General features: G+C 38.6%; 1 protein-coding gene and 1 long non-coding RNA gene across 2 annotated transcripts; both read right to left on the bottom strand.

The window, feature by feature from the left end:
• Positions 1-25,209: 25,209 nt before the first annotated feature.
• LOC132629455 (uncharacterized) lies at positions 25,210-28,328 on the bottom strand. The gene is made up of 5 exons (XR_009578240.1): positions 27,529-28,328; positions 27,274-27,441; positions 26,127-27,187; positions 25,957-26,042; positions 25,210-25,829 (listed from the first exon to the last, which is right to left on the bottom strand). It is a non-coding gene; the product is annotated as an uncharacterized LOC132629455 (long non-coding RNA).
• Positions 28,329-29,929: 1,601 nt separating this feature from the next.
• Positions 29,930-47,565, bottom strand: LOC132626419 (uncharacterized). Its single transcript, XM_060341285.1, has 2 exons — positions 46,965-47,565; positions 29,930-30,209 (listed from the first exon to the last, which is right to left on the bottom strand). The coding sequence occupies exons 1-2, from the start codon at positions 47,424-47,426 to the stop codon at positions 30,165-30,167; spliced, it is 507 nt and encodes a 168-aa protein (XP_060197268.1). The 5' UTR covers positions 47,427-47,565; the 3' UTR covers positions 29,930-30,164.
• Positions 47,566-72,089: the final 24,524 nt, after the last annotated feature.

Raw genomic sequence — 72,089 nt, 5'->3', positions numbered from 1 at the left:
ACGATTGTTTAATTGGTATCTGATGTAACGACCCGTTCAGTCGTTGTCATCGGGCAAGTTCTAGTGTGACTTTTGGAAACTTGAGCCTTTAAGTGAAAACCGTTTGACTCAAAGTTGACGTTTGGGTAAACGGACTTTTTTCGAAATTTTGTTTTTTCCAAGAGACCCGGATGGTCATTTATGACTTGGTGGTATGTTCTGTTCGTTTCCCAATGCACTTGGAAGCATTTTGGGACTTGAGTTGGAAACTTGGGTTTAGGCCATTGGGGGTTGACTTGATCAAATAGACCTCTGTTGGAAATTCCGAGGCCGAGGATGAATTTGTAGCGCGTTTTTATGTGTGTTGGCATGTTCGTTATGTATCTGTGGGGCCTGGGGTGATAATCGAATTTCGACTTGAGATTGGTCAAAAACCAAAAAAATTTGGTATCTGGTGTATCCGCCGTAGCGGCATCAAAACCGCCATGGCAGTCCCGCCATAGCAAAGGGACCGACGGCTATAGCGGATTGGGTGTTTTGGTGACTAACCGCCATAGCGGTCAGCCAACCGCCATGGATGGCTCGCGATAGTGGTCATGCATGCCATTGTAGCAGCCTTATGATTTTAGGTGATGGTTTCCATAGCGTGTGCACTGTAGCGGGTCCTATGACCGCCGCGGTGGTTAACGGGGCAGATTTGTTATTTAAAGCTTAGTTAAAATCCCAAAACTCTTATCACTTCATTTCTTTATCATCTTGGGGTGAATTTGAGAGCTTTTGACTATATTCTTTATAAAGGTAAGATCCTTAGCCTTAGAATTCTTTACTTTCCCTTTCTAATCATTAATCCATGCTAGAATCAAAGAGGAAAAAGTGGGTTTCCATGAGAAATTCTTAAAATGGGCTTAGACTTCCTAAGTGAAAATTGTTGATGAAATTGGCTAGTATAACTAGGGGTGCCCGTTCGGTTGTTCGGTTCGGTTTTTTAAAAGTTCGGTTCGGTATTTCGGTTTCGGTTTTTTTTTAAGTGGAAATCGAACACCGCACCGAATTAGTTCGGTTCGGTACGGTGTTTTGAAGTTCGGTTCGGTTCGATTTCGGTTTTCTAATTCGGTTTTTTGGCATTGGTTAAGCAATAGTCACCCGTTACCAAATGATTCATGATCAACATATCACGAATGTCTTTAGTACCAGCACTAGCTAGCAACAGCAGCAGCAGCCAGCACCAGCCAGCACCAGCACCAGCCAGCAGCAGGAGCAACCGCAGCAGCAGCAGCCAACAACTGCAGCAGCTGAAACTTGGAGGAAGAAATTGATAGACAAGGAAGTTCTTTCTCTCAGACAAATTAGAATCTTAAATTTAAGACAGTATTATTCATCTCAGTGCCTTGGGATACTTTTAAATTGATATTGATATATATTATATATTGATATAAAAAAATATTATATTAAATATTCGGTTAAACCGAAAAATCGAAATTTCAAAACCGAACACCGAATTTGCTATTTCAAAAAAAAAATCGAAACCGAATTCATTCGATTCAGTTTTTTGGTTTTCGGTATTTATGCCCACCCCTAGCAGCCAGCAGCAGCAGCAACTGTAGCAGCTGAAACTTGGAGGAAGAAATAGGTAGACAAGGAAGTTCTTTCTCTCAGACAAATCAGAATCTTAAATTTCAAACAGTATTATTCATCTCAGTGACTTCTCATACTTTTAAATTGATATTGATATATATTATATATTGATATAAAAAATATTATATTAAATATTCAGTTAAACCGAAAAACTGAAAAATCGAAATTTCGAAACCGAACACCGAAAACCAAAAAACCGAATTCATTCGGTTCGGTTCAGTTTTTCGATTTTCGGTTTTTATGCCCACCCCTAAGTATAACCATATATTCTTACTTATTCATTATTGTTAAGCTTATATCTTCCATTATTAAGGGTTAATTTGTGGATTGAAAAGTCAGGGTTTATACCCAAATTGGGTGTTTCACTTTGATTTTAAATTTGGCTTAATCTTGAGTTAATCTACCAGTTGACTAATGGGTTTTGATCATCTAGACATGAATTGCCTTTTCCACCTTAGAATTTCCCATTTTACCCATGTGGGTCCGTTTCCCCATCTTCCTTGGTTATAATTGGCCTAAATTAGAAGTATAGCAATATGGGTATTGTTCTTCTTGATTTCTAATGTAGAATTCGAATATGATTAGACTTTGAGTATTTGGAGGCACAAAGAAAGGGAAAGTCTAAGGTTTGATGGTTCGTGGCTCCTGCTCGGCATTCCAAGTAGATTACGGCTTACCTTATGGTTAGACTTCAGTTAGTCAAACATATGAAGAGTTATTGATTGTCGGAGACAGCATGTTACACCTTCGGGTATGAAGTTGGGATGGATTCTTAGGTTGGTATTGTTATTGACTATGGCTTGTCGCCTTATTGTGTTCTATTGAATTGTTGCTTGTTCTGATTGTTGACTTGTCCCCACGCGATTGATTCTAGAGTTGATGTTTGTGACTTGTCGCCACGTGATTGATTCTAAAGTTGTTGCTTACTGATTGCCTTATGATTTGAAGGGTATATTTATCATCGTTGAGGTTATTGGAAAGGAAAGTAAAGTTATGATATGGATATTGTGATTGAATTATGTGTCCATGTGTGGCACAATTGATTCTTATATTCTCGTTGGCGATGTATCGTGCATACACTAATTTGTACATATATTAGGATTAGATTCTTAGTCGTCTTATCATGATTGAGATATAGCTATCCCTCACTTATGGGTATTATCTTGGATAGTGGAAAGAACTTGACTTGTTAGTGATACTGAGAGTTGTGTCCTTGTGTGGTACGATTGATTTGATGTGTTGTCATCATTCATTGACATTATGCACTACACTCATTTTCATCTTTCATGATACTCTAATATGAATACTTAGTGACTTATTCATGGTTGTGAACTTGTATCTCTCAGTTATTGGTTATTGACTTGTGAAGAGGAAGGAATTGATATTGATCTTGAAATTGGGATATGTGTCCATGTATTGCCGGATTGTCATTGATATGCTCTTGTTGGCATTAATATCATGCATGCATTCATACTCATATATTTGGATCGGGTTGTGCGCCGCAACACACACACACAAGCATACATACATACATACATACATATGTATGTGTGTGTGCGTGTGTATTCAATTAATTTTAGTTTTAATTGTCACGACCCGCCTAGGGGGGCGCGACGAGCACCCGGTGCTAGCCCACCCGGGTACCCCCCTTAACTTACACATATGCTTACATTTAGGTGAGCCACACAATTTAACATACGTTCCTTTTATTCATCAAACTAGTCCCATTTGGACAACAACACCTTTATATCATCATAGGCATTTATGCCACATCAATGTACATGGGCCGACAAGGCCGACAAAATGATATACAAAACATGGGCCAACAAGGCCGGACATGTCTAACCACATACACGTGACTACGAGCCTCTAAGAAGAGTATAACATATCACATGAGCGGGACAGGACCCCGTTATGCCCATAATTATATAAACAGAATAAGTACCCAAAAGCTATGGCTCCGAAAGAAATGGAGCTCTGCTATGAAATCTCTGATAAGCAGCTATGGATCAAGTATGTCTCCCTGTGCACCTGCGGGCATGACGCAGCGTCCACAAACAAAAGGACGTCAGTACGAAGAATGTACTGAGTATGTAAAGCATGATCAACATCGATATAGAAGCATAATAAACAACATATGAATAGCATAGGAGGGGAGACAATAATATCATCATCATGGCACTTACTTACTTTCCATAGGGACATTCCGTTTCTAGCGCGTATCCGCGTACATACATCCATATCCGTACTTAATTACCCTAATAATCGTTTACATAACATATTCGTACTCTTAATGATGTCATATACATAGCATATACACATATATACAGATATATATAGTGTACCCGACCATGAAGGTTCGGTGTTTCATACATACTTGGCCAACCAAGGCTCAAGGTTATAACTACCTGGCCCTACCAAGGCTTCAGGGTTATCCGTACTATCTGCAGATGTGTGCGCGCGTTACATAACCATATACATACATATACACATAATCTACCCGGCATTATAAGCTCGGGGTTTCATTATAGCCCTTCATAGGCACACATACATATAAACATATTCTACCCGGCACTAGAAGCTCGGGGTTTCAGTATATCCCTTCATAGGCACACATACATATAACAGCCCGTAGGCACCTTTAGCATCATTATCGTTACGTCTATATTATAGGTTTACTCGTCATATGAGGAGCGCAGTACAATCGTAGTACGTATCAAGGATCGTAAGCTTACGAGCTCGGAAGATCAACCATTTGAAGACAACATACTCGTATAGAGGATTTAGAAATTTGGCCAAAGAATCATGCCTTATGAAAGAAGGGTTAGCCTTACATACCTTTTCGTTGAACTATTCTACACTTGCACGTACTCCTCCGATGCTCACGTTTCTACCTTCATTAAGGTCATACTATCATTAGAATCGATGGCTAACATATAGGACTAAAGCTAGAGAAAATCGGACAACATCTCCTCTATTTATACCACATTCCTCCATATCATAACTCAACTCCCAAACGTCAACAGTACATTCACAATATCATAAAAATGGCCATTAATCATTCACATTATCCACATTCCTCAATTTACTTTCATTTGTCCATATCTATGGCTATAACATACGACTATATCCATTCACGTGCATTGCTCATTTCATGTTCTCAACACCATTTATAACATATTTGCATCACAATACATCAAGATTCATAACTCAATTCAAACTATTTCTCAAGATGGCACTATTCACCATTCATGACCCATTTAACCATATTCTTCTACAATCCAAGTATTTCAACTCTCCAATATCTTAGACAACATATAAATATCATAAATCTTACCTTAGATGTCGTAGGAACAAGCTTTAGTTGATAATACTCCACTTTGAGCAAAACCCTAATTTTCCTCCATTTGGATTTCTTGACTTTAGATGATCTTTGATGGGTTCTTACTCTTGATTCACTTGTTTAATGTTGTTGATGACTTATGATCCTTGAAAACTTGTATAATAAATGTGGAGAGATGTTTTTTTAGAGAGAAGGGGGTGAAATGGAAGTGAAATGAAATAACCTTGGTCCCTTACATTTATTGAACCAAATCAGTCCCGACCAAATATACGGACCAACATACGGTCCGTATAAAATCTACGGACCGTATGTTCTGGCCGTATGTTTGGTCCAGAGAGTTTAGCCAATCTGGGTTGATAATACGGTCCAGATATACGGACCGTATAAATTATACGGCCAGTATGTTTGGCCGTATAAATTATACGGCCAGTCCCAGTGAATCCGAAGTTCGTTTCGTCGATTCGTTTGATCTCCAATCCTTATGGAACCTTCTTAACACCTGTTCAACACTTCAATACCAATCCAAGGGATGTTATCACTCTTTTCCAAGACATCATTTAGTCCTTGCTAACTCGTTACTCGTAATTCCTTTCCGATACTTATCAAATACTTTGCCTTCTCTTGGCAACCCTCTTCCCCCATCTCTAACATCTTGGAAATCTTTTCTAGAGTTCGCCGAGCGTCATCGCTTGCTCATGAACATATCGTATACTCATACTCCCTACTAGTTTATTCACTTGCGTACCAACGGAAGATTTTTCCGAGGTGTAACATTCTTCCCCCCTTAAGAACATTCATCCTTGAATGTCAAAGTGTTCGGGAATTCTATAAAAATTTCGCCAAAGTTTCCCCTATAATATGGCACTATCGCCCTGTCCCAACAACCCATAATATCGATTCCTCACAGGGCCACAACATAATAGTATAAAAATTTGGCCATACACGACCCAAAAAGCATAAAAGGAAAGCATATATACCTTGGGATCTTGACGTCTCGTCTTGGACTTCTTCCAAGGGCTGAAATAAATGTGGGTATTTGGATCGCATACTTTCTTCCACTTCCCACGTCATTTCCTCTCGATTACTGCTTCTCCATAGAACCTTAAATGAGGCCACTTCTTTGTTTCTAAGCCTCCGTACTTGCCTGTCTAATATGGCAATTGGTATCTCTCCATAAGTCAATTTCTCTGTCACTTGCACATCATTTACCGGGACTATCCTAGTAGGATCTCCAATACATTTCCGAAGCATCGAGACATGAAATACATGATGGAATAACTCCAATTCCGGAGGTAGGCCTAACTCATAGACCACTTTGCCTATCTTTCGTACAATTTCATATGGCCAAATATACCGGAGACTACGTTTCCCCTTTTTTCCAAACCTCATAACGCCCTTCATCGACTTGTCACACCCCGACCTTACTAGGGTGTGATGGGCACCCGACCCCATATACGGAGCCGAGCGAACCCGCTGACTCATATTACATACTTAACCTCTTTAGACTCGTACATCAACAAGAAATAAAATATAGCTAAACCTTCAGATTTTTTTTTTCTCTTTTCTTTGTACTCAATTCAAACAAAAACTGTAATCATATGAAACTTATATCATAACACAAATGACACATCGGCTGGTAGATCCACTTCAGAACTGACAACCAACACCCACGACTCTGTCTGCAAAGTCTCTAACATCAGTCCAGAAATCCTAGCATACAAGCTCGGGCTCGGCAACACTCCAGGAGCAAGTGGAGCTTGCCAACTTCGCTGGAATATCCTCTAGAATAACTTCAGCTCATCTGGGTGTACCTGCGCGGCATGAAACGCAGCCCCCGAAGAAAAGGGGTCAGTACGAGTAATGTACTGAGTATGCAAGACATGAATACTAACATAATAAAGGGATGTACAGTATGAATAATGACGGAATAGACATATAGAGCTTATCCTGGGATAGAAGTAACCTGTATATATGAATGTCTTTTAGGCGGATGTTATGCATGCTTGGTCTCTTTTTCAGAAAACGGTACTTCTTATTCACATATATAGAAAACAGAACATTTCAGAAAACGGTATCCTTTATTCAGATTTTACAGACGCCGAGTACATCGGCTCTCCCGCCCCCTCCCCAACGGTGTCCCAACATATCATATCATATCATACATATCATACAACACATATACAGACGCCGTGTCCGGCTCTCCCATGTACCGCGTCCGGGCATCCCGCGTCCGGGACGAAATCCAGCTGAATCAGGTGGTAATATAACAGTTGCCCTTTCCCTTTTCCCCATATACATATACATATACATATACATATTCATATACATATCATATACATAGACATATATCATATAAACAGCATGCATGAGAGCCCAAAGAAAGTCATATACCCATCGGAGTGACGTAAGGTCGGTAACCTCCGATTACATTATGGAATAACCATGGTCACTTTGTCTCACCTTGAAGGAACAATTCTCATAAGGTGAGACTATCAAGGAAGAATAGCATTGAGAGGACATAAAGTAAAATAATCATCCCATAGGGCATCAATTCATACGCTTTGAAACCTTTAAGAAATAATTGTCGTTCATGAATAAAACTGAGAAGTCAAGAAAATAGCCCCACATTCTTGTATCGTAATTGAAACGTAAACTTGGAACCTTTCAAACATAGAATCATCATCATATCCATCATAGGAAAACGCTCTCATTCTTAGCATTCATTGCCATCATGATCAAACAGGTCCATCATCGTTATCATAAAGCAGTACCTGATCCGGGCTAAAATTTGATGTTGTAGGGTTGTGGAAGGTTTTTTTCATAATTTTGGGGGTCTTTGGGCGTTTTTGGATGAAGAATGGAGGTTAAGCCCTTCTAAAATAGAGTTCCAGAAGCTGCCCAGACCGACATAAAATTTGGTCAGCGCGTTCGTGCTGAGTTGGCCAGTGGCCTCTTGCGCGTTCGCGCTGGCTTAATTTTCTGCCTGCGCGTTCGTTCAGTAAAAGGGGCATAACTCTCAATTCCGATATCGTATGAGGCCCCACGACCTATGGTTGGAAAGATAATTTAATTATCTACAACTGGTATTTCTTGACATTTTCCCAAATTCCAAACTTATAATGCCGTTATTGCCCCTCCAAGTCGGATCACCCAAAAACGTTTTCTTAAATTGTCCTTTTGGAGGGCCTACACTTATTTTTCGCTTATGGGTCCTTCTTAGGACTTGCTCAACTTTCCGTATACTACTCATATGTCTCTTCATACGTCCTTTATGAAACCCCGACGTGTGGGCCCCACTTGGCGACGAGAATTTCCCGTTAAGTACTATGTGAACCGATTCACTCCATATGGTCTCCAAATATCATATATAGGTTATTATTACACTCTTATAGTATAACCTTCATCCCGAACCTGGTCCGCAGATTTTTGTTCAGTGCGTTCGCGTTGTTCTGGCCCTTGGTCTTTCTCAATATTTTTCCATACTAATAAACAACTTGTACATTAAAATAATTTTGGAGATAGTCTTGCCCTTAACTTCTCGCATTTATCTTGAATTATCCGAACGTACAAAGTACGGGCTATAACATTCTCCCCCCCTTTAGAACATTCGTCCTCGAATGTTCAACTGACCTCACGGGGTGTCATAATGCTTCGGGAGGGTCCCCTTTTTAGTTGTCCTTTTTTTTCATGACCATTCTTTATCCTTTACCCTATTCCCCTTATAATCGAACTTCTGGGTCTTTACTTGAGTCCTCGTTCTGTGTCATGGGTTATCCACTACGCCAACTTATTATCCTTGTCCTTCCCAAGTCACCCCTTCTGTGTTATTATCTCGCCACCACATCTTAATAGAAGCCATGTCTTTGGCACGCAATCTTCACTTGACAATCCAATATGGCCACAGGCTGTTTCTTGCTCTTATTTTCCTACAGTATTGCAGTCTCGCTTACTATTCTATAAGTATCCATCGGCCTTTGGTGTGTTTTTTTTTTCCTGTTTGTTTATGTCTTTGTCACTATCCCTTTTAATCTTTCATTCCATATATTTATCCAAAAATGTAACCATTTATCATCCTTCGCAGTCCAGTTACCCTTATCGTCAATTCGTTTATACTTCTTTCATGTATTCTCCTAATATGCCGATATGTTTTGAACTCTGACCTCGAGCTATTAAATTTCCTCCTTTGGACTTGAAGCCTGAAAGTGTTGCGATTCTCCCCCGTTTATAAAGGGCTCCTTATACGCCAACAGTCCTTTTGTGAAGTCTTCGTTTATATCTTACTCCTCGTCCTTCTTTCCAACTCTGTGCATATCATATCGAAAACTTCTTATCATAAGCTTTCCTTTCATTTTCTGTCTATATCATCATTTTGTTCACATTTCCATACTCTTCCATCCACTATTAATCCTTCACCCATTTAACTCACATACTCGTAGTTCTCCTCTAATTACACGTTTGTGTTGCAGTCGTGCGTCCATATTTTTCGGACGTCCCACTACTTTTGCTCGTAGCACAGAATCCTTACAGTTTGCACTCTCTCTATCCTCGCTCATCGAACCTCACACATTCCTCTTTTGTTTCATATTACCACACTTTATCCTCTTCACATGCCTACTTTGAGTTCTTGCCTGAATAGTCTCGTGCTTTGCTGGTAGTTTCTCTCGGGAGCTTCACTTACTGAGGCATCTTACGTTTCACCTTTTTCCGACATTTTGATTTTTCTTGCCTTCCACTTTGTCACTGGAACTTCGGTACCCTTACTTGGTTAATGCTTTCCTTACCGTAGCGCCAGTTTCTGGAACTCACATATCCACCGATACAATCATATGTGGGATATCCCACACATTCCTATATATATACATATTTACTATCAACTAGTCCACAAAATACGTCCAACCACTGTTCAAGCCTATCCTAATTTCAAAGTTGTGATGCACTTTCTGTCTCTTCACCGATCTAGTTTGCCTCGTCCTACGCGTCTTCCTATGGTCTCCGACCATCCCGTATATCCTAGTTTTCCTTAGACTACCCTAGCTTTTCATTTGTCTCTTATGTCTCAATCTATAAAATTTCTTGCCAACTTCCCAGGGGGTCACCCACCATAGGATTGCTTCCACCTGAGCACGCTTAACCCAAAAACTTCACTGGAATTCGATGTCTTAATGCTGATATTTTTGCGTCCGCTTCCTCACATGACCTTTATTACATGTTCTGGAGCAAGTCGAAGTCTTACAGCTTCCGTGGCATTTTCGTAACACGTCATTTTCCTTACAATTACTATGTTGCCCTTTTCAATTCCAACGTTCACCTTTCACTTTCATATTTAGTTACCTCCCGTCCTGGATCCCCAGAGTCCCGATGGCAGCGATCGCACTTTCATCGTCATGCCAAATCCATAACCTTTCTGGGACAACGCATCTTACTTATTACCTATTTACAGTATTTCCTCTCCACGTTTCCTTCTGTTAAGCGTGTCTCACTAAATGGCCTGACTTCTAAACTACTTTGGCAGAATTCCCTTTACAACCCTTACTATTCAAAGCCTGTACACCACAAATATCAACAATGTTTTACAGAACATACGGTTACACGACATATTCCAGTCATCCAAGACTTTTATATATATATCGTATCATATCTTACCATATCTATCATGTCGTATCATGTCACAGCCACCCAGGGCTCCCAATTTCAAGTAACAGAACAAACGTATCCAGACTTACCTCTCTGTCTTCCTATATCATCCCGCGCCTCCTTACGTCGTATGTAGGGCATATATAAGGAACTCCACTTTCTTATGACTTGAATTTATCGCACGATCTAAGACAAAAAGAAGGTCAACAGTCCCTAGATGCCCCGCAGCCTCCTGTTTATAAATGTGGCCGGCTTCACACCCATAAACAGGACTCTACTGGACACGACTTTGCAGACAACCCTTAGACCGACCCGCTCTGATACCACTTTGTCACACCCCGACCTTACTAGGGTGTGATGGGCACCCGACCCCATATACGGAGCCGAGCGAACCCGCTGACTCATATTACATACTTAACCTCTTTAGACTCGTACATCAACAAGAAATAAAATATAGCTAAACCTTCAGTTTTTTTTTTCTCTTTTCTTTGTACTCAATTCAAACAAAAACTGTAATCATATGAAACTTATATCATAACACAAATGACACATCGGCTGGTAGAGCCACTTCAGAACTGACAACCAACACCCACGACTCTGTCTGCAAAGTCTCTAACATCAGTCCAGAAATCCTAGCATACAAGCTCAGGCTCGGCAACACTCCAGGAGCAAGTGGAGCTTGCCAACTTCGCTGGAATATCCTCTAGAATAACTTCAGCTCATCTAGGTGTACCTGCGCGGCATGAAACGCAGCCCCCGAAGAAAAGGGGTCAGTACGAGTAATGTACTGAGTATGCAAGACATGAATACTAACATAATAAAGGGATGTACAGCATGAATAATGACGGAATAGACATATAGAGCTTATCCTGGGATAGAAGTAACCTGTATATATGAATGCCTTTTAGGCGGATGCTATGCATGCTTGGTCTCTTTTTCAGAAAACGGTACTTCTTATTCACATATATAGAAAACAGAACATTTCAGAAAACGGTATCCTTTATTCAGATTTTACAGACGCCGAGTACATCGGCTCTCCCGCCCCCTCCCCAACGGTGTCCCAACATATCATATCATATCATACATATCATACAACACATATACAGACGCCGTGTCCGGCTCTCCCATGTACCGCGTCCGGGCATCCCGCGTCCGGGACGAAATCCAGCTGAATCAGGTGGTAATATAACAGTTGCCCTTTCCCGTTTCCCCATATACATATACATATACATATACATATACATATTCATATACATATCATATACATAGACATATATCATATAAACAGCATGCATGAGAGCCCAAAGAAAGTCATATACCCATCGGAGTGACGTAAGGTCGGTAACCTCCGATTACATTATGGAATAACCATGGTCACTTTGTCTCACCTTGAAGGAACAATTCTCATAAGGTGAGACTATCAAGGAAGAATAGCATTGAGAGGACATAAAGTAAAATAATCATCCCATATGGCATCAATTCATACGCTTTGAAACCTTTAAGAAATAATTGTCGTTCATGAATAAAACTGAGAAGTCAAGAAAATAGCCCCACATTCTTGTATCGTCATTGAAACGTAAACTTGGAACCTTTCAAACATAGAATCATCATCATATCCATCATAGGAAAACGCTCTCATTCTTAGCATTCATTGTCATCATGATCAAACAGGTCCATCATCGTTATCATAAAGCAGTACAAAATCGTAAACCTCCGTTTTGGAAAAATATAGACATTTTGGAAAACATTAACGATTTTTGGAAAGGTAATCATGCCTTGTAATTATAAATGTCCAACGTTTGAACACAAAGAGGATTGTGGAAACGTTCATGGAATTAAAGTCGTAGGAATCATGCCTTTGAAAGAAAGGGACGAGCCTTAACATACCTGTTCCGCCTCTTATTAGCTACGCTTATTTGTCCGAGCTCGTAAGTCTACATTTAAGATAATTCACACTAATGTTAGCCCCTTCAATGCACATTTATAACATATTCCAAATTATACTATTTTATATTCTACCAAAAATCGGGCAGCATCTCCCCTGTTTATATGCCTAGCCCGAATTTTCAATTCAGCAACCAACAACACAACAACAACACCAACATCAATAATATCAATTTCCATATCAAAATATCTCATAAAACAGCCCACACGCTGTTTTCCAATTTTCCACAGCTAATTAACTCGGTATACAATCATTTAATCACGCTTTCTTCGTAAATAAACCGGTATTTGCACAAATAGAAAGAGATTCATACCTTTCTCCCTTTAATACTGCTTAATCTCCACCTTTTCACGCTAACTTTTGGCCACCACACGCCCGTCATATGATTCTGCAGCGAAAACTATACGGTATCTAGACCGGAATTGGGAGATTATACCTGATCCGGGCTAAAATTTGATGTTGTAGGGTTGTGGAAGGTTTTTTTCAGAATTTTGGGGGTCTTTGGGCGTTTTTGGATGAAGAATGGAGGTTAAGCCCTCCTAAAATAGAGTTCCAGAAGCTGCCCAGACCGACATAAAATTTGGTCAGCGCGTTCGCGCCACCTACAGGCGCGTTCGCGCTGAGTTGGCCAGTGGCCTCTTGCGCGTTCGCGCTGGCTTAATTTTCCGCCTGCGCGTTCGTTCAGTAAAAGAGGCATAACTCTCAATCCCGATATCGTATGAGGCCCCACGACCTATGGTTGGAAAGATAATTCAATTATCTACAACTTATATTTTTGGACATTTTCCCAAATTCCAAACTTATAATGCCGTTATTGCCCCTCCAAGTCGGATCACCCAAAAACGTTTTCTTAAATTGTCCTTTTGGAGGGCCTACACTTATTTTTCGCTTATGGGTCCTTCTTAGGACTTGCTCAACTTTCCATATACTACTCATATGTCTCTTCATACGTCCTTTATGAAACCCTGACGTGTGGGCCCCACTTGGCGACGAGAATTTCCCGTTAAGTACTATGTGAACCGATTCACTCCATATGGTCTCCAAATATCATATATAGGTTATTATTACACTCTTATAGTATAACCTTCATCCCGAACCTGGTCCGCAGATTTTTGTTCAGCGCGTTCGCGCTGTTCTGGCCCTTGGTCTTTCTCAATATTTTTCCATACTAATAAACAACTTGTACATTAAAATAATTTTGGAGATAGTCTTGCCCTTAACTTCTCGCATTTATCTTGAATTATCCGAACGTACAAAGTACGGGCTATAACAGACGACACTTTCAAGATTACCCAATCTTTCACTTCGAACCTCAAGTCTCTTCGGCCATTATCCGTATAGGACTTTTGACGACTCTGAGCCGCTAACAACCGATCTTGTATGAGCTTGACTTTCTCTATGGCCTGCTGAACCATGTCTGGCCCTATCAACTGAGCCTCTCCTGTTTCGAACCACCCAATCGGGGATCTACACTTCCGCCCATATAAAGCCTTATACGGGGCCATTTGAATGTTGGAATGATAACTATTATTGTAAGCAAATTCAATGAGTGGCAAATGATTATCCCAATTTCCTCCAAAGTCTATCATACATGCCTATAACATATCCTCAAGAGTCTGAATAGTACGTTCAGTTTGCCCATCGGTCTGTGGATGAAATGTCGTGCTAAGGCTAACTCGGGTCCCTAAAACCTCTTGGAAAGACTCCCTAAATTTAGCTGTAAACTGAGGCCCTCTATCGGAGATAATAGATACCGGAACGCCATGGAGTCTCACTATCTCTTTAAGGTAAAGCCTTGCATAATCTTCTGCCACATAGGTCGTTCTGACCGGTAAGAAATGAGCTGACTTCGTGAGTCTATCCACAATCACCCATATGAAATCATACTTACGTCGAGAATGAGGCAACCCTAAAATGAAGTCCATGTTAATCACTTCCCACTTCCAAGTTTGGATTTCTATAGCTTGTAGCAATCCACCCGGCTTTTGGTGCTCGATTTTCACTTGTTGGCAATTTGGACATTGAGCTACAAACTCTGCTATATCTTTCTTCATCCCCTTCCACCAATATATAGACTTAAGGTCATGATACATCTTCGTCGCTCCGGGGTGAACAGAATAACGAGAGTAATGAGCTTCTCTCAAAATCTGGTGGCGTAGACTTGCCACATCAGGGACACATAATCTGCCTCGGCATCGGAGAACTCCGTCTCCTGAAATATCAAATGCTGACTCCTCTTTCTGAGGGAGTGTATCTCTGTACTGCATTAACATGGGATCCTCATATTATCGCTCCTTCACCTCTGCTACTAGCGACGAGACTGCAGAATCTGAATAGTAGCTCTGCTGCTACCTGAGTCCACTACTCGGACTCCTAGGCTGGCTAGCTGTCGGATCTCACGAGCCATTTCTCTCTTCTCTGGTCGTACATCACTTATACTTCCCATCGATCTACTGCTAAGACCATCAGCCACAACATTTGCCTTTCCGGGGTGATACAAAATATCAACATCATAGTCTTTCAGCAATTCCAACCATCGTCATTGCCGCAAATTCAGCTCTTTCTGCTTGAAGATGTATTTAAGACTCTTATGATCTGTATAAATATCCACGTGGACACCGTATAAATAATGTCTCCATATCTTTAATGCATGAACCACCGCGGCCAATTCTATATCATGGGTAGGATAATTCTGCTCATGTTTTTGTAATTTCCTTGAAGCATACGCAATCACTTTGCCATGTTGCATTAATACACAGCCTAGCCCAACACCTGAAGCATCACAATAAATGACATATCCTTCCAATCCCTCTGGAAGTGTCAAGACTGAGGCAGAAGTCAATCTACCCTTTAACTCTTGGAAACTACGCTCGCAAGCATCTGTCCATTGAAACCTTGCCGATTTCTGGGTCAACTTTGTGAGTGGTGCAGAAATAGAAGAAAAACTCTCAACGAACCTCCTGTAGTAACCTGCTAAGCCCAGAAAGATACGAACCTCCGTAGGAGTTGTGGGCCTTGGCCAAGTCTTCACGGCCTCAATCTTTTGACTATCCACTCGAATACCATCGGCTGCAACAATATGCCCTAAAAATGCTACCGAGTTCAACCAAAACTCGCATTTGGAAAACTTTGCAAATAATTCTCGAGTTCGAAGAACTCCAAGGACAGTACGCAAATGATCCGCATGTTCTGCCTCGGATCTAGAATACACCAAGATGTCATCGATAAATACTATCACAAATAAATCCAGGAAGGGCCTGAACACATTATTCATCAAATCCATACATACAGCTAGCGCATTAGTTATCCCAAATGACATTACTCGGAATTCAAAATGACCATATCTTGTTCTAAAAGCTATCTTAGGAATATCTTTCTCCCTAACTCTCACTTGATGATACCCGGACCTCAAATCGATCTTTGAAAACCATTTGGCACCTTGTAATTGATCAAATAAATCATCAATCCTCGGGAGAGGATATTTATTCTTAATCGTCACTTTATTCAACTGCCGATAGTCAATGCACATCCTTAAAGAGTCATCTTTCTTTCAGACAAACAATACGGGTGCTCCCCACGGGGATGAATTAGGCCTAATGAAGCCTTTATCAAGCAAGTCTTTCAATTGCTCCTTCAACTCTTTCAATTCTGCGGGAGCCATCCGGTAAGGAGGAATAGATATAGGTTTAGTGCCTGGCAACATATCAATAGCAAAATCAATCTCCCGCTCGGGAGGAAGGCCTAGGAGCTCTTCCGGAAACACATCCGGAAATTCATTCACTACGGGAACTGACTGAAGAGTTGGCGACTCAGCTTCTACATCTTGAACTCGCACTAAATGATAAATACAACCTTTCGTGATCATCTTCCTTGCCTATCTCCATTCTAAGATTGGTTCTCCCGGAAATTAGAAACGAACCATTTTCATTCGGCAATCAACATTGGCGTAACAAGAAGCCAACCAATCCATGCCCATAATGACATCAAAATCTACCATTTCTAGCTCATGCAAATCAATCATGGTACGACGATCACAAATCATAACTACACAATCTCTATATACTCGGCTAGCTATTACCAATTCGCCCACGGGCGTAGACACCTCAAAAGGTTTGATCGACTCCGGCTCGACTATAAATTGACCCGCGATATATGGAGTAACATATGATAATGTGGAGCTCGGATCAATCAAAGCGTACACATCATGAGAGAATACCGATAATATACCTGCAACCACGTCAGGAGAAGACTCAAGATCTTGGCGTCCATCCAAAGCATAAATATGGTGCGGAGGACCGCTAGGACTGGGAGCTCTCTCTCTGCCTCTACCATGGCCGACTGGCGCATGTGAACCTGGCCCCGTAGGGCGTACAGATGCCGAGGATCCGGCTACCGACCCTGATGGCTGGGTCCTACCTCTACCATGCACTGAGAGGCAATCACGCATAATATGGCCTAACTAAGCGACCAAGGTATGTGAGGCTAGTCCCTTCTTTCTGATGGCATGAATCTTGTAGCACGAAATTCCTATTCTCTTCATGAGTTCCTATAGTCCGAAAGGCTAAGGGTCTAACTCCTTAGTGTCTATATAAGATGAGGAATACGATATGATGATGCTAGTATAATGATGATGTTAATTATCGCTTACACTCACCTTATGTACTAGTTCCTTCAAGGTGAGGCAGAGTATCAATAGTTGTTCCATAATGGAATCGGGGGATCACGACCTTACGTCACCCCGATAGAGTAAAGTTGATCTTGAGCCTTATGCATGTATTACAGTGAGATAAGTATTTTATGATGAGTATATTATTATTATGAGCATTTTATGATAAGCATGACATGAGCATTTCACACCGTTCCTAGTTGGTCGGGCAGTCACCGCTAAGGCGGGCAGCTATACGGATACACCATGACCCTTTGGCATGGGCAGACACCACTAGTGGGCGGCATGAGATGGTACCCCGGATGCGGGAGGCCTGGACGCGGGCTAATATTATTGATTATCACACCGTTCCGACATGGGCGGGCAGCTTGCATATGATGCATATATGTTATGAGGATGAGTATGAGTATGAGTAAGATGGCACGCATGATTTCCTTTATGATTATCAGACAGATCCAGATATTTCATGTTGATGTTATCACTATATTGTTGATGTTTTCTTTCATTGTTTATGCTTCTCATATTCAGTACAACATCCGTACTGACGTCCTTTCTTCGGACGCTGTGTTCATGCCCACAGGTAGACAGAGAGGAGAGCTTGGCCCAGATCCTCAGTAGCAGTCAGCTGGTTGAAAGCACTCCATCGTCCGGAGGTGCTTAGGATTATCCTTTTAGTATATATGCATATTTTGGGCACGACGGAGTCTTGTTTCGTCCAAGTATATACAGTATGTTAGTAGAGGCTCGTAGATACGCAGTGTGGGTTAGATGGTCTCACAAGACGTTTTCATATGCGTGTATATTATTTTGATGGCTGAAAGGCAATTGTATATAAAGTAATTATGTTTGTTTAATTATGATTTTCCTACAACTGGTATGTAAATTGATAAAAGAATATTAAATGAGCAAGATAAGTAGTAGAGTGAGCGGTGCTCGGTAACTAGCTCCGGGTACCCGTCGCGGCCCCTAGCTGGGTCGTGACACTCACGCTCCTCAGTAATAGGCACTGTCTGGGAGGACTGAGATTGAGCCGCACTCTGGGACTCACTTTCCTCTACAACCAGTGGCGGTGCTTTTTCAGCCTGCTTTTCTGCCACCGTCTACCCTTTTGGGCTGATGTAGCCTTTCTCTTTTTATGCATCTCTGAAATACACAACACACGATTAAGGAACAAGAATTTCTTATATCATAGCTCTATCGCATGATTCTTATGAAGAAAGAAGGTCAATCATTCCTAACAATGTCCGCAGTTTCTTGTTTATAAGTGTGGCGCGCAACACACCCATAACCAAGACTCTACTAGACACGGCTCATAGACACACCCTAGGACTAAACTGCTCTGATACCACTTTTGTCACGACCTGCCTAGGGGGCCATGATGAGCACCCAGTGCTAGCCCACCCGGGCACCCCCCTTAACTAACACCTATGCTTACATTTAGGTGAGCCACACAATTTAACATACGTTCCTTTTATTCATCAAACTAGTCCCATTTGGACAACAACACCTTTATATCATCATAGGCATTTATGCCACATCAATGTACATGGGCCGACAAGGCCGACAAAATGATATACAAAACATGGGCCAACAAGGCCGGACATATCTAACCACATACACGTGACTACGAGCCTCTAAGAAGAGTATAACATATCACATAAGCGGGACAAGACCCCGTTATGCCCATAATTATATAAACAAAATAATAAGTACCCAAAAGCTATGGCTCCGAAGGAAATGGAGCTCTGCTATGAAATCTCTGGATAAGCAGCTATGGATCAAGTCTGTCTCCCTGTGCACCTGCGGGTATGACGCAGCGTCCACAAACAAAAGGACGTCAGTACGAAGAATGTACTGAGTATGTAAAGCATGATCAACATCGATATAGAAGCATAATAAACAACATATGAATAGCATAGGAGGGGAGACAATAATATCATCATCATGGCACTTACTTTCTTTCCATAGGGACATTCCGTTTCTAGCGCGTATCCGCGTACATACATCCATATCCGTACTTAATTACCCTCATAATTGTTACATCCGATATTTTTGCATATTCGGAAAATGCGAAATAGTTTTGATTCGTAATGAGTGAGGCCAAATTTGGACTTTGCTTAGTATGAATGTGTTGACTATGAATACATTGGTGTGGAAGTACGAAAGGAGGCCAAGGGCAAAATTGGAATTTTAGAACTTGCTTCATGAATTACAAGATTAAGCCATCAATTGGGCTCAAAAATTAATTAGAAAATGAGGCCCAAGCAAGGGAGGCCCAACCGGCCATGTACACTTGATCCAAGCCCATGGATTAATTAATTTCCATGTGATGAATTATCTTATATAAGTCATCTATATCCTTAGAACATTCAAGAAAGAACAAGAAAAAGAAAGAGAGAGGTCACGGCCTAGAGAGAAAGAAAAGAAAGAAAAATTCTTGGAGCCTAATCTTGGGTTCAAAAATTCATTTCTTGTGAGATTATTACCAAGCTCAAGATTCTCTACAACTTGGTATAATTATTTTGGCAAGAGGACAACTCTAATGTCAAGTGAAGAACTTGAAGGAAAGGTAAGGATTTCATGCCTTTGCTATGTTATGGAAGGTATATGTATGATGTAGTGTGTGGAAATGAATGAAAAGCATGAAAATTTTGTGTGTTAGAAGTATATGCATGTTGGCCGTGTACATGTATGTGTTGTAAGTATATGATGACTTGAATTTATGTGGTAATCTAGTTGTGGTTATGGTGGAAATTGTATTAGAAATGAAAGTTGAATGAATTAGTGAAAGTTGGAAATTATAAGGTATGGCCATGTGGTGCTATGTGTAGGATGGAATATGAACTAAATTTCTCTAGTATGTTAATTGTGTTATTGTGAAGTGAATGAAAGAATAATGGTTCTTGTTGTCATGGAAGAATAGTTGTTAAGTTGTTGTAGGAAATTATGCAAGTTTATTGTAACTTATGTAAATGTGGGAATGAAAGTAGTAAGAGGCAAATTATGGTTGGCATTGATGAAGTTGAAAGATAGAAGTATATCATGAACATGTTTGCTAAAAGATTGGAAGTTGTGAGCGAATTATGCTTTTGGTAGGAAACTTGTATATGGTGTATACCCTATGTATATCTTGTGAAAATGGTATGATATGATTTCGAATGGTATTGTAATGACTTTGATTAGAATAAATGAGAGAATGTTGGTATTGATTTAGGAGCGTGAAGTCGAAATGAGGATTATTGTATTATGTCGTAAAGTAGACTAATTGTGTATATTATGAATTATGATAACTGTTGATGTTGTTGATATTGTTGTTGGGTTGTTGTTGGGTTGTTGTTGGTTGTTTGGAGCCGAGTTGAATCTCGGGGAGGCTATATGTATAGGGGAGATGCTGCCCAAATTCTTATAGACAAGTATTGGTTAAGGTTAGAAATGTTAAGTCTCATGAATAGTAACGGGTAAATGTGACCATTTGCAGTTTTTGAGCGAAACAGGAATCGAGTTTGGACGAGCGTAGGACGCAACCAAGGTATGTAAAGCCTATCCCTTCCTTCTTAGGCATGTTCTGAACATAATAGGATCGGCCGCGAGCCTTAAATACGACTTCGTTCCCCGGAATCCGAGATGGAAACCCGCTCCAATTCCTTCAGCGAGACTGAACCACTTTTCTTATAATTTGTCCCTAAAGTGAACTTTTGTATGAAACCTTCCTAACGAAGTCGGAATACTCCCGAATGATTATGGATGACCTCTTAAGGTCTATTATCAATAATTTACGTATGTCGCCTCAAGTTGGTCCGTGGTGGGCCCACAAGGCCCCGACACTCTTTATATGACCTAAATTGCCCTATTTCTGTCTGTTTCTCACAGGCAACATCTGGACTATTATTCTGATCATGATATGACTATTTTTTTTATATAAATTTTACAAAGTGGCTTTGACATCTGAAAATTTGATTCCGGTAATAATCCGTCGTGCCTTCCCAAGCAGGATATAGGAGCATATTATGAACGCTATCCGAATACCCTGATTTGACTCGCCATTTAGCCTACTTCAGTTTGATTGGGTCTGTATAATGATCCGTATGTATATGGTTTCTCATTAATCAGTTCGTGCATGTGCTATGATTCCTTTCACCGGATCCCGGGCCGGTTTATATCGTGCGGATGGGCCGCCGAGTCCCTTGTCGGGGGCCGGATCCCACGTATGAATTCCGAAGTATGATGTGTCCGGTTCCGGGGTACTGTGGTATATGTCGCCCCGGTTACCGTGTATATGTTACGAAGTATGATGTGTCCGGTTTCCCGGCGTGTGATTTGTCCCCGGGGTTACCGTGGTTATGATATGATGTGTTATGTGACGGAGATGTTCGAAGATGTGAAATCTTCTGAAATATGATATGTTGTGGCGCCAAAGGAAGGAGTGGCGACCACGTTCTTGTGCCCTATTATGATTCTGTCTGTCTGATTGGATTATGATTCTGTCTGTCCGTATGGATTATGATTCTGTCCGGTATCCTTCCGTCTGTCTGCCTGGACTACGACTCTGCCGGTATATCTCTGTCTGTTCGTTGGATTACGATTCCGTTTGCTATATTTCTGTACTTCCGGTTCAGACTATGATTATGTTTGTTATGTTTCTGCTTTACATACTCGGTACATTTTTCGTACTGACCCCCGGTTCTTCGGGGGCTGCGCTACATGCCCGCAGGTACAGACGCACTTGGAGACACGCCGCCAGTCTAGGGCTCAGATTCTGCTATTTTGGAGAGCTCCTTTGATCCGGAGCGTGTACTTTAGGTATATATCTTCTGACATCTGTACATTCTGTACGTATGGTAATTCTGGGTACGGCGGGGTCCTGTCCCGTCATATGACTCTGTATGTCTGTTAGAGGCCTGTAGATATGTTTGTGGGTTAGGGTCTTTCTGTACGGATGTGTGTATATGTTGTGTTTGGGGAGACCCCATTCGCCGCGGCGGCCGGTCCGCATACGTTTATATGTTGCTTTGTTGGCCGGTGTGGCCTTTGTTGGTATTTTCTGTGCGCAGGATTATTTTGGATAGGCTGTAAAACAAAGGAAACTCTGCCAAAATTTTTCTGGAAATTATCTAAATTTGAAATATAGCCTTGACGGCTTCTGCTTTATACTTGAATGCGTTTGATAACAGTTGAGATAACATTGGATATATGTGTTTGGGTGCCCAGATCGGGTACTAGTCACGGCCTACGGGGTTGGGTCGTGACAATAATCGTTTACATAACATATTCGTACTCTTAATGATGTCATATACATAGCATATACACATATATACAGATATATATAGCGTACCCGACCATGATGGTTCGGTGTTTCATACATACTTGGCCAACCAAGGCTCAAGGTTATATCTATCTGGCCCTACCAAGGCTTCAGGGTTATCTGTACCATCTGCAGATGTGTGCGCGCGTTACATAACCATATACATACATATACACATAATCTACCCGGCATTATAAGCTCGGGGTTTCATTATAGCCCTTCATAGGCACACATACATATAAACATATTCTACCCGGCACTAGAAGCTCGGGGTTTCAGTATATCCCTTCATAGGCACACATACATATAACAGCCCGTAGGCACCTTTAGCATCATTATCGTTACGTCTATATTATAGGTTTACTCGTCATATGAGGAGCGCAGTACAATCGTAGTACGTATCAAGGATCGTAAGCTTACGAGCTCGGAAGATCAACCATTTGAAGACAACATACTCGTATAGTGGATTTAGAAATTTGGCCAAAGAATCATGCCTTATGAAAGAAGGGTTAGCCTTACATACCTTTTCGTTGAACTATTCTACACTTGCACGTACTCCTCCGATGCTCACGTTTCTACCTTCATTAAGGTCATACTATCATTAGAATCGATGGCTAACATATAGGACTAAAGCTAGAGAAAATCGGACAGCATCTCCTCTATTTATACCACATTCCTCCATATCATAACTCAACTCCCAAACGTCAACAGTACATTCACAATATCATAACAATGGCCATTAATCATTCACATTATCCACATTCCTCAATTTACTTTCATTTGTCCATATCTATGGCTATAACATACGACTATATCCATTCACGTGCATTGCTCATTTCATGTTCTCAACACCATTTATAACATATTTGCATCACAATACATCAAGATTCATAACTCAATTCAAACTATTTCTCAAGATGGCACTATTCACCATTCATGACCCATTTTACCATATTCTTCTACAATCCAAGTATTTCAACTCTCCAATATCTTAGACAACATATAAATATCATGAATCTTACCTTAGATGTCGTAGGAACAATATTTAGTTGATAATACTCCACTTTGAGCAAAACCCTAATTTTCCTCCATTTGGATTTCTTGACTTTAGATGATCTTTCATGGGTTCTTACTCTTGATTCACTTGTTTAATGTTGTTGATGACTTATGATCCTTGAAAACTTGTATAATAAATGTGGAGAGATGTTTTTTAGAGAGAAGGGGGTGAAATGGAAGTGAAATGAAATAACCTTGGTCCCTTACATTTATTGAACCAAATCAGTCCCGACCAAATATACGGACCAACATACGGTCCGTATAAAATCTACGGACCGTATGTTCTGGCCGTATGTTTGGTCCAGAGAGTTTAGCCAATCTGGGTTGATTATACGGTCTAGACATACGGACCGTATAAATTATACGGCCAGTATGTTTGGCCGTATAATCCCCAGTGAATCCGAAGTTCGTTTCGTCGATTCGTTTGATCTCCAATCCTTATGGAACCTTCTTAACACTTGTTCAACACTTCAATACCAATCCAAGGGACGTTATCACTCTTCTCCAAGACATCATTAAGTCCTTGCTAACTCGTTACTCGTAATTGCTTTCCGATACTTATCAAATACTTTGCCTTCTCTTGGCAACCCTCTTCCCCCATCTCTAACATCTTGGAAATCTTTTCTAGAGTTCGCCGAGCGTCATCGCTTACTCATGAACATATCGTACACTCGTACTCCCTACTAGTTCATTCACTTGCGTACCAACGGAAGATTTTTCCGAGGTGTAACATTAATAAATAAGCTAGTGACTTTAGAAGAAGAAGTTAAAATTGGAAGCCTGAAAGCAGGTTTGTGGCATATGTTTGTCAGAAAAGGGTTATTTAACAGTTTTTGAGGAACATTGAATTGTTGTAGTCATTACTTTTGGTTTGCTTGCATCATGGAGTAGTCCAAAGTGGAATATTGTTGTCCACTGTGTGAGCAAAGGTTTGTGATGATTAGTAAGCCTGCGAGGTCAAACACTGGATTTCATTTGAGGACTGGAGTTAGGGTACAGTCTTTTCTTTTTCCTTTTTTTTTTTTTTTTAAAGTTTTAATAGATGGGTAAAGGACATAATTATTTTAGGGTCCGAAACCAAAATGGCCCAATAAAAAACATTGAACCAAAATACCCCAGAAAAAAAAAGAGGCACAAAAGTACCTTTAACGCAGTATTTTACTGCCCTAAAGGATATTCCCTCTCCCTTTTAGCGCAGTAAAATACTGCGTTAAAGGACCTATTTGTTTTGGTTAAGCTCTCTTTCTTTTACATTTTCACACTTTTTTACGTACTTAAGCCATATATTAATCATGCTCCGAGACTCCAGAACTTCAATATTTTATATAGAACCCTACTTATTTTTGTGCGATTAGTAAGGTAGGCTCAATACATCAAGGATACGCAAAACTTCGGATTGTTGTTTTAGTGGTTGAAAAGTGCTCGAAGTCCATTTTTGTTTGAAAACTTGTAGTCATTAGCTTTACGTTATTTATGTTTTAGGGTTTCGTGTTATTTTTAAATTAATGCGTAACTTTATTTCGAATGTGTCACGATTTTTTTTATTATCAATTTAGGATGTGACACTATAAATAATAATAAAGATTAAGATAGTACTTATAAATATAAATCGATACGCAAAAAATATATAATATTTACTTAAACTGTACAACACTATTGTATATACTAGTAGGTCCCACATGTGGTATACCTGAGACTATCCTTAGGCCTAAGGCTCATACCATCCCCACCGCCCTTGCCATCGTCTTTATCCCCTTTTTTCCTCTTAATAAGAGGGCGCTCTAAGCCATGATCATCCTTCGCCCTTGCGCCCTTCTGCATAACGTGCTTCTTCTTCGGATCTAGTCCCGCTGGTATGCTCAGAATCTCAGGCTGAGCTGGGTCTGGAAACGTGACCTCATCCTCGTCGGGAGTTGCCACCGCGGGCGCGGAAGGATGAACTTGAAAAATATATGAAAATTACTATCATTTCTTATTTATATTGAATACATTAACGTTTGTTGAATAATCAAACTTGTGTATCGACGGGTGCCTGAGTAGGCTACTGAGATGGGTCTGGTACAGAATATGAAGTAGTCTCATGGACAAGATGTTGTTCCAGGTCCAAATAAAGGTCAAAAAAAATATTCAGCTTATATTGGATAAAATTGATTTTAACTAAAAATCTTATCTATGGCTCGACAGTCTCATGAGAAGACATCTCTGGCTCGGTAGGCCCATGAGAAAACGTCTGAGTGGGTTGCTCTTGTGGACCCATTGGCCCCGAATCCTAAAATATGAAAAATTACGAAATAATGAGTAACATATATATTTAAAATAAGTACATTAAATAATCAAATATGTATTTTAAGTATTCAGCTTATATTGAATAAAATTAATTTTAATAAAAAGCTTACCTGTGGCTCGACAGTCACATAAGCAGACGCCTCTGGCTCGGCAAGCCCATGAGAAAATGCCTGGGTAGGTCGCTGTGGTGGACCCACTGGCACCGAAAAATTACAAAATAATAACATATATATTTAAAATAAATAATTTAAATAATCAAATAAGTATTTTAAATACTAACCAGGATTAAAAAGTCATCGGAATCAAGAATCCTAGGTCCGTCTAAATTTCTCACTGGCCGCTCATCATCTAATGATGCGCGAAACGCCGCCCAATCGATGTCATCATGCTCCTCCATGTACGCATTCTGGCTCGGCTGAGATGAACACTCAGGTATCTCCGCAAGTAGGCGTACCGGCGTAAACGTAGGTGACTGTCCAGCTGAGCTGCCACTAGCCTGGAACCGCTGCGGATGGACTGGAATGGGAACAACCTCTAGAATGGGAGCGGACTCATCTACCTCATCTACCAGATGGTGTCGCCCACCACCAGGTCCTCCAGCAGCACCGCGTCCTCTAGAGGGACCGCGTCCTCTGGCAGCACCACGTCCTCCTCCTCGCGCCGCTTGATCCTCACCCTCTGGAACAGGATCATTCATGCGCCTAAACTCTCCTACCTGGCGGATACTGTCCTCGGATATCCGTACCATCTCCACCGCAAGCCCCGCAACCCCGAGGTAAGACATATTCTCTAATCCCAATATGCGTAATCGTTGTACGGCCACCAGTTGCATTTGTGTTCAATAGTAAAAAATAGTTATTTTTAAAACGTACTAATTAATACAATTAAATAAATCTAAATGCGATAAACTTACCAACGCCTTGTACTGCCCCGCGAGTGCTGCGTATCTTACATCCCTTGCGGGACGCAAAGCTGGGTTGCCAATCAATCGGCGTGTGATCCCATGATGCCCGTGCATGTAATCCATGATGGGAGTCGTATGACCGACCACAGCTAAAGTCCCCAACCTATCCTGCCAACGCTAGAGCTGGACACCCATCAAAGCCAAAAATGCATCATCAATGGCTGCTCAATCGTCCCGCTGGTAGTGTCGGAGCTTATGACGAACGTCGGAGGGTATATTCTGTATATGCCCAAACTATCGTAAGACGCCCTCGGGCATGTGGTCCTCAAAGATGTCTAGGTGTATCAATGGACACCGCTACCTCCACACGGCCTGACCTGCCCTGCAAAAGGCGGCAACTTATCCAAAATACCAGCGTACGGCGTCCATATAAATAGCTGCATAAAATATAGATACAAATTAGTGATCACCAAGTAGGAAAGACGTTTAATTAGATTAATAATGTAAAGTTAAATAGTTTTACCGCATTGTCTGTCATCTGATCAAGCTGGTCCCGGAATGGAAGAATATTGTGGTGCATATCCACATCCCGGTCAAAACCTGTCGTCCACCTCCTCGCATAGGGCAGGTCAATACCGAGGTGATGCCTAGATACGGGCTGAAAAGGCATCATCCTCTCCCATGCCCATAACTGAAAGCGATATTAGAAAATACGATTTTTTAGTCGTCATTTCAAGAGGTTTGTTTACATTAAAGGAATACACACTTAAAATATTACCTGGAGAAGAGCAAAAAATCCACACATCGCTGATACGACCAATAGAGGCTCAGCATAGGCATCGGTAGAGGTACGCCAAAACAGCAACGCCCTAGCTGTAATCTTCCAAGCGGTCCAGATGCTCCAAAAAGACCAAATATCGTAAGCTGACATAGGCACCCGATGTGTTCAGGAACAAGATGCCCCCGAATATAATAAGCAAATATAAACGGGCATGATGATCAACAACGTCCTGCTGAGTATCGCCCTCAATAGGAGGCTCTTCGAGAAAATAAGTGAAGAGTGCACTAATCTGCACCCGACTCTGTCCTGAGATATGGGTCGCGGAACTAGGCATGAAGTGGGTGAGCCTAGTCAACTCCGTCACCCATGTCCTACCAAGAGGAGGCTCGTACCGACTGTATAATGGCTCTTCATCTACCCGCAATCCAAACAGGACCTCCACATCCTGAAGTGTAATCGTGGCCTCACCAATGCGAACATGGAAGGTATGTGTCTCCGGCCTCCACCGCTCAACCATGGCTGTAATGAGCGCCCAATCATGTTGTACCCAACCAACGGACACGCAACGATAGATACAGCCCCGAAATAATATCTCTAAGACGCGGGGGTGTGAGGCTGCTTGCGTAAAAGAGTCCACGCTCTCTGTAGCCTACGGGGACGGAGCCTAGTCGCTATCCCTATAGCACCAGTCTATAATAACTCTGACCTATGAGTGTCTTGCAAAGAAAGCACTGATCTATCATCTGGCCCCTGGTAAACAGCGAGCCTCGGGTGAACATTCGGATCCATGAACGAGTCGGGTCTGTAGAAACTAAATTATTCATTATTCTTGGAATTAAAGAGAAATTATATTAACTAATTAGTCATTTATAGGGAATATGTGAATTATGTTGTATGATATTTTGTGAATAATTATATCTAATTACAATTGTTCTCCTAACTACAATTAAAGAAATAACTAAGTAATTTATTTAATGATTAACATGGGATAAACAAATAATTAACACGGGATAAACAATTTCACAAATAAATAAAGTACCAATGCCATAATTAACAAATAATAGAAGATTCCTATATTTTTTGTAATTTAACAATTCATAATCAATTAACAAAATAATAATAATTCATAAACAATTAACAAAATATCAATTCATAATCAACGATTAACAATTAATTAATTTATAACGGCATATTTTACAAATAATAGTAGATTACTATATTAAACAATTCATAAACAATTAACAAATTAACAATTCATAAACAATTAACAAATAATAATTAAAAACTAACTGTAGCAAAACGCTACTGCCAGCAATCAACCACAAAAAAAAAGTTTTTTTTTTTCGAAATTCACGACTATTAAATGTTAAACATGCTTAGGATATAATGTATTTAACAAAATAATAAAAAAATTCATAGTAGAATATCGTGATCGAAGTTTGTTGTAGGGTTGTTTTAATCGAGTTGTACGCCGCTTTTTTCCAAAATTCGAGCTTAGAATCTTGCTGCTTGACTTGAATATACCGAGAATCTAAACTTTTCCGATGAAATTTTAATAGAAAACGACGTTTTTGAAGTGGGGTCCACCAAAAAATGGCCTCTAATGGGGGGTTTTTGAAAAAAAAATTAGGGTGGAAGGGACCAGTGGTGGAACCCGATAGGTTTTAATGTCGGGGTATTTAGCGCAGTATTTTACTATGCTAAAGAAGAGAAGACAATATCCTTTAACGTTAAAGGACTTAATCGTGTTGTTACGGTTAAGTCCTTTAACGCAATAAAAAGGTACTTTTGTGTCTCTTTTTTCTGAAGTATTTTGGTTCAATGTATCTTTTATTGGGCCATTTTGGTTCCGGACTCATTATTTTAAGCCCCCCAATGGGTAGTTTGTGAGGTTCAAAGCCAACAAAAAATCCAATGTGATCTCACATGTGAGGTCTGAGGAGGGTAAAGTATACGTAAACTTTACCCCTACCTTGGAAGGTAGGGAAGTTATTTCCGTAAGACCCTCAGCTCAAGAAGTAGGACAAAACGCAAGATAAGAATTGACAAATTCGAACCCACATCTCGCGGAAAAGAAGGCTTTGCAGCCACGGCGTTACCATTTGATCATCTGCTTGGTTATTCAAAGCCATCTAGGCGAAATGGGTAAATTCAATAGGCCCGGATGAAAAATTTGTGCGCTTTTCCCATAAAAATTTAGTCTTCAATCTATGTGCAATCCTATAACCTTTTTTTGTGGTAACGAAAGGAACTTTACATAACGGAAAACGGTCAATTATGCCTAAAAAATATGGGAAATTCATCAAATTTGCCCTCCTTTAATAGTAGGAAATTCAACTCCAACACTGGGTTTTATCCATTTCTTTCTTTGTCTAGTTCTGATATTTTTCCTCTCAACTCTTGTCCCAGAATTTGTGGGAACAAGACAGGAGGAGGGGCAGAAGGTGAGGAAGAGAAGGATACATCAAAACTACATACTAATTATTAAATTCGTTCTACATGATATATTCGTGGAATCTTAATCTACTTTATCATACATCTACTGACCCGACTTTAAAAGAGGTGAATAAGTGAAGTAGATGATATCTCCAGCTGCTGCAACTTTTGGCTTGAGAGGTGTAGTAAGTCCCAGGCTACACGGTGACAAGCATTTCCATATTATCGACAGGAGCCGGAAGCTGTAAAAAAATGAGAGACCAGTCAGTTCGAAATACCAAATCCTGACAAGATAAAGTTCATACTAGTATGATGGTGCTTTTCTTCTCTTTCCAACATACAGGGAAAAGAATTGCAAGAATAAAATATCTACTAGAATATCTCCACGAAGGGTACATAGAGAGAGAAATGTGAGGCAGAAGTAGCCATTGTTAATACACTGCAATTGTCTTGTTCTTTGTTAAAGTATTATCAAGTAATGAAGGAGGTTTTCAACTAACAAACAGATAGACAATAACTGCCAATAGTAAACTGAGCCAAAACAATTACTGCATAATCAATCTATGCATAGCCATTAACAGTGAAACACTTTGCTCGTTACAAGTCATAACACCTAGGAGCTCTTCTATATAACAGTAAGATTCTATTGAAAGGTTAAAACTCTTGAGAAAATGGTTCAATAGGATGAGAAATTGCTAACCTTTTGAACAAAAAAGCTGAGGATTAGACGTCTCATCAGGAAGCAGTAATAAAGCAAAGCTGATAAAGCTTTGAAAAGATAAGTCTAATCAAGTACAAATGTATAACATATGTTTTCATCCTCTCTTCCTTCCTTCAAGGAGTACTATTGAAAAGGTGTTTGAACTATACGCAGACCAGGTAAAAACCAACAAGAGATTACGCTACAATCGCACTGAGATCTTATCACCTTTCATGGTTAAAAGTAGTAAAATCTCAAAGAAAATCTACTTCCCTTCCTTGTCTACTCGCACTCAACACACTTTACCATCGTCTTATTAGAAAAGAAAAAAACCAACTTAGTCCTCCAGTTAAAGGGTCAATCTGATTAAGCACAATCCAAAAGTTCCACTAGCTTTTACTTCCCTCCATCACTGTCTTCAACTGCTCCAGCTACCGAACTCCACTACTAGAAATAGGGGTTTTTCCCCCAGACATTCAGGGGGAAATTTGTGCTATAAAACATAATTTTCCCACCTCATTCCCATCGAACCAGTTCACTAGGAAAACACATGGTGGGAACGCTGGGAAATTTCCTAATTTTTCCGTGTGAAAACACTACTATTTAGGTTTTTTCCACTGACATTTGGTGGGAAATAGCGACTAAACATTTTTCAGTGGGAAATCAGTGGGAAAATAGAAATTTTAAGTAGTGCTCCCTGTAACTTCACCAACATCCCGTTGTGAACTCCAGCAAATCATAGTGCCCAACACCCCCGAATGCACCAGTAGGGATGGCAATAACATGGAGAATGATCAATAGATTACAGGGAGTTGGCATAGGTATGAGAAATCGCAAACAAGAGATGGAGAAAAAGTGGGAAGCTACAAACTCTCCACAATTTTGTTTATTTTGGTTGACCTACTTTCTAGAACTAAATTACCTAATTTTGGACAAGTTGAAGACTGTATAAGCTGAGCACAACAATAGATAAATTAAACATCAAAATCAGCTGAAAACTTGGTTTAAAAACCCAAGAATGTCATTAGCCAAGCTCTCTTCCTTTTATCATAAGCTTGCAACGTTTTTTCTTGGAACTTAAGACTAGGCTCTACAAGTGCTATTCAATTTTTATTACTTCTATTCCATCTTAATCCTAGGCATTTAACTTATAAAAGAAAATATATATTTTTTTCATTTAACAGACATTTCTATTAATCAAAAAGTGATCATTACATATCAGGCAGTTGCAGACCAAACTGCCTCCAAAATATAACTTCAATCTAATCTAGGAAACCTATACAAGAATATGTAGGTCCTAAAGTCATCCCTAATACATACAGATCACATCAAAACAGAAAACTTAGCTAAGGAAAACAATTCAAAGCAAGCAAAGCAGCCTGCCAGGTAGCTAGTTTCCTTCCTCTTATATGGATGTGCAAAGCAATCTCTCTGTATATCTTCTCAGTATTCAGTCTTGCACCTTGGAATCTCATGGAATTTCTCAGATGCCAAATGCAGTAAAGCATCATGGCAAAAGTACAAGCATGTAATAGAAACCCTTCCATTTTTCCTTCTAGCCATTCTGCTTATCCATTTTACTTCTTCCTGCCAGTTACCAATAACTCTAGTATGCCCCAACCATTTCAGCAGTCTAGCCCAAATGTTGCTGGTGTATGAGCAGGTGACGAACAAATGATCAAAAGTCTCTTCACCCCTACTACAGAAGACAGAGTCTTTAGGAACATCAATGCCAAACTTCTGTAGTCTGTCAACTGTAGCTAGCCTTTTCTGTATAGCTAACCACAAGTTGAACTTGTATCTGGGATGAATTTGAGCTGGCAAACTGATACTCTCCCATGGTGCCCTTGGATATATGGGCATCATACTGATATAAGCATTCTTGATCTGGAAACACCCATTCTTCTCCATGCTAGAGAGTCTTTGTTGCAGTGTGCCTCAGATAGTCTCTGCTGGCAATGATTTTCCTAACTACCCAAGCTGTAGTCTTGGATATGTCCATATTCTCCAAATCTCTCTGTTTAATATAGTAATAGTGGACCCACCTGATCCAGAGAGAGTCTTTTGATAGACTCCTTACAATTGAATTACTAAATTGGGAAGGAATTGAGAACCTAAAGAACAACTTGTTCTTGAACAGTTACTCAAAAGTTCAAGTGAACTCGAACAGAAAATGTAATGGATTTCTTATTGATCTTGATAATTTTCTAGAAAGCTATTACAATTCCAGATTGTAGGTATTTAATGGCACAGTTCCCTCCAAATGCTAGTTTCCAGAAGTTAGTTATAACTAACTTCTGGTACAGCCTGTTAACAGCAAATGGGACCACGTTCGTGTCACGTGCCCAACTAATTCTATCCTAATCAGCTAACTAACTGCTAATTAAGCTACTAACTGAAAAATGGAAGGTAAGGAACACTTAACCAATTAGGATCGTATCAACTACACCCCCCATCAAAACATCCTTGACCTCAAGGATCAAATGTAGGAAACTGATCCTTGATGGTAATGTAATCCTCCCAAGTGCTGTCCTCCTCAGCTGCATTAAACCATTTGATGAGGACTTGAGCAGCAGCCTTACCATGCTTTTGAACTAATCGCCTATCCAGGATAGCTTCAGGGACCAACAGCACATGACCAGCCTCAGTGTGAACCACAGGCAAGGTGACAGAAGCAGTGTGAGAGCCAAGTCTCTTTTTGAGTTGAGAGATGTGGAAGGTGGGGTGGATCTTGGAGTCAGGAGGAAGGTCCAAAGTGTATGCAACAGCTCCCACCTTGGCTAGAATCTTGAATGGGCCAAAGAACTTAGCTGAGAGCTTGTGAAAAGCATGATCTCTGAGTGAATTTTGTCTATAGGGCTGTAGTTTGACATATACCCAATCACCAACAAAGTAGGATCTGTCTGATCTTCCCTTATCAGCCAGTGTCTTCATCCTAGCTTGAGCATTGGCTAGATTAAGTTTGAGGGTTCTCAAGGTGGCCTCTCTAGCCAACAGGCTCCTATCAACTGCATCCAGCTGAGAGTCAAAAGCCATGTAAGGCAGGAGGGGGGGTGGCTTTTGAGCATAAACAGGCTCGTATGGTGTCATCTTGATGGCAGAATGGAATGATGTGTTGTACCACCATTCAGCTAGTGCCAACCACTGGGGCCAATCCTTGGGTTTATCAAAGGTCATGCATCTCAAGTAACTCTCTAAACACCTGTTGACAACCTCAGTTTGCCCATCTGTTTGGGGATGATATGAAGTAGAAGTAAGGAGCGACACTTTCTGCAAAGTAAACAGCTCCTTCCAAAATCTGCTAGTGAAAACCACATCTCTATCAGACACAATGGTCCTAGGCATCCCATGAAGTCTGAAAACTTAATCCATGAAAACTTGAGCCACATCCAAAGCTGTATAGGGGTGTTTGAGGGACATGAAGTGGGCTGCTTTGCTCAGCCTGTCCACCACAACAAAAATCACTGATTTGTTAGCAACTATAGGCAACCCCTCAATAAAGTCCATAGATATATCCTGCCACAGACCAGCAGGAATTGGGAGTGGCTGTAACAAGCCAGGATATGCCACATTCTCCCCTTTACATTTTTGACAAACCTCACATTGCCTCACAAAAGAGTAGACATCCTGCTTCATTTTCTTCCAATACAAATCCTGTTTTAGTCTTTGCAAGGTGGCTTTGATTCCTGAATGGCCTCCCACAGAACTACAATTATAGGACATTAAATCTTGCTTAAGAGCAGGATTAGCACCCACCATGAGTTTGCCCTTTCTACTGAGAATTCCAGCCTGAAACTTGTAGTAAGGTTTGTGAGTGCCCATAGTTTGAATAGTTTGGATCAACTTCTGAAGGTGAGGATCATGAGTCCAAGAGTCCTTGACTTGCTCCATGAGAGAAGTTTGTAGGCCAGAGATGCTACATAGCTGAATACCTTCTTCCTCCTTTCTAGATAAAGCATCTGCAACAACATTATCCTTCCCTTTCTTGTAAGCAATAGAATAGTCATAGCCAAGCAGTTTGACCAACCATTTTTGTTGACTGGGGGTGGTGATCCTTTGCTCTAAAAGGAACTTTAGACTCTGGTGATCAGTCTTGACAACAAAGTGCCTCCCAAGAAGATAAGGCCTCCATCTTTGGACAACAGTGACAAGAGCTAGTAGTTCCCTTTCATAGACAGATAAAGCTTTATTTTTTTCACATAATCTTTGGCTGAAAAAGGCAAGGGGCCTGTTATCTTGGGCCAATACTGCCCCCATACCACCTCCAGATGCATCAGTCTCCACCACAAACTCCTTAGAGAAATCAGGAAGGGCAAGCACAGGAGCAGAAGTTATGGCTAATTTCAAGGCTTCAAAGGCACCAGTTGCTTCATTGGACCAAGAGAAACTGTTCTTCTTCAGTAGGTCATGTAGTGGTCTAGCAATAACCCCACACCCTTTTATGAATCTTCTATAGTAGCCTGCTAGGCCTAGAAAACCTCTTAGACTTTTAATAGTAGCAGGGTGAGGCCAATGTAGGACAGCATCAACCTTGTGCTGATCCATTGCTACTCCATGATCAGAAATCACATGACCAAGGTAATCAATCTGTTGTACCCCAAAAGCACACTTGCTTTTCTTGACAAACAAGACACGAGATCTCAGAATCCCAAATGTAGGTCAGACCAACTAGAACTGTACATGAGGATGTCATCAAAAAATACCAAGATGAACTTTCTCAGTTGGTCATGGAAGATTTGGTTCATTAAACTCTGGAAGGTAGATGGGGCATTTGTCAACCCAAATGGCATCACTAAGAATTCATAGTGACCATGATGGGTTCTAAATGCAGTTTTTGGAATATCAGGTTCAAACATCCTGATTTGGTGATATCCTGATCTTAGATCCAGCTTAGAGAAGTATTTGGCCCCATGCAATTCATCTAACAGTTCTTCAATCACAGGGATAGGAAATTTGTCCTTAATTGTGTTGTGATTTAACTCCCTATAGTCTACACATAACCTCCAGGACCCATCCTTTTTCTTCACCATGACAATAGGAGAAGAGTAAGGACTGGTGCTATTTCTTATTACCCCACTGCTAAGCATCTCATTTACCACTTTTTCAATCTCCTCCTTCTGAATGCCTGGGTATCTGTATGGTCTGATGTTGATTGGAGAAGTGCCCTCTTTCAAAGTGATCTTGTGATCATGTAACCTGGAAGGGGGTAGTTCAGTAAGAACCTCAAATAGATCCTTATAGTTTTCTAGTATCATGTGCAACTCTGGTTTTCTGAGGCTTTCATAGAAAACAAACTAGCTCCCATATCAGCATCCTCATGCATCAATACTCCCACAGAAATCATGCATAATTCAGCTGGTTTTCCTAGCAATTTCTCCATACTAGTTTGCTGAATTAACTTAGATTTGGGTGGTTGCATACCTCTTAAAGAGACTTTATGCCCCATTAGACTGAATTCCATCTTCAATTTTTTGAAGTTCCACATGATGTCCCCTAGGCTGATCAGCCATTAAATGCCAAGAACCATGTTGCACCCACCAATAGGCAAAACTAACATATCTGAATCAAACACAACACCTTGCATCCTCCATGTTCAGTTCTTGCAAACATAGTTACTATGGACCTTTTTACCATCAGCTACAGTTATTCCAAAAGGGCAAATAGCAGTTATCAAGCAACCTAACTTCTTAGCTGTGTTTAAATCCAAGAAGTTGTGAGTGCTTCCTGTATCAACTAGCACATGGATGGCTTTACCCTTCACAGAAGCTGTCACTCTCATGGTCCTAAAGTCATGAACTCCATTCATAGCATGCACAGAGACATGAGGTAGGATAGAGCCTTCTTCATCAGTTTCTAGTCCTTGCCCAATCATAGATAAGAATGCAGCAGGATCTAGTGCAGTATCCTCAGGCTCCTCAATGATCTCTTCTCCTTCATCTACCTCCATAAAGAACAATTGTCTTCTCTTTTTACACACATGACCAAAAGAGTATTTTTTATCACAATTAAAGCATAGCCCTTGTTTCCTCCTCTCATCCATTTCAGCAGGCGTAAGCATCTTAACATTCCTTAGGTTGGTTTTTTAGGGGTTGGAGTTTGGTGGTGGTTTGGAAAATGAAGTTGAGGACCTGGTGTTTTGACTGGTGGGTTGGCAGAATGAGAAATTTTGTCTAGTAGGTAAGGGTGATGAGAAATTTTGGAATCTTGAATTGTTTTTTGGGTTAGGTAAGACAGTTGGTTCCAAAAAAACTTGTTTCTGTACTATTACTGCTTTAGCTAAAGTTCTAGGCCCTAGCATCTTAACAGTAAGTCCAATTTCTGGTTTTAATCCCCTCACAAAGCAGCTAACAACATATTCTTCAGATAAGTCTACTCTAGTAAGCAACTCATCAAATAGATCTACATAATCTTGGACAGAAGTTACCTGTCTAAGTTCCTTAAAATCACCCATTGGATCATCAAAAAATTCTGACCCAAATCTTGCATACAAACATCTCACATATTCCCCCCAACGAGTCCAGTCTCTAGTCAACCTTTGTTTCATGAAAGATTGATGCCATTGAAGTGCCTTGCCCTCCAGTTTGCAAGAAGCTAGCCTCACCTTGGATTCTTCAGGTGTTTCATCAACATCAAAGAATTGCTCTGCCTTGTAAAGCCAATCCTTCAAAGCATAACCATCAAATTTTGGGAATTCGACTTGTCAACCCCCAGTAGGCAACTGATAATCCTCATTCCTTTGACCCACACGAGCTGGAGCTACATTCTCCTCTAAATTCACCATCTGAAGACCAACTCCATTTGCAGTATTGTGATCAACTCCATTTGCAGGTCCCATGGTTAGGGTTTGTATCAGTGTTCATATTGTTTAATATCATCCTCTTAATCTCCTCCATAGCTTGTGCCACTCGACTATCAACTGCACCACGAATCTCAGTCACAGAATTCACCACACTTTCCAATGAACCCTTGAGAACATCAACCTCCTTACGTAGCTCTTGCATCCTTGTGTTATGGTCTCTCATTGGTCAGAGAATCAGAGCTCTGATACCACTGATAGACTCCTTACAATTGAATTACCAAATTGGGAAAGAATTGAGAACCCAAAAAACAACTTGTTCTTGAACAGTACTCGAAAGTTCAAGTGAACTCGAATGGAACAGAAAATGTAATGGATTTCTTATTAATCTTGATAATTTTCTAGATAGCTATTACAATTCAAGATTGTAGGTATTTAATGGCACAATTCCCTCCAAATGTTAGTTTCTAGAAGTTAGTTATAACTAACTTCTGGTACAGCCTGTTAACAGCAAATGGGACCACGTGCGTGTCATGTGCCCAACTAATTCTATCCTAATCAGCTAACTAACTGCTAATTAAGCTACTAACTGAAAAATGGAAGGTAAGGAACACTGAACCAATTAGGATCGTATCATCTTTTTTCAGTGATATAGCCCAGAGTTGCTTCAAAATAGCTGCCTTATTCCATAGCCCCAAGTTCATAACATTTAATCCTCCTGCTGCTTTTGGTTGACAGACTCTCTCCCATGAACTAAGGACTTTTTTGAGATCACACCATTTCCAGTCCATAGAAAGGATCTACAGACAGCTTCAACCATTTTTATCACCTTTTTGGGCAATACAAAGATCTGTGCCCAGTATGTTTGCATGCCAAATAAGACGGACTTGATCAACTGGAGTCTGCCTATGTATGATAACAAAGTAACTGACCAACAGTTCACCCTTGAGGTGATTTTCTCAACTAAAGGCAGGCACTGACTGATGGATAATTTCTTTGTGGACAGAGGGACTCCCAGGTATTTAAAGGGGAGGGTGCCTTCAGTGTATCCCAGCAGTTGGAGTATGTCCTCCTTTTCCTCAAAAGAAATACCAGCACTGTATATAGAACTCTTATCTGCATTTTGCTTGCAGACCAGATGCTGCTGAAAATCTCTGAAAAATCTCCTGTAATAGTGTGAGGGATGTTCTGTCAGCCTTGCAAAACATGAGCAAATCATCAGCAAAAAAAATGTGTACCACTCCAAGCCTTTTACATCTTGTATGGAACCCAAACTCCTTGTTAGCAGCCAGTTGATTCATTTCCCTCTACAGGTACTCCATTGCTATAAAAAAAAGGTATGGAGACATAGGGTCTCCTTGCCTTATGCCTTTCCTAGCTTGGAAAGGTTTTGTTAATCCACCACTCATCACTAATGAGTATGTTACTGTAGACACACACTCCATCACCCAAGCTACAAACTTATGAGGAAAGCCTATTTCATACATCATGTTCTTCACGGATTGTCAATCAAGAGTGTCATAAGCTTTTCTGAGATCTACCTTCAACACACACCTTGAAGTTATACCCTTTCTGTTGTACCCCTTGAAAAGTTCATGACTGAATAGTATGTCATCTGTGATGCTCCTACCCTCAATAAAAGCTGATTGTCAGCATCCAATAATATCATGAATTACTTTCTTGATCCTCACAGTCAAAACTTTTGCAATGATCTTGTACTGTGTAGAGCAGTAAGCTATTGGCCTATAATCTTTAACCTGCGTAGGGGATGGAATTTTTGGCACTAAGGTGACAGCAGTGCAGTTCCATGATTTCAGCATTTTCCAAGTAGCAAAGAAGTGTTCTACTGCTGCATATACATCCTGTTTCACTACAGTCCATTGCTACTGTCAAAAATTCTATGGGATATCCATCAATTCCAGGTGCCTTATCCATGGGCATGTCCTTTATGGCATTATCTATTTCAGTTCTAGTTACCTCTTCAACTAGTTGCAACTGTTGAGCCCTGGTGAGACAAGGTCCACTCTGAGTAACTATTTTATCTGGACATGTAAGTTCCTCAGTACCACTTCCCATAAGCTTTGTGAAGAATGAAACAAATTCTGCTTCTACATCCAGAGGATCAGTAACTTTGGTACCATTTTCAGCATATATGGAAGTCAGTGTACTCCTGCTTGCTCTGATTTCATCTGGGCATTAAAATACTTGGAATTGGAATCCCCACTATCAATCCAGCAGGCCCTTGACTTCTGCCTTAGCACCTTTTCCTCTACAGCGCTATATTTTTCTATTTCAGCAATAAGGGCCTTTTCCTGGTCAAATAAAGACTGACAGAATAATTGAGTTGTAATACTGGCCTGCACACTTTCTGAGCTTTGTCTTGCTTGATTCAGTTTCTGGTCATAGGATGCCATAAAAGTGTTAAGATCCTTCAGGTCTACTTTAAGCTTCTTCAACTTCTACCAAATGACAGTCATAGCATCACCCCTGAAATTCAGCTGCCAAACTCTGTTGACCAACCCCATGAATTCCCAATATTCCATAACAGGAGTGTACAATTTAAATGGCTTAGGGTGGAGATTAATAGCCTGTTTGACCAAGCTTCTAAAATCAGCTTATTTTAAAAAGTACTTTTTTAAAAAGTGCTTTTCAAAAAAGAACTTTTGGCGAAAAGCAGTTTGTGTTTGGCCAATTAATTAAAAAAGTATTTTGGAGCAGTCATTAGTGTTTGGCCAAGCTTTTAAAAAGTACTTCTATTTGTATTTTTCTCAAAAGTACTTTTCAAAAAAGTGCTTTTGAGCAAAAGCTGTTTTTTTTAGCTTCTGAAAAACTGCTTCTGCTACTCTCCAGAAGCACTTATTTTCTCCCAAAAGCTTGGCCAAACACCTCACTTTTTTTCAAATAAGCACTTATTGAAAAAATAAGTACTTTTGGGAGAAAAATAAGCTTGGCCAAACAGGCTATAACCCTTTGCCAGCATTGGATAAGAGCAGGTGAATGATCAGAAATTCCTGGTGGTAAAAGTTCTGCTTCAACATGGCCATACTGCTGTATCCAACTGAAATTACCAAACACCTAATCAATTCTACTATAGACCCTGCTATTTGCTTGTTGCTTATTACACCAGGTGAAAAAACAGCCCTTGGATTGAAGTGTTGTCAGCTGAAGCTTGTCAATAAGATCTCTGAATCCCAGAGTTTCATTTTGAGTGACTGGTTGCCCAATTCTGTCCTCTGATGATAATACATTGTTGAAATCTCCAGCAATGAGCCAGTTAGTTTGAATTTGTGATCCCAAAAGGCTGAAAATCTTATCAAACAGGATCATAAACCCTAATTACCACTTCCTCTGTTCCAATTTGTACAACAGTCTTTCAATTTAGGATCATTTCAAAATGTTTGGTACAATTTTATCCTTTGAAACAGCCTCCCTACCTTCCAAGGTGGGGGTAAGGTCTGCGTACACTTAACCCTCCCCAGACCCCACACGGTGGGATTCAACTGGGTATGTTGTTGTTGTTGTTGTTGTTGTTGATATGATGTTCTATAACCAAACTAACTATTCAACCATTAGCTTACTATTTTTTATTTTTTTTGGGGAATGGTAATATTGTATTCCTCAGCATTAAGGACATGTTGGAGACCTCCAAAAATATCGGCCCAAAACAACAAGAGAAAACTAAAATAACTATAGAGAACCTAAAAAATCTACTAACTGTTCAGCTTCTTCTAAACCTTGCTTTTTACACCAAAAGAAAAAAATATTGACACAATTCTCTTTGATTTTCTGGATTGAACTAGAAGTATTCTCAAAACATCTGTTGTTTCTCTCTCTCCAAATTGACCACCATATGCAAGATGGTATTATCTTCCATCATTTCTTTCGGCTTTTGCTTCCTCCTCTCCTTATCCAGCAACTGAGTAGGTCTGCAGTGTGCTCTGGCATTATCCACTTAGTTTGAGACATGCTAAGGAATAGTGACCATAGCTGTGTTGTAACTTTGTAATGAAGAAACAGGTGGCTGTTGGTTTCCTCAATCTCCTTACAAAGGAGACATCTAGAAGCAATCTCAAATACTCTTCTTTTTAATTTTTCATGAGTGAGGCATGCTCTTCTAGCCACCAACCAAGTGAAACACTTTACTTTAGTTGGGACTTTATACTTCCAAATCTGTTTCCATGGACCTGATATACCCCCTGGTTGTTCCATCACTTCCTTTTATATAGCCTGCCCACAGAGAACTTTCCATCGCTATCATACTTCCATCTTATTGTGTCTGGTTCTGTAGAAATGCCTTTAAATCCACTCAGTTGTTGTAGTAACTCTACCCACTTCCCAGTCATTCAAGTTTCTTCTGAAAGTAAGATTCCAACCTTGAGGGGACCAAGTATCAGCTACTGATGCTTCTGAATTGCTGCAAAAAGAAAACAAATCTGGAAATGAGTTCATCAGAGGCTCATGTCCAATCCAGTTCTCTTTCCAGCAAAGGATCTTGGTACCATTCCCCACCCCGTGGAGAACACTTCCAACCAGCTTAGTCCATAGATTTCTAATTGTCCTCCATACTGAGACACCATAGGTGCTAGATACTATGTTAGAACACCAATGAACACTCTACCCATATTTGTTGATAATTACTTCCTTCCAAAGTGCATGATCCTCATAAACAAACCTCCAAAGCCACTTTGTCAACAAGCATTCATTCTATAACCCCAAATTTCTAATGCCAAGTCCACCAGAATGTCTGCTTAGTTGGGTAGTTTCCCATTTCACCAAATGCATACCTTTGTTCTCTTTGTTGCCCGACCATAGAAAATCTCTCCTCAATTTATCCAATCTTTCTTCCACCTTAGAAGGAATGGGGAATAAAGACATGACATAAGTTGGCAATGAATCCAAAACTGAGTTAATTAGAGTGACCCTTCCTCCAAGAGATAAATATTGTGCTTTCCCGTTAGCAAGTTTCTTCTCAGTTTTTTCTACAATCCCATCCCAAATTTCCAGCTCCTTATGTTTATTGCCAAGAGGCATGCCCAGATAAGTTGTTGGAAAATTCTAAATTTTACATCCCAGAATGTTGGCCAGACTTCGTATTTGTCGGACTTCTTTAATAGGGAAAATACTGTTCTTCCTCCAATTAATAGCTAAACCAGAAACACCCTCGAAAACCACCAAAATCAATCTGATAAATCTAAGTTGTTCTGCCTTAGCTTCACAGAAAATAACAGTGTCATCTGCATAAAGCAAGTGACAAATCTGCATCTCCTCACATGCTTGGTTGCCTATCCTGAAACCTTTTAACCAACTATTTTGGATAGCCACCCTCATCGTACTGTTGAAGCCTTCCATGGCTAATATGAAGAGAAACGGAGAAAGAGGATCTCCCTGTCTGAGTCCTCTTACTGAGGGAAAAAAACCAGCAGGTTCTCCATTAACCAGAATTGAGAACCTGACAGTTTTAATGCAAAAACCAATCCACTTCAACCACCTCTCACCAAAACCCATTTGTTTGAGAATATTGAGAAGAAAGTCCCAATTAACATGGTCATAAGCTTTCTCTATATCTAGCTTACACATGATCCCTGGATGTTCACCTCTGAGTCTAGAGTCCACACATTCACTAGCTATGAGTGTTGCATCCATAATTTGCCTTCCTTTTATGAATGTCATTTGATGCTTATTAACTAGCTTGCTTACCACCCTCTTCAACCTCTCTGCTAGAAGTTTAGCAATAACTTTATAGACTCCACCTATGAGACTTATAGGTCTAGAGTCTCTTAGTTCAATAGCCCCTGTTTTCTTTGGAATAAGTGCCACATAAGTAGAATTGAGGCTTTTTTCAAAGACCTAATGAGCATGAAAGTGTCTGATAGCATTCATAATATCATCTTTTAGCAGATCCCAAAAAAATTGATAAAAGCTCATTGGGAACCCATCTGGGCCTGGAGCCTTATCACTAGCACAAAGTTTGATGCAATCCAACACTTCAGTTTCATCAAATTGCCTTTGTAACCACTAGTTTTCCTCCATATTAATGCCTTCAGCCCCTTGGAGTTTAAACTCAGGCCTCCAATGTTCAGTTTCTTTGTATAGATTCTGGTAAAAACTGATGATTGTCCTTTTTATGTCTTCTGGATCTGATATAGAAGTCCCATCCACTACTAGAGTATCAATAGAATTGAACCTCTTATGTGCTGTGGCAATGCTATGGAAGTATTTGGTGTTCTTGTCCCCCTGCTTGAGCCATTGCACTCTGGATCTCTGTCTCCAAGCTATTTCCTCATCTCAGGATATTTCCTCGAATTCCATGGATAAGTGGATTTTTTGGAGAAGTTCATCCTCAGTTAGGATTCTCTACTCCTGGACCTCTTTTAGACTTGATAACTAGTGCAAGACATCCTCCTTTTTCTGTTTCCAATTGGTCATGTTCTCCAAACCCCATACCTTCAGATTATCTTTCAACATCTTCAATTTTGTGGCCAGAATAAATGAACCTGTTCCAGTTACACTAAAAGAAATCCACCATTCCTTGACCTTGTCTCTGAATCCTTCTGCTCCCATCCACCATTGTTCAAATTTGAAGTAAGATTTCTTCAAACTTAAATCTCTACAAGATAGCATTATAGGATTATGATCTGAGTATAGTCTAGGCAGAAGATCTTGCTTGATATGTGTAAAGAGTTCCTCCCACTGATGAGAATATAAGAATCTATCTATCCCGGAAGCTGTCATATGATTATCACCCCTTCTCCAAGTGAAGGATCCTCCAAACAAAGGAGGATCAAAGAGCTCCATCTCATTTATCCAGTCGGTGAATTCAGTCATGGCCCCTGTAATTCTTTGACATTCTGACCTCTCTTTGGGATATCTTGTGACATTGAAATCACCACAAACCACCCATGGCCCATCACATAAACTCCTTATAGAAGTCAATTCCAACCAAAGCTCTCTTCTGATAATAATATCACACGATGCATAGACTGCACTTAAAAACCAGGTGACATCCAGGTTAATATCCTCAAATTTACATGTAATCACTTGATTACCAGCCTCCACCAGCTCTCCTTTCCAAAATCTTTTGTCCCACGTCACCACTATCCCACCACTTCTTCCTATAGCATCTAAATGTATCTCCCCCAACCATCTATTTATGCCATAGTTGCTTGATCACTTGTGCCTCTGCCCCCACCAGTTTGGTCTCTACTAAGACATAAACATCAGCCCCCCACTGTTGAATTAAACTCCTAATTTGACCCCTTTTCTCTCCCTATTCACCCCCCTCACATTCTAAGAAAGAATTTTAACCTTCATTGCGCAATGCGAGGTGCTATCCTCCCCCTGTTTCTTGGTTCCCCATCTTTGAACTTCACATGAAACTCCAGGTTTCTAAGCTCCTTTGGAATTGTGTTTTTGTTATTGTTATTGTCTTCTTTGATCTCTTCGTTCTTCTGTCTCAACAGTCTCCTTTTCTGGTCAATTTTTAGGAAAAGCTCAAAAGCCACTTTGTCAAACCCCTCAAAAGCCGCGCCAAACACTTGACTGAGACTGAGTACATTACACTGGACCCATAGTGAGGCTCTATCTTCAATTTCTTGCCCAGTTAAGGAATCATTAATTTGGAGAGGAAGAGGATTGTTATCAAATGATATCTGCCCATTAGAGTTCTCATCATGGAGAACTCCTCTGAAATTGCTTTCATAATTGTCGTCAGATATTGTATCCGCTAGACAGGCCACTTGCAAGTCCGAATCATTAGAATCAAAACCCTCGCTCCCCCTAATACCAATCTGTTCCACTACTTGAAGAGGCTTTGTCGCCCTAGTGTTTCCAGCTCCTCCCAGGGAAGAGACTGGCTTGGAGCGGATTGCATGTGGTCCTTGCCTTCAAAAATTTGATCAATAAAAGGTTCAGCAGTGGGATTCCTTTCTTTTGGTTTGGTTGGAATATGGGTTGCACCAGGCCCACTGCATATCTTGCAGTTAACAAAGCCCAATCCCTTTTCAATCAAATTTGGGACCAAATTTCAAATAAGAGTGGCCACGTGACTCTCATTAATGAGCATATGATCATCTTTGTCCATTGGGTCTGTAACACCAAAAGGAGCAATATCCCTTAAACCCTCTTTGCTTCTTTCTCCAGAACACTCACCAATCTCTATAACCAGCTCCATGTCTCGAGGAACAGCCTATTCCTTTTCTATCAACGTACTGACACCTCGATTTAGGTGCTCACCTTTCTTGAACTTTTTGAATCTCGCCGGAGCTTCACACCAGACCGGCAATGAGAAACAAAGTCGTTGTCATTGACTTCAACATGCGATGGTATTTTTTCCACCGGCCCCTTTACCGGCAAACGAGCCCACCTTAAATGGTTTTTCAGTTGAGGTTCCTCCTCTGTCTCTATCCACCCGCCACATTGCTCACTTATTTCTTTCATCACATTGTCGGACCTAAGCTGTAGAGGGAGCCCTAGAATGCGAACCCAGAACCAAGCAAATTGCACATGCTCTGGAATAGCCCCATTTGTTGGTGACCACCAGTCCAGCTGCAAGTGATGATTCTTCCTCTTCCAATCACCCATTAATATGTGTTCTGCATCCCTTCTTGACTGGAACTCAAACAAAAATTGGATCCCGTTCATATCAAAGACCTGAAGATTGTGAATCCCTCTCCATGTTTGTTGGACCCAACGTTTGACGTCGTTGCGGATGGGTATTTCATCACAGTTTGGGAATCTGCCGACCAGACTTCTGCTCAGAGGATCTTTGTCTTCAAGAACTTTGTTCACCACTGGATTCTGGATTGCCGATGTGTGGTCTTCCACATCAATAATATAATTTACAAGCCAAATTAACATTTTGTCCTCTAGTCAAGTACACCATCATATATAATGGAATGCAGAAAACTACTCCCTCCATGCCATTTTAACGGTCATTTTAGCTTAAAGAAATTATCCCAAAATAATTGTCACTTTAGGAATTCAAAACTAAAGTTGGCAACTATTTTCAACTATAGCCTTAACATTAAAGAAGTAGTTCTTTTTAACACTGCTCAATTCTCAAAACACATTTACTCCCTCCGTCTCAATTTAAGTGTCTTAATTTCCTTTTTAGTCTATAGCAAAAAGAGTGCCTCTTTATATATTCAGTAAGTTGACAATTCAAACATCCTACATGACAAGTTTATAACCACAAGATTCAAAAGTCTCTTTATTTCTTAAACTCCGTGTCTAATCAAACTAAGACACTTAAATTGGGACGGATTGAGTAATAAATAGCGGTAACTTACACTCTGTTTGGATGGTAGTTACCCATGGTTTCATAATGTAATAGTAAACTATACCTTGTATTTTTTATCTTTTTTTAGTGGGCGTGAAAAAAGCTAAAACAACAGTTAAAATGGGATGGAGGGAGTAGTAATTAACATTTTTCTCCATCAACAATATATTTATTCAATTGAAGAAAACAAAAAACCAACCAAATAGATGAAACTTGAAAATAACCTGTCTAAGAGATGTTCCACACAATGCCAAAGCATTATCCCGACAAGCATGAACAGTTTCAAACTGTTTCACGTCAAGCTTCTTACTAATAATCCCAACTTGAAAGTAAATACTACCGGATGATGGTAAATCCACTCTAATCTCATTCACATTTAACCAAAGAAAGAATCTCTTAACTTGAATTCCATCTAAGTCAGTAATCGACCCAATACTTAACTTCCCACTAATCTTCTCAGCATAATAAACTAAATATTCAAACTGAACATAACAAGGCTTTTCAAGAACAACTTCAAAAGTGCCATCTTTGGAAAGGGAGTATGATTTTACTGAGTTTGGTAAAAGCCCTTGTGGAAGATTGTATTTTGTGAGGATTTGGTATACTGTTGTGTTGGTACAAGTGTATAGATTGAAAGATAGGCACAGTAGGAAAATACACAGTTGGATTCTTGGATTGAAACCCATTGTTGTTGATGAAAAGTATATGCCTCTGGGAAGGGGAAAAGTGCTTGTACATAAAGATGAAACAGTTGTACTATGATTAGACGGATTATACTTCTTGTATTTTCATATTTTGGAAGGTTTGGCCATCAAAATCAATTATTTCTCGCTTTATTTAGAATTTTGACGCTGAAGGTAAAGAACGTGTTTGATTATAGTTTTTGCATTGAATATTTAATTATTTAAGTGTACTGAAAATAAAAACATGTCAAAATCATAAGTTTAAGTATTTTTTAAATTCAAAATACAATTTTAAATTGTATTTTAAATTTTCATAATCCGCTAATTTTTAAATAAAAGAAAATCAGGAAAAACGTCAAAAATTCTCATGGCCAAAGGGTCCCAGTGATTTGAAAGAGATTGCTAAAGACAAAAAAAAAAAAAGTGATTGGAAAGGGCGAGGATTGTTTTGGACTTACTGTGTGAATGGGAAGAGGTCAAAATAGCTACTTTTTGGGAATTAAACCTGTATAACCATTTGTAATTTAAAGCAAATATATTCATCATTAAAAAAAGTAATACATATATACTCCTATTGTTATACAAATAGTGTGAATATACTTTTGTTGCTGACCGAAATTTTTTTAATTAAAACAATAGTTGTTGTAGAGGTATATTTGTAAATCTTCACAAAGTTCAGAAATATATTTGCACCTTCTCACATTTAACCAAAACAAAAATCTTTTAACTTGTATTCCTCTTAACTCAGTAATCGACTCAATACTTAAATCAGGGTGAATCACGTCCATTAAAAAATCAATAAAGATAATATGCAGTTTACTAAAGCATCCCCATTTCTAAGATGTTTTTGGAGGTTTGAACAAGATTAAAGGAGACTACTTAAAGAATGCTAAGGACTTAATTGGAAATACTTAACAATTTTTTACTTGAATTTCTAAGTTGATATTTATTTTGGAATTTTTTTTTTTCCTAAGGTGGATACTTATTTTGGGACGAAGGAAGAATATCATTTTGGACTTTTTGTGTGAATGGGAAAAAGAGTTCGAGATAGCTGCTTCTTGGGAAGGTGCTTTGCATTATCAAAATGTGGGTCACATTCATGTATTTCTATTTAAAAACAAAAAAAAAACAAAAAAAAAAAGGGAAGGCCAGTCATATATATTTCATACTGTTACAGATATATTGTATTGAAAAAGGTAAAAAAAAATATTCTTAAAATATGCAAAATTGAATAAAAATATCCTCCTTTAATAGCTTGGTTCAAAAATATTGGTCCAAAAATGTCCCTAGTGTTACTTAATTGGGTCAAATGTCCTTTTTTAATAAATATTTTGTTTCTTTTCTTTTTAAACGCATTCTTTTCTTAATAAGAAATATTATTTTTAAAGTCATTTTCTTATTTCTTTTAAAATCCCTTTAACTAATAAAGAAGTGGACAATAATCTTATTCTTAATCTCGTCCTATTAATTTGAACTGATATTATATGTCATATATATAAGATCAAAGTGTAACTCCATCATTAATTTTCATTTAGATAACGTTAAAAAAAATTCCTAATAAAATAGGAAATATTTTTATTTCTTAATATTTTCTAAATTGAAGTAGGATAAGCATATAATCCTTAGTTTTTAAAGTTAAAATTGAAAAAGGGTCAACAATAACTTAAAATTGAAAAAGGGTCAACAATAACTTTGTCGACAATATTTTAAAGATATTTGTGATTTGAAACAATGCAATAGATCTTCGTGTTTTATGACATTACAAATACATTATATTTTAGATATCCATTTAAGTACTCTTAATACTTCCTAAAGTAGCTTTCAATCAAGCAGGAAACTTGTAAGTACCTCATGCGCAGCTAGCCGGTAGTTTTCTGAAAAGCCTTGCAGAAACTTCTTGAGGCTTGCAATCAAGCAAGGAGCTTATAAGTAGCTCAAGAAGGTAGCTTATAAAGAAGTCTTGCAACATCTTCCTAAAAAGCCTCGCATTATCTTTTTCTCTTCTATAAATAGAAAGCTAAATCAATTCATTAGTACATCGATTTCAAGACTTTGAGCTTCATTGATGGATTCGTGAGAGGAAAGGAGGTTCGAGAAGATTAAGGATTACTTGGAACCAAGTAAGTTAAGGCTTTCACCCCAATGAGGGAATATTTGTCAAACTAACTTGTTTGACATATACTGTATGGGGGTACCGTACCCAGGGGCAGAGGGGGAAAGGCCTAAGGGGGTTCATCTGAACTCCCTTCGGTGGAAAGTTACACGTTTAATACATGGTTAAAATTATTTTTTATGTATATATAGTAGACGTTGAACTCCTTTTGGCTTCGTGTGTTTACTTTTTCATATTTTGAACTCCCATAGTGAAAATCTTGGCTCCGCTACTGACCGTACCATATATGAGTGATGATGAGCGTAAACGCGAATACCAGGTTATAAATGCTATACGGATCTAGTTGATGTCTCTATCTATTCTTATCATTTTATTTCTCCGCACCATGACTGTGTTATGCATTTTATTATTCTAGTATAATGTTATAGGCTTCTCTCACATGTTAGTTTAAACTTATAGGCTATATGTATGTCATATCACATGTTTAGCTGTTACTCATTCATTATACATATGCATTATAATTTGCATATCTGATGTCACGCCCAGATGTGATTATGACATGTAAGTTTTGCATGTGGGTTGTAATATACAGGTGAGTTGTCCTTGTTTCGTGTATCCTAAGGCTGACATATGGCGTGTGAATTTGAATTCACCCCTTATGAGTCACTGTATAACTCAAGCACCTCAGACACTATCCGTGCAAGATTATTTTGCGCACGAAATGCTGGTGTTAAGTTAAGTTAAAGAGTTTTTATAATGCATACTTGATTTCTAACTCGTGATTACATTTCATATGGATGATGTAATTATGCATATCTTATTATATAGCTATTGCTTCTTTTCTATCAGTATTATATATTTATGTGCTTTGTTTTGATCAGTATTATATACTTATTGCTTAGGTTTATGAAAGTGAGTATTTTCGGTATAATATCGCTACTACCTTGTTGGGATGGCCAATGATTCTTTATGAGTACGTGTTGGTGTACTCATACTACACTTATTATAATATATGTGCAGATACTGATCAAGATAAAACGGACTCCAGGAGAGAGCATAAGAGTCGTCCAAGAGATTAAGTGATGAGCTCCTTGGATGATTTCACAGCACCTTAGAGTCTAACCTATCTTCTTTACCGTTTAATACTTCATAGTACTTTTATTTTGAGACGGTTTTATTGTTATACCTTTGGACGCTCATGACTTGCTACATCAGTTCACTATATTGATTTAGACTTACATTCTTATTATACTTTCCTGCTATTAGACTTACTTTTGTATTTTGGGTTTTATACTTGTTAAGTTTGTAGGCATGATCGTGGCTTGCAGGGTGTGTAAGTTATAATTTCCGTAAGTTACTTGGAAAGTACCTTAAGGATACCCTAAGAAACTCCATGGTTAGGGGTTTTCGGCAGCCGATATAAACTTAGATGCCCTTAAATCTCTATGCATTGATGCCCTTTTCAATCCTTCCAGGCATCTCTAACTTAGTTACTAACGTGTAGATAATCAATTCACATAATAAATATGAAATCCACTATAACAACTTTTCAAACCACGCATGACAAGCTTCTAGAACATCGAATTACTTAAAAAGTAAAGGAATTTTAAATGTATTATACTCCCTTCGGTCCAAAATAATTGAGGTTTTAGCTTCTAAAAGTTGATCCAAATAATTGATGTTTCACAAAATCAAGAAAATATTTAGTTATATTTTTCAAATTTGCCCTTGACCATTTCCATATCCCCATAATAATTATGTCAACCTAAAAAGCTAAGAGAATAATTAAGGGTATATAAAATCTAAGTCAAAATCCCTCTTATATTTTAGGAGTTAGTGAATGCTTTAATCCATGTGCCCAATCTTAAAACCTCAATTATTTTGGACCAAAGGAAGTAACTAGTTTGCACTTCAATTAATTTATTGGGATATGCTATATTTCACTATCATAGATACTTCTTATGTCCCAATTTAGTGTATTAGCCTTTTGTTTTGTCCCCAAAAGAGTGTCTCTTTCTATATTTAGTAAGTTTTTCAATCTCAAGGCAAGTTTAAGACCACAAGATTTAAAAGACTACACACATATTTTATTTAATACCACAAGATTCAAAAGTCTCCCTTTATTTCTTAAACTCCGTGCCCAGTCAAACTAAGACACTTAAATTGGAACGGGGGGAGTATTCTGTAATTTTTCCACAAAAATTTAGCTCCTCTTCTATTCCCTTTAATGGCTAATTTATTGTTGGTTTAAATGATCAGGTTAATGGTCATTAAGTCCTTTTTAATGGCCGAGTTAATGGCTCATTAAGTCCTTCTTGACCCTTCAAATTTTCATCCTACATAAACCCATCTCTTGGTGAATTATTAATACACAGAAAAATTCATTTTCCTCATCTTTTCTCTTAAGTTGTTTGTCGGAAATTGGTTTTGTGAAACTCCAAACTTCCAGTCAATAGTGCAAGTATTTGGAAGTGCTGTGGAACCCTGAAAAGCGATCAGCTAAATGATGTGCACCACAATCGGTTCGAAATCGCTTTCAACAAGACAGCGGCTTGCCACGACGCAGCGTTATTCCTATAAGTTGATGATTAATAGAGAGGCAGAGAGACAATATCAAAATCATCACAATATGGGCAAATTTTTTCTATTTTTATAGAATTGACTGTTGGGTTGATTATTCTCATTTGTTATTGCTAATTTATTCTCTGTTTCTAGTGACATTGCAGTAAAGTGGTGAAGATTGGGTTTTTGATTATTTTCGTTCAGAGGCTCACTCTTTAATGATCCTTTTTTTTTTCCATGACCGCCTTCTTAGAAAGGAAATAAAAGTATTTTACCTTTCATCACCAAAATATGTATTTAGTTATTTTACCTCTTCATATGCTATTGATCCATATTGTATAAAATAAATGGCTTTCAAATTGTGATCTTAAAGAAATTGAAAAGGAGCAGCTTTGTACCCAACCTGAGACATAACAAGAATTTAATGCCTTAACCAAGAGAAGAAATTCATGTCCCATGTGTTTTAAATTTAAACAGAATATTACAAATCAAGAGCGACTTGATTTATCGTTATTATATAATTATTATTAATGAGTGAATTGCTCTTGTTGTATTTTGTTACATGCACTTCACCAAATTAATGGCTGACTTATGTGATGTGCCCTGATTAAAAAAAAAAAACATGGATTGATGCGAAGGTTGGATGATGAATGTTGCACTTGGTATAGCATGAAGGAAATCGAGACAACAATAATTTTCTTTGGGAATGACAATTGTCATATTTCAACAGGAAGACAAAGACAACTCTAAAGTGCAAGAAAAGAAAGTACCGAAAATTTGATGTTATTTTCTCACAACTCCACTCTTTGTTATTTATGAATCTACCCTTGTGTTTCTTATGAAACAGTAGTCATATTAGTGGGGGATTGTTGAAAATAACTTTGTGTAATGCAAAGAATAAATAAATTATTTTCTCTCCTCTTCAATTCCCTTTAATGGCTGATTTATTGGCCGGTTTAAATGATCAGGTTAATGGTCATTAAGTCTTTCTTTGACCCTTCAAAATTTCATCCTACATAAACCCATCTCTTGGTGAATCAATATATATTATAAAGCTAGGCATAAACAAGGTGATGTGGCACCTCTCTGTGGCCTCCAATGATATTTTTCTTTTTTCTCCCTTTTTTGGCATTTGTTGTAGGGGTGTACATGGACTGCGTTGGTTCGGATTTTTTAAACACCAAACCAAACCAATTGCGTCGGGTTTTTAAATTTATACACCAAACCAAACCAATAAAATTCGGGTTTTTCAACCTCGGGTTATTCGGTTTTCTCGGGTTTTTCGGGTTTTTTTTCGGAATAGTCTTGATACAAAACATATAACTTTTACTTCAAATATTTCTTTAGTCCTAGTAAGGTACAACTATATAATTAAGGTGTTTCTTAAGAAAATAACACAAAATGTGAGAAGAGTGATGACATTGTATTAAAATATTTAACAAAAGCTAACAAAATCGATTAAAATAAATATTGCTAATTAACAAGCCATAAAGAAAATGACCATAATCTAAAAATATTAAGTCATCCTAAAATAAGTACGACAAATAAGTATTAATTACATGACAGAGAAAAAAAACTTAAGTTATGTATTTTCACTCTCTAAATCAATTATGCAAAACTAAAGAATAGATATCCAACATTATTGTCATTCCCAATGGTAAATTGAATTTCTTTTGTTAGCATTAGTGTTGAGTTGGTTTTGGTTTGGACTTTATTTGAGTTACTAACATCCATAGGATATAAAATTTATTGACGTTCAAAATTCTAAGTTCAAGATTGAATAATATGATAATGGATAAAAAACTACGAAAAAATTTAAGAAATATTTATAAATTACATTACAAATAAATATTTTTATGTATAAAATATTTTAAAAATTGAATACATGTAATGTTGGGTTGGTTTGGTTCGGTTTGACTTTTTTTAGTTAAAACCAAACCAAACCAATTATGGTCGGGTTTTTTTTTTTCAACACCAAACCACTAGTCGGGTTTTTTTTCTCGGTTTGACTCGGTTTATCGATTTGGTGCGGTTTGTCGGTTTACTTTGTACACCCTTATTTGTTGGGGGTTTCTCCTCATTTTTATGCAATAATTCAATTACTAAATGATTAATACTTTGGTTATCGAAAAGTCACCGTCTAATTGCATTTAGCTTCACAAGTAAACGTCTACCTCATTAACTCTACATAATTGTACCTGCTCAAATAAATTAACGTTACTCTGTAACCACCTTCAAATTTACTTTCATATTCTTCATCTCATTCACGTTCATATTCCTATCTCAGACTTTTAAAACTCAACTCAATTCATTATACCCAAGCAGAGAATGAAACCAACAAGAAATTAAATAAAAACATACAGGGGTATATCCCCCTTCCTCTTTCCGGTACATATTGCTAATTATGGTGCTTTAAATAATCAGTTAATGGGTGATTTATCTCCCCTCCTTTATGTTGGTTTGTACATATTCCAAATACCCATACTATAAATTGAGGCCAAGAAGTACCAGTTTTCATGCATCCTTTTTGCATTTAGCCTCTTCTGCTTATCTATATTCAAGCACTTGTTTTCATATATAAATTGGGCTATCGTGATGATTTGCATCGGAGGTTTTTAGTGCTCTACTCCAGCCCACTTTTCAGTTTTAAAATAGGGAAAATGACCTAATAATACCTATTTAAGATTCTATATTACAAAACATAAAGATAGTTTTTCTTATTTACAAAACATACCAACAAAATTACAAAGTACATCAGATTTGGGCTTAATGGAATACCCACGATTTTAGGCTTTTTTCAAGTAAGAAAATCTGATTTTAAATGTGGACTTAATTCTAGGATAGTTACCATTCAACTTCTTCTTCTTTTTAAAAATATTTATCTCTCTCTCTCTCTCTCTCTCTCTCTCTCCTTCTATGATAGACACCATTTTCATACCTAAAATCCATCTTCTCTCCTAGTATAAATTTTCAAACCAATATTACAAAGTATTTTTGATTACTAACTTGTGTATTAATTATATATAAAAATTGATTTGTACCGTTTTGAGATATATATGATCATTGTGTGTTTTGAAAATATGTATAAATTATATAAACTGTAGTTTTAAAAAATGTTGAAAACTAAAATATGTATGAAATGTGTATGGAGTCTGTCATATGTCATTTTTTAGATATATACGGCACAATGTGTATGAAATGTGAACAAATTCGATATCAATTAGTCTTAAAAATGTTGAAAACTGATATGTGTATGACACGTGGTTGGAATTTGATTTGTATCAATCAGAAAACTTATCATACATATATACTTTCTCATAATCTATACATACTTTGATCAGATTTTATACAATTTATATGTAGTTTATCATAATCACAATATACATACAACTTTTATACATATTTCATACGTAGAAATTATAACGAATTTACACATTTATACATATTGCATACAAAAATTAATATATATTTATTTTTTTGGTGTATGAACTTTGTATGGAATCTGGTTTGTATCAATTACAAGTTTATTATACATATTTTTCTCAAAATTTATACATACTTTGGTTAGATTTTATATAATTTATATGTACTTTATAATAATAAAAATACACATACAATTTTTATACATACTTCATATATAAAAATTAATTATAAGAATCTATACAGTTATACATATTGCATACGAAATTATACATATATGTTTTTTGGTGTATGAATTTGTATATAAAAAGTACCGATTATAATGGACTTTTTTGAGTAAAAGTTGGAGAAAATTAGATAACAATGTCTGTTAATTTTAAATGGGGAGAGAAAAGTGGATGAAATATGGAAGCAAAAGTTGGAGAAAATCAGGGACTATATCTCTAAATTTTTAATGGAGAGAGAAAAGTGGATAAAATAAGTAAAATGATTTCCTTACCTTATTTAATGTGTTTTATTTGCTTCTTTTTAGTTTACCTAATTCGTATAGATCTTGTAACAAGTCTATTGATATATTTTGTAAACTGAAAAATATCGTCATGTTCTGTAAATATACCCTCTTACCATGTACATATATGTTTTTTGCCCTTTTAAATAAGCAGGTTGTTTAGGAATCCCTTGACAGAGAATATGTTCCATATATATATAGCTCATTCAGGAATAAGTTTTCGTTTTTCGAATTTATTGTTTTCCCTTAAATTTTCAGTCTTAGATTTTGGGAAGTGGAGGGGTGGTGTCCCTGAAATTATTTTGGTTATTGAAGATACCACCTATAAAGATTCGAGATGTATTTTTCATATATGAATCTTCATCTGAACGACAAGTTGCATAAGATTGTTTTGTTTCTTCATGGTTTTAGTATTGTTAGATTTTATTCCATGTTTATTTTTATTTGAATTGTAAATTTGTCTTCTTTTTTTTTCAAAGCAAAAGATCTGATTATAAAAAATGCAGTTCATCTAAACTTTAAGTCCAATTAAAATATTATCGTTGTGATTTAATCAATTTTATAAATTAAGTGTCTAAGTTTATCTCTTCCATTTCAATTATATTTAAAGATTTTAAAATTCATATCTAATTTTAAAACCGCGCGAAGCGCGAATAAATTCACTAGTTGTTGATATACGGAAAAATTCCTTTTCCTTATTTTTTCTCTTAAGTTGTTTCTGGGCAATTAGTTTTGTGAAACTCCAAACTTCCAGCCACTACTGCAAGCTTTTGGAAGTGTTGCAGAACTTTGGGGAGCCACTGGGCTAAACGATTTGCACCACAGTCGGTCCGAAATCGCTGTCAAGGCACTGGCTTGCCATGATGCAGCGTTATTCTGATAAGCTGATTCTATCTTTTTGTTCGTTTTACTGATTAATATTGTTATTATTTCCAACATAAACTTATTTTATAAGAAAAGATAATATCATTTTGTGTTGGAAATAATAATACAAAATTGTACAAAACCAAAATTTGTTAGGATTTGATATTTTAATCCATGTCCAATTAGGATTTATAGTCAAATTAGTATAGGAATAGATTTTTCTGTTTTGAGTTAAATTAGGTTTTATAATATTATAAATAGGGCTGCTGCTATTTATTTTATTGTGGAGATAGTAGAGAGCATTAAGAGATTCATAGAATTTATCAATAAAATATTCTCTTTCAAATTGGTATCAGAGCTTCTACGATCCTAGTAGAAAATCAAAGAGCTTCCGCTGCTGGCGAGCAGATATGACTCATATTGTTGCTCCCAAATGCACACGCAAGTATACGTGGTCGTACAAGTAATATAGACTGTTAAGTCCATATATCGATCCCACAGAGACTTAGATTCTACCGTTAAGCTAATTCAAATTCGAATGAAACTATTCAAGAAAGTGAAAATCAAGATGTTTGTTGTACTAAACTAAAACTGAAAAGTAAACAATTTGTGATGGGTGTTTTTGTGACTGAGAGTATTTCGACAAAAATTGTAAGGTTTATCAGATGAGAGAAAGTTCCAGGGTCATGGCTTTCGACAATCCAGTTGATCTTCAAACAATTCCATCTATCTTATTTCCTGGGTTACTAGTTGTCGGGTTAATTATAACTTTATGAGTATCTTCCGAGTTGCTCACAAGCCTGTAGATACTACTATAACGCCTATATCCCTATGGTCGTCAGAGGTAACAAGAACGCATTTACTTCTCCGTATTCAACTAAGCAAGGCTAAAGGGTATATTCCTATCCTCATTAGCGAAACAATTATATCGAACAAGCCCTATTTATTCTTATTATACATGCAAATTCCCTATCCCTAGTTCAATTCACACGCCACAGATAGTGTCTAACTATTGGCCAGATAATCAAACAATTAAGATCAAGAATAGATAAGCAACCCAAAATATGAACAATCAATAGATAATAATTGTCATCAAACCAACTTTCAAGTCTTATACCACAACCCTAGAATTAAGAGATTAGCTACTCATGATTCGACCATAGACAAAAGAATTCATGATTAGCTTATGATTTATGAAGATAAAAGTAAAAACGGGGAAGGAAGGGTTAATGACGGCTTACAATTGTCTCAAAGTATCTCAGCATACCGTTCTTAACCCTTAAAATACGTATTTATAGTCTAGGAATTTAATGACTCAAGAATAGAAAAAAATCCTAATTAAAGTCGAACAGGTTGAGCCCATCCGTGCTGGCCCCGCGTCGCGGGCTCAGCACGGACCCTTTAGTGATTTTCAGATGGAAAATGTGCCCAGTCCGCGACGCGCGTGCAGCGCAGGCCTTCACTTTCCCACAGCTTGAACTTCACGTGCTGGACCCGTGCTACGGGTTTGGCACATATGCATCCTTCAGTTCAGTTTTTCACGTGCTGGACTCGTGCTACGGGTCTGGCACATATGCCTCCTTCAATCCAGTTTTTCTTCTCTTTTAGTTTGTCACTTGTGGTCTTCGCCTAGTCGCCTCGTATAATCATCATATGCTCCAAAATCAACCACTTTTAGCCCGGTTTTCCATTGCTTGTCTTCATCGTGCCTATACACATGAGATATAACAACATAAGCCCAAATACGATGATTTCATCATAGATTAAGCGATAAAAGTATAAGAATAGGATGTAAAAATGACACGAAACATGATATTTATGCCAAATATCACATATGTGCTGCCCGTCTGGCCAATGATGATGATGTTGGCAAACGTCGGGTTAATGATATGCATGAAAAACAATCATGCTGAGAAGGACTAACAAACTATTGCAAGTTTAAAGAGGTGCAAGAAAATATGCACAAGAGGAACGAATTGTCTTCTCTGGAAGTCAAAGAAGTGGGTTAAAAAAATGTGGGTTTTGATGAGAAAGTGCATCAACAAGATTGGGAATGTTGGAGAGAAAATGCTCCAACGATTGTGAAGTTTGAAGAGAAAGTTCTTCAACAATTGAAGGTTGGTGAGAAAGTGCATCAACAAATTCGAATGTTGGAGAGAAAGTGCTCCAACGAGTGACGGTTGAAGAGAAAGTCCTCCAAATATTGATGGGTTGGAAACAAGTGCCTCGACAATTTGATGATTGTGACAAGTGGATCAAGAATGAGATATACAATTTTGAATTACGTGAGAATGTTGGAAATTGACTGTGAATTTGAACTCGGAGAACGTGAAAATATAGTAAAGTTACGAGTTGACACATGGGATCGGGTTTGACCTTTTGGTTTACTCTAATTATGAAATATGAGTGTCACTAGACTTGTTTAATCCCGTAGAGTGAGCTTTGGAATAAATTTGGGAGCATTTAGAGACTTTAAGGAAAGAAAAGTCCGTTTGAGAAGGCTAGTGGTGCTCTGGACTGAGCTAAGTTAAGATTTTGAATTTGATGAGAAATGTTTCTCAACAAAATGTTAAATGCAATATACTACATATATGGGGATGGCATGCGGGCGAGTTGGGATCTCTTATGCGGGTAGCGAGTGACAGGATAACAACTTTGTTATGAAAGAAAGCGGTAGATTAATTTGGCCAGTATCCTAATGAATAGTGATGATAGATGTATTTATACGTCTTTCCTCGCATTATCCCGCCAAACATGAACATTTCAAACTATTTAATTAACATCAAGCTTCTTATTAATAATCCCAAAAAATAAATACTACCAACCGATGGCAAATCCACTCGGATCGCATTCACAGTTAACCAAAATAAGAATATTTTAACATGGATTCCTTCTAACTCACTTATCGACTTAATTTCCAGTAATATTCTTAGCATAATAAACTAAATACTCAAACTCCGCACAAGAAGGTGTAATGACCCACTTGGTCGTTTTGAGCTTTTGGACTCTTTTCATCTTGGTATTTATGACTTGTGGGGATATGTGACATGGTTCCCGAGGTAATCAGATGAGTTTCAAAGCATTTTTAGCTAAATTAAAAGGTCTTACGTTAAGAAAATGAGAAAGTTTGACCAAAGTTAACATGGGAGGTAAATGTGTCTGTGTTAAAGTTTTTTCGATTCCAATAGGTCTGTTTTCTGATTTATGACTTAGTCGAGTCATTGGTTTGGGTATCGACGGGTTTATGTTTGATTTGGGTCTTTTGTTTAGAAACTAGTTAAGTTAAGGATTTGGAGTTGACCATGGTCAACATCGGGTCAAGACGACCTCTTTTTAGTGTTTTGAGTGCACGAACGTGTTTGTAGCATGCTTTATTGTTACACCTTGGAAAATTTCGCATCGTTAGCATAATAAGTAAACTAACGTAAGCCCAAAGTGTACATGAAGCCCTTGCAAAGTCAAGGAAGATATCTAACAATTTTAAGTATGTACCTTAAGATTTCGGAGTTAAATGAATCGGCGGAAGCAAGTTCGCTGAAAGTTAGAATTGGTGTGATGCTTTTGAGATGATTTAGCATCAATTGTGCTGTACACTGTTTAGCATTAGCTTGAGAGGGATTTATAAGTCTCTTTATATGTTTAATGAAGGTTTACATAAGTGTTAATAAGGTATCATAAGGATTGGAGGTCAAACGAATCGAAAAGAACGGAATTTCATGAAAATTGGAGTTTATGGGCAGTTTGCGGCCGCATACTGAATTTTCTGTGCAGCATATGGGCCACAAACTCCCAATTTTAGACGACCTTACTGTCTAGCACCTCCCCATATTGTGGAAGGAGTATGCGGCCACAAGTCCCCACTGGCTAGGCCGCATCTCCCCCGCAACAAGGAGCAGTGGGGCCGTTTTAAGGCCTTTTTAAACTCCAAAAGATCCGATTTTTCATATCCACGTTCCACACTTCTCTCCCCATATTATTAGAGTGTTCTTGAAGGTTCTCTAACATTCCAAAACCTTCCACACCATCAAAAGTGAATATCAAACTCTAAAACCCCAAGCTAACTCATGGAAGATGATTGTTCTTGCTTCTATTTGAGATTGTGGTGAATTTAGTATTGAAAGAAGTTGAGTGAGGTGAAGTTCTTCTAGTGAAAGGTATGTTCTTCGTCTTATTTATTATGATTGAGTTGACTTAAAGGTTTAACAAGTCTTGGAAAGGAAAAGAATCATAGTGGAGAGGTCAAAAGGTATTAAATTGAAGTTGATGGCTATGAGTTGAATTTGAAAGGGAATTTTGGATTAATTTAAGTTTAGTTTGAATGTAATCTTTTGATTATGTTATTGTTGATGTTGTTATTGTTGTTTGGGAGTTGGTTTGGAATTTGGTGGAAGTAGATAAAATAAGGAAAGTGCTGCCCAAATTTCGCTAGCTCACTAATTACTCTAGTTTGAACTTATGAGTGTTTTCAAGACTTAACTCTGGTATGAATCCTCTTGAATGTAGATTTTCAAGATTGGGAGGAAAACATTAAGTAGTTAAGGAGACGAAAAGGTATGTTAAGGCTAACCCTTTTTTTCTTGTAGCATGATCACTTCGATACGAACATATATACAAATGTCCTCCATGATGATTCCATTTCTAGAAATACTAAAATTTATAGTTCTTGATGTTCTTATGATATTATTGAACTTTGTTTCATGATTATTGATCTTTTTCATTGTTGTTAATCTCATCTTATGGTAATTGTTCCTTCAAGGTGAGATATAGCGATGATGATGATTTCATAATGGCAATCAGGGGTTTACCGACCTTACGTTACTCCGATAAAGTTATAGCTTTTATTATGGCTCTCATGTATGCTTTATATATATGTATGTATTTTCTCACATCGCGCCGCGCTATAGTCGGTCGGGCAAGCATGTAGATGTGCACACCACAGACTCGGGATGATGATGATAACACCGAGCCTAAATGGCCGGGCATGATACTATGTATATGTATGTATGAAAGTTTTTTTTTTGCATGCAGGACATTCTCCTTAAGAGGCATTCAGATGTATAAGTTATTTCTCTTATCTTATGTTTTCTTTTCATTCTTTATTGTGTTATTTTTTATTCTTCACATACCCTGTACATTACTCGTACTGACGTTCTTTTTGTTGTGGCGCTGCGTTCATGCCCACAGGTAGACGGACCATACCCCTAGGCTGCTTCTTCAGTGATTGTACAGAAGTGCTCCACTTGTTCCAGAGCTACAGTTCAGCTGGTACTACTATGGGCATGGCCGGGTCTTATCTTTATGATGTTATTCACTCTATATAGAGGCTCGTAGACAAAATGTATATAGTTAGATGTTCTATAACCTCATCGGTTCATATTTTGTATATCATTTTGGTAGCCTTGTCGGCTTGTATATATGGGCATAGAGGAGGGTGAGTCCCAGAATAAGATTCCATATCAGTCCTCTCACACTCCGCCCGCTCCAGAGGAGCATAGGGGAGCTCCAGCTCGAACACCCCAGTTCCTTCACCGAATGCCTCAGGTCAAGAGATGAGAGAGGCTATTCTGTTATTGACCTATTTAGTAGCCGTTCAGGCTCAACGATAGGGTACGACTCATGGTGATAGAGCTGCTAGTGCCAGAGTTTTTGATTTTATTAACTTAGACCCTCCAGAATTCTTCGGGTCAAAACTAGATGAGGACCCGCAGAACTTTATAGATGGGATGTTGAGGACATTGCGGGTCATTCATGATTTAGATATTAAGTCAGTGGAGTTAGCCTCTTGCAGATTACGGGATATGGCTGTTCATTGGTATAATATCTAGGTATCTTCTAGAGAGGTTAATGCACCTCTACATGTGTGGCAAGAGTTTGTAGATGCTTTCCTTCGACATTATTTTCCGCTAGAGATTCGACGGGCCAGAGTTGATAAGTTCATAAACCTTAGATAGGGGAACATGAGTGCTCGAGAGTATAGCCTTCATTTTAACTCATTGGCTAGGTACAACTATGGTAACTGATATGGGAGATCGTGTCCACAAGTTTGTGAGCAGTTTAGGACCATATCTGATTGATGATTGCTTGATGGCCTCACTTTAGGAACGCATGGATATTTCTTGTATTCAGGCATATGCCCAGAATCTTGAGGAGTGACAGTAGCAGCGGAGGGTTGGGCGTGAGCATGATAGGGGTTATAGTAAGAGGGTCAGATCCTCAGGTGCTGTTAGTGAGTTCAGATGGGGTCAGAGGCAGCAGTATTCCAGTCACTCAAGCCATTCAACAGCTAGTGCACCTCCGCGATTTGCAAGCAAGATATTTGATCGACCTATTTATTCAGGACCAGGTCAGAGTTATGGAGCCTCCGGTAGGGGTGATTCAAGACAGATGAGGTCACCTTTACCACGATGTACTCAGTGTGGTAAGCTATATTTTGGACAGTGCCGCTTGGGTTCATATGCTTGTTATGCCTGCGTCAGGCAGGCTATATGATACGTGACTGTCCATCGAGAGGTAGTAGAGGTATAGTTCATCCTACAAGATCAACACTAGGTTCTTCATCATCTGTACACCCTCTGGGGAAAAGTTCACGGACATCAGTAGGACGTGGTAGAGGTAGAGGGGGAGCTTCCAGTTTGAGCCATCCTCAGAACCACATTTATGCATTGGTTGGTCGGCAGGATCTCGAGTCTTTACCTGATGTGGTTACAGGTATATTATCAATGTCTTCTCACGATGTATATGTATTGATTGATCCAGGTTCTAAATTGTCATATGCTACTCCTTATATTGCTGGTCGGATTGAGGTGAAATTTGAGTCAATTAAACCTTTCAAAGTGTCTACACTCGTTGGTGACCCAGTGGTAGCTAGACAAATATATAGAATTTGTGTGGTTAAGGTCTATGACCGTCATACCATGGCAGATTTGATTGAGCTAAATATGGTAGATTTTGATGTTATTATGGGTATGGATTGGTTGGCTTCTTGTTATGATAACGTTGATTGTAGGATGAAAATGGTTCGATTTTAGTTTTCGGGAGAACCAGTTCTAGAGTGGAAAGGTAATACAGCGTCTCCGAAAGGTATGTTTATTTTCTATCTCAAGGCAAGGAAGATGATTGCTAAAGGTTGTATTTATCATTTAGTCAGGGTTCAAGATACAGAAGCAAAGTCGCTGACTCTTCAGTCTGTCCTGGTAGTAATGAGTTTTCGGATGTATTCTTAGACGAGCTTCCAGGTCTTCCACCAGAAGGGGAGATTGATTTTGTCATTGATGTGTCACCAGATACTAAGCCAATATCTATTCCTCCTTATAGAATGACACCTGCAGAGTTAAGGGAGTTAAAGGAGTAGCTGAAGGATTTGCTTGAAAAAGGCTTTATCAGGCCTAGTACGTCACCGTGGGGAGTACCAGTGTTATTTGTAAGGAATAAAAATGGCTCCTTGCGAATGTGTATCAATTACAGACAACTGAATAAGGTGACGATAAACAACAAGTATCCACTTCCAAGAATTGATGATTTATTTGATCAGTTGCAGGGTGCCAAATGGTTCTCAAAGATAGATTTGATATAAGGGTGCCACCAGGTGACAGTTAGAGAGAAGGACATTCCGAAGACGGTCTTCAGAACTAGATATGGTCATTTCGAGTTTCGGGTAACATCGTTTGAGTTGACTAATGCACCGACGATATTTATGGATTTAATGAATAGTATATTCAATCCTTTCTTTGATTTGTTTGTGATTGTGTTTATTGATTATATCCTGGTATATTCTCGATCTGAGGCAGAGCATGCAGATCATTTACATGCTGTCCTTAGAGTTCTTCAGGCTCGGGAGTTCTATGCGAAGTTTTCTAAATATGAGTTCTGGTTGAATTCTGTGACTTTTCTAGGACATATTATTTCAGTTGATGGTATTCAGGTGGACACCCAGAAGAATGAAGTTGTGAAGACTTGGTCGGGACCTACAACACCTACTGAAGTTTGTAGTTTTCTGGGCTTGGCAGGTTATTACCGAAGGTTTGTAGAAGGTTTTTTTTCTATCCCTGCACCACTGATGAAGCTGACTCATAAATCGGCTAAGTTTCAATGGACAGATGCTTGTGAGCACAATTTCCAGGAGTTGAAGCACAGATTGACTTCGGCCCAGTCTTGACACTTCCAGAAGGATCGGAAGGCTATGTTATCTATTGTGATGCTTCAGGTGTTGTTCTAGGTTGTGTTGATGTAGTACGGTAAAGTTATCGCTTGTGCTTCAAGGCAGTTGCGAAAACACGAGAAAAACTACCCGACCTATGATCTAGAGTTGGCTGCGGTAATTCGTGCATTGAAGATGTGGAGGCACTATTTGTATGATGTCTATTTTGACATATATACAGACCATAAGTCTCCAGTATATTTTCAAGCAGAATGAGTTAAATTTGCGACAAAGGCGATAGTTTGAGCTATTGAAAGATTATGATGTTAGTATCTTGTATCATCCTGGAAAGGCGAACGTAGTTGACGATGCCCTTAGCCGTAGATCCATGGGTAGATTAGTGATGTCCAGCCAAAGAAAAAGAAGTTAGTTCGTGAGCTTCAATAGTTGGCTTGCCTAGGAGTTCAATTATTAGACTCGAGCGATATGGGAGTTACTATTCAGAATTCAGCAGTCTTCTCTTTAGTAGTTGAGGTGAAAGAGCGCAAGTATGAAGATCCCATATTAGTTGATTATAGAGATACATCCCCTCAGAAGAAAAAGTCACCATTCGAGATTTCTGCAGATGGAGTTCTCAAATACCAACGTAGATTATGCGTTCCTGATGTTGCAGGATTACGTCGTCAGATCTTGGGGAAGACTCATTATTCTCGTTATTCTATTCATCGGGGGACGACGAAGATGTATCATGATATTAAGGTAGTTTATTGGTGGGATGGAATGAAGAAAGACATATCAAAGTTTTTAGCCCAATGTTCTAACTATCAACAAGTAAAGATCGAGCATCAAAATCTCGGTGGATTATTGCAAGCTATTGAGATTCCGACTTAGAAATGGGAATTAATTAATATGGATTCCATTAAAGGCTTGCCTCATTCTCAGTGTAAGTTTGATTCCATATAGGTGATTATTGATAGACTTACAAAATTAGCTCATTTTCTATTTGTCAGCACTACATACTCGGCTGAAGATTATGCAAATCTTTATATCAATGAGATAGTAAGACTCCATGGTGTTTCAGTATCTATTATCTCCGACAGAGGTGCACAGTTTACAACGAAATTCTGGAAGGCTTCCCAAAAGGGTTTAGGGACTCAGGTGAGCTTAACATGGCATTTCACCCCCAAACTGATGGACAAGCTGAGCACACCATTCAGACCCTCGAGGATATGCTAGGGGCAATGTGTGCTAGACTTTGGAGGTAATTGGGATGACCACTTGCCACTTATTTAGTTTGCATATAGTAATAGCTATCATTCCAGTATCCAGATGGCCCCGTATGAGGCTTTATATGGAAGGAAATATAGATCACCAATTGGATGGTTCGAAATGGGGGAGACTATGTTAGTAGGGCCATATTTGATCCAGCAAGCGGTGGAGACAAGCTTATTCAGGATCGATTATTAACAACCCAGAATCGTCAAAGTCTTATGCAGATAACCGCTGACGAGACTTAGTTCCAAGTTGATGACTGGGCATTCTTGAAGGTATCGCCTATGGAAGGAATTATGAGATTTTGTAAGAAGCGTAAACTTAGCCCTCGATACTTTGGACCTTACAGGATTATACGCAGAGTGGGACAAGTGGCCTATGAATTAGGTCTACCTTCAGATTTATAGTCAGTCCATTTGGGTTTCCATGTATCAATACTTCTCAAGTGTATTGGATATCCTTACAGAGTCATACCCATAGATGATGTTCAGGTTACCGAGCATTGACGTACGAAGAGGTCCCCATGTATATCCTTGATAGGCAGGTTCGGAGATTGAGGATGTAGCATCCCGTAAATTCGAGTTAGGTGTGAAGGTGTAAATATCTAGTGTTAAGATGATATTATACCTATATGAATCCATTCTTGATGAATTCGGGTGGAAGATGGTCGTTTTGAAGTCAAACCGAAAATTGAAGTTCTTAAGGGCTCTTAAATTCGCCTAAGTTTTGGTAGGTCTATCTTCTGGGCGATTTTAATGAAAATGTGTTGCGAATTTGGAAAAACTTCCCTAACGAAAGTTGTAGCTCTTTGAAATAGCTTTCCAATGGTAGGTCGCCCAGCCCTAGCAAAGTTATGATCGTTTTACCGAGCGAAGGTCAATTGTCGAAAAAGAAAAAAATTGTGCTGGGCCCGCATCGCGGACCCAGCATGGAAAAATCAGGTGCAGACCAAAATAAAAACATGATCAGGTGCTGAACCCGCGACACGGACTCAGCACGGATCGGGAGTTGTTTTCTGATTTCGAATTTCCTTTAAGTCCTAATTCATTTTGTTATTTCCCACTTCGTTTCAAATCAATATTTCTGAGGAAAAGAACCCTAGAAAAGTCTCTCTAACCATAAGGTGAGTTCTCACTCAATATTGATCATTCCCACACCATACCCATCCCTTCTTGATAGCAAATCATCTCTCTAAAATCCTAAGTTCTTGTATATTCAAGAAAAGGAAGAAGAGAGGCGTGTGGGATTCCATCAAAAGGTAAGACTCTTGATTTTATGATATTATTGTTGTTGTTTGAACTAGTATAGAATAAACAAAGAGGTTAGGATCCACCAATGATTTGCATAAGTTTCAAGAACAAGATTTAAGGCTTGCGAAAAACCCTAGTTTTCGAAATTCCAAGAAAACTTCAAGAAACTATTCAAATTCTAATATTTATCATCTAAAACCATTGTAGTGCGATTATTGAGTCTTGGACAGTGCGTTTGAGCGGGATTTGAGGTATGTCTCTTTTGAACATACTCTTTCGATCGATTTTTATGAACTCTTTGGTTGTGATTTGTATGTATCTTTAAAGATAAAATCCTTTTTGAATATAAAGGTAATTCATATGTCTCATTTACAAACTCTCTTGAAAGATTGATTCTTTATAAAAGCATGTTTTGAATGATATGATGAATTGGTTTTACATTCTTGAAATCTATTACATGCTTTGATTAATGGTTAACGTGCGTGAGGGGACGAGCCCACATTAAACCTAGATTGTAACAAACCCTATATATGTATAAGGTATTATGAATGTTTTCCTCTATGAGGGATGCTTAGTGGTGATGGTTAATTGTTGGTATTGATGATTTTACAAAGGAACTATGTCAAAGTAATCTTGTTTAAAGAAGTGGAAACGTTTTCAAGATTATCTATGAAATTATGGATTTTCATAAACTTTAATGCTATTTGATGGTGTGACTACTTTGAGACAAATTGTGAATCGGCTTATATGCTATGAACTTTATTGTTGTGTTTGGCCTAGCTACTCAGGAGGAAGGGTAACCACTATGGATCCTAGTGTGTTAATGCCTAGCCATTCGGGAGGAAGAGTGGCCACCGCTGGGTTCGCTACCCGGGTGTGATTTATGCCTAGCTATTCAGGAGGAAGGATAGCCACCGTGTACTACATAGTTCGGTGTGATTTATGCCTAGCTATTCGGGAGGAAGGATAGCCATCGAGAATTATATGTTCCAGTGTGGTGCGCTATGCGCGATATGCTTGATTCTTGGGCCTGTATTGGCATGTGTGACATTCTTATTCTCTTATGGAATTGTTGATGATTGTCTTAATTGATTTAAAAGGCATATTTGAAGTTGTAACTTAACAAGAGGCTTTATAATCGATTTTGATACTTATTATTGAGATACATAAACTAAATAACTGCTCTTACATTGCTCTCACATGACTTGCAAGACTGATTTCTTTATGTATTATGTACTCTATTTTCTTATTACTTATTGTCCCTGAGGCACTCACTGAGTACGAAGTACTCAGGCATACCATTATTGTTTTTGATGGTATGTTAGGTAACGGAGAAGAGCAGGTTCTTGATACTCCAGGCGTTTAGGAAGGACTTGCTGTTGCTGCTGATTGGGTGAGCCCACACATTCATTCGCTGGCCACTCTATTTATTTAATTCCATTTATTTATATTAGTTTCCGGGTTGCGTCCCGATGGGTTAGACATTTATTCCTTATTCTTAGAAACTCCTTAGTATACATTCGAATGTGGGTAGAAGAAGAGTTGTCGTTTAACTCTTTCGGGCACACTATCATGTTTTGGGTGAATTATTTAAATTATAAAGACTTCCACTGATTTAATTCATATATTCACAATTTGCTACATTTATTTTATAAACTGTTGGAGGCGAATGTTGAACCCGACGGGTTCAAGTATTATTATCGTGTCGTTTAGGTTCTTCCGATGTTGTTCATGACGTCGGATGCGGGTCACGTCTAGGGTGGGTTTTGGGGCGTGACAGAGGACTACGGATGTAGCTTCAGTGAAGGTCCTTTGGAGGAATAGAAATATCAAGGAGATGACATAGGAAGCTGAAGAAGATATGAGGTCTAGGTATCCACACTTTTTTCCACCTCAAGAGGAGATTCAGACAGGGACACCATTGTCTTCAGGTGCGTAATGCTTTCTTTTTATGATTTCTTCATCCTGTGGGGCCGTTATTGTTATTGTTGTTGTGGACCTGTGAGGCGTTATATATTTTTGGTTGTTGTGATAGTATGGTAGTGGTATAGTTACAAAGAAAACTTTGTCGAAATTTTCGTAAGACCCCTAAGAGTCTTAACATTTGAAGACGAATGTTCCTAAGGGGGGAAGCAGGTTGCACCTTGGAAAATTTCGCGTCGTTCGTATAATAAGTAAACTAACATAAGCCCAAAGTGGACATGAAACCCTTACGAAGTTAAGGAAGATATCTAACAATTTTAAGTATGTACCTTAAGGTTTCGGAGTTAAATGAATTGGCGGAAGCAAGTTCGTTGAAGGTTAGAATTAGTGTGATGTTTTTAGGATAATTTAGCATCATTTGTGATATACTTTGTTTAGCATTAGCTTGATAGGGATTTATAGGGCTCTTTAGATGGTTAATGAAGGTTTCAATAAGTGTCAAGAAGGAATCATAAGGATTAGAGGTCAAACGAATCGAAAAGAACGCATTTTCGCTAAAATTGGAGTCTGTGGGAAGTTTGGGGCTGCATACTGAGTTTGTTGTGCATCATATGGGCTGAAAACTCCCAATTTTAGGGGAACTTACTGCCTAGAACCTCCCCATATTGTGGAGGGAGTATGCGGCCGCATCTACCCCGCAACACGGAGCAGTGGGGCGTTTTAAGGCATTTTTAAACTCCAAAATCCCATTTTTCATATCCACTTTTCACACATCTCTCCCTATATTATTAGAGTTTTATTGAAGGTTCTCTAACATTCCATAACCTTTCACACCATCTAAAGAGAAGATCAAACTCTAAAGCCCCAAGCTAACTCATGGAAGATAATTGTTCTTGCTTTTATTTGAGATTGTGGTGAATTTGGTCTTGAAAGAAGTTGAGTGAGGTGAATTTATTCTGGTAAAAGGTATGTTATTTATCTTATTTCTTATGAATGAGTTGACTTAAAGGTTTAACAAGTCTTGGAAAGGAAAAGAATCATAGTGGAGAGGTCAAAAGGTATTAAATTGAAGTTGATGGCTATGAGTTGAATTTGAAAGGGAATTTTGGATTAATTTAAGTTTAGTTTGAATGGAATCTTTTTATTATGGTATTGTTGATGTTGTTATTGTTTTTTGGGAGTTTTTTTGGAATTTGGTGGAAGTAGATAAAATAAGGGAAGTGCTGCCCAAATTCCGCTAGGTCACTAATTACTCTAGTTTGAACTTATGAGTGTTTTCAAGACTTAACTCTGGTATGAATCCTCTTGAATGTAGATTTGTGAGCTTGGGAGGAAAACATTAGGTAGTTAAGGAGATGAAAAGGTATGTTAAGGCTAACCCTTTCCTTCTTATGGGATGATTACTTCTATACGAACATATATACAAATGTCCTCCATGATGACTCCATTTCTAGAAATGCTAAAGCTTATAGTTTTTGATGTTCTTATGATATTAGTTAACTTTGTTTCATGATTATTGATCTTTTTCATTATTGTTGATCTCATCTTATGGTAATTGTTCCTTCAAGGTGAGATATAGCAATGATGATGATTCCATAATGACAATTGGGGGTTTACCGACCTTACGTCATTCCAATAAAGTTATAGCTTTTATTTGGGCTCTCATGCATGCTTTATATATATATATATATATATATATATATATATATATATACACACACATGTATTTTCTCACACCTCTTTGTGCTATAGTCGGTCGGGCAGGCACATAGATATGCACACCACTACAGTGGACAGGTTATGATATTACCCCAGATGCAAGATGCCCCGGACGCGGAATGATGATGATATGATGATAACACCGAGCCTAAATCGCCGGGGAGGATACTATATATTTTTATGTATGAAAGTGTTTTTTTTTAAAATAAAGCTAAGCATGAATAACATTCGCCTTAAGAGGCATTCAAATGTACATATTATTTCTCTTATCTCATGTTTTCTTTTCATTATTTATTGTGTTGTTTTTTTATGCCTGACATACTCTATACATCATTTGCACTAACGTCCCTTTTGTTGTGGACACTGTGTTCATGCTCGCTGGTAGACATGGAAACGGACCAGACCCGTATGCTGCTTCATCAACGATTGTGCATGAGTGCTCCGCTTGTTTCGGAGCTATAGTTCAACTGGTACTATTATTTTGTGTAACTATAGGCATGGTAGGGTCCTGTCCCACCTTTATGATATTATTCACTCTATATAGAGGCTCGTAGATAGAATCTATACAGTTAGATGTTCTATAACCTCATCAGTTCATATTTCTTATATCATTTTGGCACTTTGTCGGCTTGTATATATGGCCATAGCTGATGGTGATTATATAGATGGGCATATATTTCTTGGACTCATGTCTCTTACAGATTATGATAGTTGTAATTTAGCTATGTGGCCCACTTAGATATGATTATGAGATGTATGTTAGGAGGTGCTCGGTAGGTTAGCTCCGGGTGACCATCATGGCCCTCCGGTTGGATCGTGACATTTATGATTGGTTCGAAGTAAGGCATGTTCCAAGTTCAAAGTGAGATCCCTTCAGGTATTCTATGGTACTTATCTC

Source organism: Lycium barbarum, chromosome 2 (genome assembly GCF_019175385.1).
Source record: "Lycium barbarum isolate Lr01 chromosome 2, ASM1917538v2, whole genome shotgun sequence".
Lineage (NCBI taxonomy): Eukaryota > Viridiplantae > Streptophyta > Magnoliopsida > Solanales > Solanaceae > Lycium > Lycium barbarum.
Note: the sequence above shows the minus strand (reverse complement) of the source record. Positions and strands in the feature narration are given on the sequence as shown.

Excerpts from the sequence above, each read along its gene's own strand:
- LOC132626419 (XM_060341285.1), bottom strand. The coding sequence starts at position 47,426 with ATGGGTTTCAATCCAAGAATCCAACTGTGTATTTTCCTACTGTGCCTA. Across the intron at positions 30,210-46,964 it reads GTGGAACATCTCTTAGACAG|CTTCCGGCTCCTGTCGATAA; the intron begins GTTATTTTCAAG and ends ATTTTTTTACAG.